At 37.5% G+C, this 72,089-nt stretch overlaps 5 protein-coding genes and 1 long non-coding RNA gene across 7 annotated transcripts in view; all 6 read left to right on the plus strand.

Moving 5' to 3' along the window:
* Nucleotides 1-7,561: 7,561 nt before the first annotated feature.
* On the plus strand, nt 7,562-8,954 carry LOC121757827. The gene is made up of 3 exons (XM_042153300.1): nt 7,562-8,092; nt 8,179-8,268; nt 8,670-8,954. Exons 1-3 carry the CDS (start codon nt 7,562-7,564, stop codon nt 8,952-8,954), a joined length of 906 nt encoding a protein of 301 aa, XP_042009234.1.
* Nucleotides 8,955-19,287: 10,333 nt separating this feature from the next.
* On the plus strand, nt 19,288-21,381 carry LOC121757313 (deoxyuridine 5'-triphosphate nucleotidohydrolase). Its single transcript, XM_042152856.1, has 4 exons — nt 19,288-19,394; nt 20,553-20,677; nt 20,775-20,866; nt 20,948-21,381. The coding sequence occupies exons 2-4, from the start codon at nt 20,574-20,576 to the stop codon at nt 21,190-21,192; spliced, it is 441 nt and encodes a 146-aa protein (XP_042008790.1). The 5' UTR covers nt 19,288-19,394; nt 20,553-20,573; the 3' UTR covers nt 21,193-21,381.
* A 2,011-nt stretch (nt 21,382-23,392) lies between these two features.
* On the plus strand, nt 23,393-31,962 carry LOC121757116 (protein ESSENTIAL FOR POTEXVIRUS ACCUMULATION 1-like). The gene is made up of 10 exons (XM_042152606.1): nt 23,393-23,568; nt 24,798-24,886; nt 25,038-25,940; nt 26,021-26,141; nt 26,249-26,389; nt 26,664-27,320; nt 27,474-30,042; nt 30,856-31,049; nt 31,142-31,201; nt 31,337-31,962. Exons 1-10 carry the CDS (start codon nt 23,520-23,522, stop codon nt 31,723-31,725), a joined length of 5,172 nt encoding a protein of 1,723 aa, XP_042008540.1. The 5' UTR covers nt 23,393-23,519; the 3' UTR covers nt 31,726-31,962.
* A 6,365-nt stretch (nt 31,963-38,327) lies between these two features.
* LOC121757117 lies at nt 38,328-40,488 on the plus strand. The gene is made up of 6 exons (XM_042152607.1): nt 38,328-38,601; nt 38,744-39,045; nt 39,123-39,303; nt 39,373-39,495; nt 39,592-39,735; nt 39,886-40,488. Exons 1-6 carry the CDS (start codon nt 38,485-38,487, stop codon nt 40,312-40,314), a joined length of 1,296 nt encoding a protein of 431 aa, XP_042008541.1. The 5' UTR covers nt 38,328-38,484; the 3' UTR covers nt 40,315-40,488.
* A 12,988-nt stretch (nt 40,489-53,476) lies between these two features.
* Nucleotides 53,477-55,593, plus strand: LOC121757118. Its single transcript, XR_006041166.1, has 4 exons — nt 53,477-53,730; nt 53,809-53,883; nt 54,814-54,877; nt 55,339-55,593. It is a non-coding gene; the product is annotated as an uncharacterized LOC121757118 (long non-coding RNA).
* A 13,974-nt stretch (nt 55,594-69,567) lies between these two features.
* Nucleotides 69,568-72,089, plus strand: part of LOC121757115 (protein ESSENTIAL FOR POTEXVIRUS ACCUMULATION 1-like) — an 8,217-nt gene continuing 5,695 nt past the window's right edge. For both annotated transcript variants that reach the window (XM_042152604.1, XM_042152605.1), the window contains exons 1-3: nt 69,568-69,720; nt 70,942-71,030; nt 71,182-72,084. In XM_042152604.1, the coding sequence (XP_042008538.1) occupies nt 69,672-69,720; nt 70,942-71,030; nt 71,182-72,084 (1,041 nt within the window). In that variant the 5' untranslated portion in view covers nt 69,568-69,671. The remainder of the gene's footprint in view (nt 69,721-70,941; nt 71,031-71,181; nt 72,085-72,089) is intronic.

The following is a 72,089-nucleotide window of genomic DNA, read 5'->3' on the forward strand; positions in this document are numbered from 1 at the left end:
TGACATAAGAACAACTTCATTAGAAAAGGAAAGTACTGTGTTTAGTGACAAAATTGAGGCATATCGACTTATATACATAGTTGAGAAGATAAATGCATTTAACCTATACTGCCTCATATTTCTCTTTCAAGCAAATTATTACTTAACAACCATATTAATATTTTAGTTAAGGATTATAAACCAAAAAAGAGTATAATGGAATAGAAGTGGATACTGCGGCAAGACATATAACTATATAAGTGTCATGTTGATAAGGTGGCAAGACAACTATGTATAATACATTACTACATCGAACGGTGTATCTTACCAACTACTTGCTTTGTTTTTGTAATGGATTTTAGTATACGGTATTAGTATATTGACTATTAGATCTTGAGAGTAAACAATTGCAGACGGAAACAAAAGGAACAACAGAGAATAGAAATCCCCCAAAAGGAAAATTCCATGTCAAAAGAAAACAAAAGGAACAAACAAAGGAAAAAATAAATCAAAATAAAACAAATTTGGGTTGGGAAACATATTACAAGATTCAAGATTGAGTACGAACAACTACATGTGGAGAAGTTGCAAGCTATCGTCAACTTTTTAGAGAATCAAAACAGTAATTTTCACAAATAGTAGAATATATTATATTCAAGTGTAGGATTTAAATTCCTTTATGCATAAATTATTTGTGTTCTTAGCATGTAATCTATATATGACGTGCGAACTGAATTTCAATTCAATTAATCACCAAAATATATTCTTAGCAAATTTATTTATTATTTACAATACTTTCACTGCAATTCCCCCATCCGTTGGTAGTTGGTTGTGTGGTTGGAAATGGACAATATACCAGACCGTTGTAGTATAGTACTTTTGCTACAACCTTAGGGTTTAACCCAAATCGGACAATGTATTTATAAATCATTGGTTTTATACAAATATTTCACCATTGGTTGACACATTTTTTAAACGGATTGTTCGACACTATCATATGCATTGATTATTAAAAAGTGGGATTATTATAAAATTGAGAAGCTGTGTAATTTGTACATATAGAAAACAGAAGAATAAGATTATAGTATATAGTAATGTAGAAGATGCATAATATATTCTTTGTTATGAAAAACAAGAAATGAAGCAAATAATTGTTGGCACATAGATTTGTTAAGGGAACAGTTTTGGTAATCTTAATGTCGGTGAAAAGATGAATTTCTTTACAAGAAAAGACGTGTAGTGGCAATGCATACAGCTGTATGTAGTGCAAAACATCGAACTAAATTTCAATAAAGAGATAATAATAGTTAGTAAAGAACTAGGAGAGGGCAATCATTATCCTTTTGATTCAACTTTTTTCAGTTGCATGCTTTTCCAAATCATTTTACTTTCTTCTTTAAAAGCTCTTCTAAATACTCCATGTAACAAGCTCAAGCTCCCATACCGTACCTCCACACAATGCGCCTCATTACATACTATATTTCAAAATACAAATATTTTATGCATATGATAGATTTCATGTTAAACACTATTTGTGATTGTGCGTATATTAATGGGAAAAGTAAATTTCAATATTTTATGAGTTGAAAAGCAAGTATATATTGCTTGTAGTGATAAGGTTGGAGTGAAATAGTACAACATCGATTGATTGCGCTGCGCATCATCATTGATAGCAATATTTTCTAACGACTAAGAGTATCTTTTAAAATTAATTTGATGATTAAAAAAGGAATTGGGGTAGAAGACTAGTAGTAGCACTAGCACCTAGTAGAGGGGGAATATTTGCTACTACATTGAGGGGTTGGATGTGGAAGAATCAATATCCAACTCAATTTGGTGAATGGCACCACTGATGTTGGATACAAAAAGTAGATGTGGTCACCCCATCCAAGTTTGTTTTCTTCATGTTAAGTAATGATATTGTTATATATGTATACAATAGAGAATAATAATATTATAAAGTTTTTCTTGATTCATATAAATGGCACATTCACATTGCTTATAGAAAGCAACAATCAAAGCATTCCATGAGAAATTTCACATGGATCAAGACTGGTTTCGTGCATGTATTCTCAATGAAAGCCCATGGACATTTTATTTACATTCTTATTAATTTCAGTAAATAACCAAATCGGATAAATTTATACTATCTTCTTCTTAATTTCAGTCAGTAGCCAAATCGGTTAGTCGATAAACTGAACCATGTCGATTTCAATTAACAACCAATTTTTCAATTTCAGTTAGCCACAATGGCCCAATTTTTCAATTTTGGTTAGCCACATTGCCCCAATTCTTTCTGGACTACTGATTCGAATTTCAGCGATGTTGTCTTCTCTTCTTCCACCTCGGGTCTAGACTGAGATCTAGACTGATCTTATTATGCTTAACCTCTCGTAAGGAATCCATTATTAGTCGCCGTGCCAAAAAGAAACGTCTCAACTACCACGGAACGGAGGGAATATCCATCTACCAGCGCAAGATAAGGTGGATGAAAACACTCAAAGAAGAAAGGAATTCATCAGACATGTAGATGAGCAACTAAACTGAAGACTTGTATTTATACTACACATCTTGAACCTCTCACTAATACCTAAGAGATCTGAAGAGACTAGTGAAACCAAAGTTAATGATGAAGCAGAACTATACTACTAGCTTCATATTCCGATATTTCTTGAGATAAATTCAAGCATAATGGAAAGGTGATGCTTAAAAAATGATGATGAAAATTAAAATTCCAGAACTCAACTTAGTTTTCAATAATTGCCACAAAAACTGAAAAAATTTATCTTAAGATGGAACATCAGATGTCTACTAAGTCCAACGTTGTGAAGAACTCAACCTAAGATGATTGCAATTAAAGAGTCCTATTTCTTTTTCTTTTTCTTTGGGAACTTCATGGTGGGAAAAATAAGATCATAATGAGGCTAAATATGAAAACCAAATGGCAGAAACTAAAATCAAAATTATTAGTCTGGAGCTGTATTAAAAAAACTAATGGGATCATCGCAACTGAAAATAAGATTTTATCATTGATGATGCAAAATCACTACAAAAATAATGTCAACGGAATACTTCAAATCCATCATAAAACGAAACTATTCAGGCACAAGTATAATGCATTTGTAATAATTTAACAACTTCTTTGCTGCAATGGTAACAACCTAAGAATTGTTTACGATAATGAAGCATGAAATAATCGTTGATATAATCTAAACTAATTAAAAATTAGATTCAGTGACTGAAAAAACTTTTTAGCTTTAAAGTTCATTCAAAGGCAAAGCCTGAAACTTAAATGGCCAAGCAGAATCAGTGAATCTGACCTTTTACATCATTACAAATGCATAATTTCTTGAGTGGGATCAAGATGACATAAGATGGATTGATCTTTTGAAGTCTGGAAATGAGAAAGTACATACATTTGAATTGCTTGAGCACATTTTCAGTTGTCTGCAGCTAAAACACGACTCAGACGTTAATCCACATGGTAATGCACACTAGTATCCGATGACAGAAGCTATACGTCAATGCAGGTGCCTAAACAAAAAAAAAAGACAAAAAATGGAAGGATGAAATATATGAGAAAAAAAACAACAAAACTATCAAAATAAATCATGCAGTTAGAATGGAAAATATAACATACATTACTGAGTTTCCCATATAATAAAGCATGTTGGTCATTCAAGGGGAATTTGCAGTGCCTAAATGTAAACTAGTCAAATTACGACATATCCAGTTGAAGCCATTATCTGAAGGCCTTGGAGTCATGCAGTCACTCTATATGTTCTAAAGATTTAAAGAATCAACAAGAAACCAACTATTAGAATATGAAATGCAGTTAGCATGAAAACATTGAGCTTCCCATTGAAAAACATGTGGGTAATGCAAGGGGAATTTGTAGAGCCTAAATAGAAACCAATCAGTTATATTACAAGGTTTTAAATGCCATTTTAAGCCTCAGGGTGTATTCCAATGGCCCTGCAAGCCATAAGCCTCAAGGCAGTCTGAGGTGTAGGCCAGAGCTATAAATAAAAAAACACATGAAAATCATACCAAGTATAATAAAATATAAAAACAGAAATATAATACTAAAACACATCAAAACACAACTTTTACAATTTATAAGATAAGATGCGTCACCGGAGAGGGAGAGGGAGAGGGCAGGGTGGACAAGAGAGAGTGGAGCGGGAGGGAGCAGCAGTGACTATGTAGGTTTTTCTCCTTATTTTAGACTTGATTTTTCTTTTATTTTCTTTATTAAGGCTTTATAAAAACAGTCCGCTTCATAAAGGGCTTAAACCATCAAACCTATATAGAGTAAACCGAAAAACAAGAATATAGTGGAACAAACCTACAGCCTAGAAAAAATCACTTTTTGCGCTACACACCCGATGATTTTGAAGGATACTTGCATACTTGTAATACAACAAACTAAGCCTTCATCCAGCTATAATAATCATATCTTCAGTCAAACACTACTTACACTTGAAACAGAGACATTAAAGAGCCATGAAACTTGCAAATGCATTTAACTAAACATCTTTGGAACCATGCTATGACTGTAAAGATGCAATATCATTGACTAAAAGGCAAGACTTCCACCAAATTTAGAAACCAACAATATCAATGCTGGACAGGAAAAGAAGGGGTAACCATTACATAGAGCATCTCTCGATTTGTTTCTAATCACAAGATTCACTACTTTAAGGAAATGAGAATTCAAACGTCTAGTCAAATTTCTAATGTATCCAGAACCAAATTCATATAGTTGGTTCTTTTTTATGTGTTTCTCCTTGACTTTACCATGCTCAATACAAATGAACAGGGAAATCCTACTTTCTTAAGTACATCGAATTATACATCAATACTTGTAACCACTGCAAAGAGTAGCATCGGTAAATCATTCTTCCTTTCCTAATAATTGTGTAGTTTTACAACCACATAATGACCTTGTGATCGATGATTAGCAAACATGCTGACAAATCATGGAAGAACTAGAACACTACTACAAAATAAACAAATTTACTAGCTTCATTCGTGGAACGAAATGTTTAATTCAAAAAACACAAATCACACTACTAACCAAAAGCTACAAAACATAACAAGCACCTAAAAAAACCGAAAAGATAATATGATCTAAACCATGGACAAACAAGATTTAAAGCTCACCTTTTGCAGAAATCAGTCACGTATCTCGAAGTGTTGTAGAAGATAAACCACATCAGCACAACAACAAGTGTATCTTTCCAATATTTAAGGCCCACGAAGATCAAATGAACAACAAATTAAGATATATGCCCATCAAATAGAAACCCAAATATTCATCTATCTCTATTCAAAACAAAACAAATCAAATAAATAATGACATAAGGATTTGAATTAGAAAGAGTAAAGGATACTGAAAAGATAGCGCTCCCACCAATCGAGCATGTAGAGACCGAAGGTGACGTTGTAAAGATAAATCTTGCGTTGAACCCAATTCATCGCTTCTGAAAATATATTCGGAGAGAAAGAATCCCAGATTTAAAATCTGTTGAGTAATACTATTTGATTGCTCTCTATATATTGTTTAATTAATAATTTGTTAGATGGAACCATACATGTCAAAGTAAAACTGAATCCAGAATTCAGATTCTATTCAGCAAGAGAAAGGAGCGAAAATTCAAATACAGAGTTACTAAGATTCAATAAAGTCAAACTAAAAAGGCCAATTTTAATGAAATTGAAACGTAAATTGGTGATTTTAAAATGAAAAGGTACGTTATAAGAAGAGAAGAACCAGAGAAAGAGGGGAGGTGTGACAAGCTGGCAGCGGCGGCGTGTTCAGCAGCGATGGGGAAGATGCAGGCGGAAAAATCAAACTATCGATGGTTAAACCGGGACCATCTATTCGGTAGACCGGGTCGTTGCTTCCTGTTTAGGCCTCTAGGGCATCATTAACGTTGCGGGCCAGCCTGCGGCCTGGCTCGTTCGATGGGGAGGATTCGCCGCTCAGGTCGCGCATGGGGACGGAGTTGCATCCCAGGCCGCGCCCGGTTGCGTCTCGGTCCGGCGATGGAGGCTCCCGGGACACTTCTGGTTGCGGCCTGGCCTAGTGTTATGGGGTGTTTAGGCTAGACTCCCGATTCTTTTTTTTTTCTTTTTTAATTCTGAATTTTGGCATATTTTACTATTTGTTCAACATTCTTCTGCTAATTTCTCAATTTATTCTATCTTTATCATCTCTATTTATTTCTATATTTTTTGTAATTTTTATTTTCTTGAATTTGTAATTTTTTATTTTTAGGGTTTGCAATCTTTTATTTTCGACTGAACTGTGGATTTTTCATGTTTTAATTGTTCAACGCTTTCTATTTTACGAGTAAAATAGTTTGTTGTGTGAATAGTGCAATTTAATAGTTGGAGCTTAGATGGATCTGCAGGGTTATAGGAGTTGTGGCCTGACCCTAAATGATGACGTGTATGGGATTTGAGGCCTGAATCCGGTCTGGGGTTAATAAGAGCAGATCCAGTCTGGGGTTAATAATGCTCTTAAGACTAATTTTCAACAAAGAAAATCAATATTTTATCTTTCAAATTTAAACTTTTTTACCCAATTATTACTTATAAACTGCCATCATTTTCATTCTCAAATAACAGTATTTTGTATTAAGGGTTCGAGAGATGTGAGGATGAGATGGTTCAAGGGCTCAAGAGTCAAGACACTAAGGGCCTGTTCACCTTATTAGATATAGGTAGATATGGCCTCATTTCTGACTAGTATCTAGTGTTCAGTTTCTTTATGTTAATTTTGTATGGCCCTATAAATAACAAGGGCCAGCACTGTAGAAAGGGGAATTGGGCCAAAATAAATTCTCAAGAATGAGTCAATAATTATATCTGCATCGAGAGCAGCGTCAAGAAATGAGGCCAAAATACCTTACTTACCCTTCCATTTTTCGTTTCCCTCCCAAATCATTTCTTCCTCATTCATAAAAATTGAAGACTACCTCTGCGCCGACTAAAATCCGCGGACGAAATTTTTGGATGAACGCTCGATTCCGTCCTTCCATGTGATTCACTGCAAGGTATTTCATAATTCGGTGGACTTCTGGCTATTTTCGTCACCGCGTAACGGATCAAGCACCGGCGTGTATATTACTCCCCCAATTAGATCTGTCCTCAACTCTTCAGTCTATCTGGTGCAAGATTATTAACACCATCCAACTCTGCATTGTCACTGCAGGTTGTTTCAAACCCCGTCGGCAGATTTTTGCAAATTCTAGTTCTTCGATTCTGCAGCGACCAACTTGGTGCTGAAGAAAGACCACCCACGGCAGTGAAGGTATTCCACGTCCCCTATCCCCTAATAACTTTTCCATATTTGATGGACATCTAAAAATGATGCTTTAAACGTCATATTATTTGTATTACTTACTCTTGGTCTGTCACTCAAGATGGTCACAAAATTTCTTAATAATATTGCTGAGTCTGTGTTATGATGGATGTTCTGTGGTCCTCTATGTTCGGGTTCTATACGGCTTCTGTAGCCGGAGGGTTGTTGTGGATTTTTTGAAGGGTGATACAACTGCATACATCACTCAATATGCCTGATCAAGCTTGTAACAACGCCAGCCTGTGTATGCTACTTGAAGTTCTTCAGTTTATGTACCGTGTGGAGACGACAGTTCTAGTTGAGAAATATGTGTGTGCAAAAACTGCTAGAAGTAGACGACGAATCCTAGACAGAGCGAGACGATACAGCGTGATAAAAAAGATCCTCGAACAAGTCAAGTATCTGGACAAACTCGTCCATGTGACCGACGCAGATTGTGTAGCAAATCTGAGAATGGATCGTAACACCTTCGCTAAGTTATGTCGGATCCTACACGCAAGGGGTGGACTGAGGATAGGAAAAACCTTAGGTGTTGAGGAACAAGTCGCAATGTTTCTGGGTGTACTCGCACATCATAACAAGAACCGTGTGGTTAAGTTCCATTTTGCACGATCTGGTGCAACTGTCTCACAATGCGTGCACAAAGTGCTTGCTGCAGTGCTGAGCCTACACTCGGTATTGCTATCAAAGCCCACCCCCGCACCCGCTGACTGTACAGATCACAGATGGAAATGGTTCACGGTACTTTTCTATGATCCTAGGTATGCTTCAAAAATTGAGCATAGTGTTCATTTACTAATCTTTGGCTGACTTTTATTTTTTGTCAGGGTTGTCTTGGGGCATTGGACGATACCCATATCAATGTGCTAGTCAGCAACGAAGATAAACCTCGGTATCGCACAAGGAAGGGGCAGATAGCGACGAATACCCTCGCTGTTTGCGATCGCAACATGCAGTTCGTGTACTTCTTGCCAGGATGGGAGGGGTCAGCCGGAGACTCGCGAGTTCTAAGGGATGCAGTATCCCGAAATAATGGTTTCAAGGTCCCCCAAGGTATTTAAAAATCAACACCTATATTGCAGTCAATGTTGAGCTTATTGTTTGGGTACTATGAATTGTAAACTGAAACCATTTAAACAAAATGTCACGCAGGGTGTTACTACTTATGTGATAATGCGTATGCCAACTGTAACGGATTTTTAACCCCCTACAGGGGTTTCGGTATCATCTAAAAGAGTGGGGAGTCGGTACAGAAAAGCCACAAGACCCTAAGGAAATGTTTAATATGAGGCACACCAAAGCTAGGAACATTATTGAGAGGGCATTTGCAGTACTTAAGATGCGGTGGGGCATACTTCGTAGCGCATCTTTTTATCCAATTCAGACACAAATTCGCCTAATTATGAGCTGTTTTTTACTTCACAACTTCATTCGCCAAGAGATGGATGTAGACCCTGTTGAAGTTGAGCTTGACTACGACGAGCCTGCTATTTTACCTGAAGAAGACAACATAGGCGTCGACTACGTTGGCAGCGTTGAGCCATCTGCTCAATGGACGCAGCTTCGGGATGCACATGCGCTAAACATGTGGAATAATAGTTGACCATGTATGCATGAAGATATTACTACAAGTGTCCTGTTAACGGGAATCATCTGGGGTTTATGGGTTTAATGTTTGTCCTATTCGGTGTTCTGATTGGAAGGAATATGTAGTGACATGAAGTAACAAGTAGACCACTGTTGTTGTTGTATTTTGCGTAGGAAGCTATGTATTTTGCGTAGGAAGTTATTGGTGAAAAATTGTATTAAAATTCTACTAAAAACTATTTTCACTTAATGGATTTTCCATTCTAAATCAAGGCGATTTTCCAATTTAGATGTTCAAGGTACCAACGCGAAGCTATTTCGAAGACGAAGAGAATGATAGTTTTGCCGGATAGGATGATACTCTGAGTTGATAAAATGATACTTTTGACTGACTGATAAAATGATAGGTTTATTGCATAGAATGATAGTTTTGTCGGATAAAATGATACTTTCAGTTGATAAAATGATACTCTGAATGATAAAATGATACTCTGAATTTCGCCAAATAAAATGATAAAATGATAAAATGATAGTTTTGCCCGATAGAATGATACTTTCAGCCTATAGAATGATACTTTCAGCCGATAGAATGATACTTTCAGCCGATAGAATGATAGGTATTTATGGTGAATAAAATGACATTTTTGTTTAATAAAATGATACTTTTACCTTATAAAATGATAATCTAAGCGGATAAAATGACAGTTAGCTTATAAAAATGATAGTTTAGCTGGAGAAATTGCATATAAGCTGATAAAATGATACTTTAACGTGACAAAATGACATAAAACTGATAAAATGATACTTTTGCCCGATAGAATGAAAGTATCATTCTACCCGGCAAAACTATCATTCTATCGGCTGAAAGTATCATTCTATCCGGAAAAACTATCATTTTATCAGTTTTATGTCATTTTGTCACGTTAAAGTATCATTTTATCAGCTTATATGCAATTTCTTCAGCTAAACTACCATTTTTATAAGGTTATTGTCATCTTATCCGCTTAGATTATCATTTTATAAGGTAAAAGTATCATTTTATTAAACAAAAATGTCATTTTATACACACAAAATACCTATCATTCTATCGGCTGAAAGTATCATTCTACCCGGCAAAACTATCATTCTATCGGCTGAAAGTATCATTCTATCCGGAAAAACTATCATTTTATCAGTTTTATGTCATATTGTCACGTTAAAGTATCATTTTATCAGCTTTTATGCAATTTATTCAGCTAAACTATCATTTTTATAAGGTTACTGTCATCTTATCCGCTTAGATTATCATTTTATAAATTAAAAGTATCATTTTATTAAACAAAAATGTCATTTTATAAACACAAAATACCTATCATTCTATCGGCTGAAAGTATCATTCTACCCGGCAAAACTATCATTCTATCGGCTGAAAGTATCATTCTATCCGGCAAAACTATCATTTTATCATTTTATCATTTTACGTGATATTTGGCGAAATTCAGAGTATCATTGTATCAGTCAAGAGTACCATTTTATCAACTCAGCGTATCATTCTATCCGGCAAAACTATCATTCTATGCAATAAACCTATCATTTTATCATTTTATCATTTTACGTGATATTTGGCGAAATTCAGAGTATCATTTTATCAACTCAGAGTATCATTCTATCCGGCAAAACTATCATTGTATGCAATAAACCTATCATTTTATCTGTCAGTCAAAAGTATCATTTTATCAACTCAGAGTGTCATTCTATCCGGCAAACTATCATTCTATGCAATAAACCTATCATTTTATCATTTTATCAGTCAGTCAAAAGTATCATTTTATCAACTCAGAGTATCATTCTATCCGGCAAAACTATCATTCTATGCAATAAACCTATCATTTTATCAGTCAGTCAAAAGTATCTTTTTATCAACTCAGAGTATCATTCTATCCGACAAAACTATCATTCTATGCAATAAACCTATCATTTTATCATTTTATCATTTTATCAGTCAGTCAAAAGTATCATTTTATCAACTCAGAGTATCATTCTATCCGGCAAAACTATCATTCTATGCAATAAACCTATCATTTTATCATTTTACATGATATTTGGCGAAATTCAGAGTATCATTTTATCATTCAGAGTATCATTTTATCAACTCAGAGTATCATTCTATCTGGCAAAACTATCATTCTATGCAATAAACCTAACATATATCATTTTATCATTATTAAACAAAAGTATCATTTTATCATTTGAAACTATCATTTTATCCCCTCAAACTATCATTTTATGATGCAAAAGTATCATTTTATCATCCAAAAAATCTAAAACTATCATTATTAAAAACATGCAAAAACCGTGTTTATCACCCTCTTAATTTGAGGCTAACCTATTTTGATTTTCTGTCATTACTAAACTTGTTTGCTTCACAACTACCGAATTAATAAGACCTTCAATTGCTGTCACACCATGGCTGAAGCAACTTAAATGCGACGGGACTCCAATAGACGGCGCAACTCTAGACTCTTGATGCCCCTAAAAATGGTGGTGCCAGGTAATGAGTGAATTTATCCACAAGAGCTCAGCTTGGTGTTAATACTCTATCTTATTAATTACGGTGGGTGGTTACAAGTCATCAACCACTAATAACATCCATTATATAAGTTCATAACTACTCATGGCACAAACCACCAGCTTCCAACTTATTTTCTATCATATTGCGCCGATGTACATCCCACCCCAGACAGAGTATTTGTACCAAGGCCAATGGAGCGTAGTTTGTGACACGATCCTTATCGACTGCCTCGAACGTATGAAGGGTCATATTTACTGGGACATGCCACTCTTTCCTAGCTGGATTACTCTCTCAGCTGCCGCTGAGCTCAAGAATTCCGTCGAGGTTGTGTTTTCTGAAGCTGAGCTGGATGAACGGGTGGAGATCTTAAGAAAACGCTACAAAACCTTCAAGGCATTGGTGGGCACCAATGGATTTCGTTGGGATCAGCCCACAAAACAAATCATCGCATCTGATGAGATGTGGGAGAAGCTCATCTCGATATGTTTTTTTAAAATAATTTCCTTGACTTGAGAAGTGTCTTCGCGACCATACTATTTATGGATGCCACTTATGTTAAGTACTTATGCAGAAAAATGAGTTCGCTGGCGCATACTATCATCATGACGAGCCCATGTTCTCCCAGCTAGCATGCATATTCGGGATGAACGACGTCAAGGTGGAGGGGGCGAACGAAGTGGTGGTCATATCGGACAACACCCAGAAAGTATCCACAGAAGTCTTGGAAGTGTATGAGGCTGGAGTTGTTGAGGATGAAGTGACTTCTCCCATGGTCATCCCCCGTCCACCCGTTTGTCGCAAACTTTTTGATGATGGTGCTGTTGTCACTGACAGAGAATCGACAACGAAGAAGGGGATGTATTTCATAGATATCGGTTCAGATGGCATGCTTGGGACTCGGTTCGAGAAGGGTGTGGCGTTACCAAAACCACCACCGATTGTGCATCCTGAGGCAGGCCCATCGGGAAGGTCACCGCATGGGAGTTCATGTGCATCCAATTCGCCTATTACTTGGTGGCCTCACAACTTCCGCCGTCCACCGTTCTAAGTTGTGTGAGAGAGGTGTCGGTCCCTGTTTAACGCCCAAGAGGGTGATCTTTGTAAGCTTATGATGAAATCTAGGACCGTAGATTTTAAAATACTCCCTACAATCTTTATTTCGGTCGTATGCTCGTTTTCATTCCTAAGGATGGTGTAGGTATTTCGTACGTGAATCCATGATGTAATGGTATGGTGGCGATAGAAATATTAATCGCCCGTTTTATAGTTATATCTACCTTTTGTTATTGCATCTCTTCGTATTATAAGATGACAATGGTAATTAGGAAGAATTTAGAGTGTAGGATGCCTTAAAAAAGATGGAGGAAGTTAACATAAGTAAATGCAATAGTCTTGATAATGAAGATGTTATTAGATAATGCCTGCATCTAATTACAGAAAATGGGATAGATGAACACCTAAATCTATCCTCTATGCAGTTACAGAGTCAAAAAAAGTTTGCAGATTATACACAAGGAAACATCAAAAGTAAACATACTAGTCCATTAACACACGCTAAACATACTTAAACATAGCAGCAAAAACTACAACTACTCAGAACCGATCACCCGCAGCGACGACTCTCCTCGATCAGCTTCATAACATATCCAAGACGCGCAGACGCTGGCATCCCAATGAAAACTTCAAGTCGTTGGGGTTTGTCACCCAAGATGTTGCATAAATCATAACGCTGGTCAAGACTTAGCCCATCAACCGTCCCAAGCTTATCAAATACCTCTTGCCGGGCCTTACCCATGTCGAACCCGTACCCGATCCTAGATGCTATAACATCCAAACATGAGTTTGTTTCGGCGTGCAGATTAGCAAGGAAAGCAAACAGCTGAGTATCGGGGGAGCTAGACTTTCGCTTGAGAGTGTTACCCTTAGTAGTTGACATCTCCTTCTCGGTGTAGCGCGAACTAGACTCGTTAAGCTCAGGACTTGCTGTGGCCGGGACACTTCCATCAGCGAAAGGTAAATCATCAAATGACGGGTGGTAGTCATTCTCGTTGCACTGACTACCGCCACCCAAATGGGACCTCATGTGCTCTGCAGCGGCATCAACCTGTTCAGCACCGCCTCCTCCAGCACGATCCTTTCCGAAAATACACTTCCATTGCTCCCAAAATGGCCACGGCTTATTACGCATAAACTTTGCATCCTTATTGGCCTACAATAAACAAATTTCGTATTGTTTTATATTAGTTGTCTCAGTAAGAGAAACACATGGGGAATATGGATGAAACTTTTGGATGAAATTAGTGTAATAACCTGGACAATTTGCTCCCATTGCTCGTCATCAATATCAATCTTGAAATCGTTGTGGAGATTGAAACCAATCCCTGTTCGACTCAAGATGGATCTAAGAATCCCATAACTCTTTTTCCAGGCACCTATTTTGGATGTGATGTGTGGAGTCCCCCTGAGATCGCAATTTGGAAATTCCGCACGAAGACTCTCCTCGATCTTGGTCAGGTATCCCGTACGAAATCCATTGTCGGATTTCCATCCATGAGCAACTAGATCCAGCAAAGTGGCGGCTAAGATCTCCTCTTCACGGAAGATCCAAATCCGGCGTGAACGGTCCCCCTTACGAAACTTTTGCCTTCCCGAAACAGCCACACCTATTTCGTGGTAAATGTCAGCATAGAACATCAAATGCATACACTTACAACGACTTCTATGCATAAACATAACAAAAGAAAAAAACAGTAGCAACCAAAACGAACCATCCTGTGAGAAGGTACCAGTACAACTCTGCATCATTGGGCGTTTTCCATTTGACATACCACCTACAAGGACAATCAAAGCAGTTAATTGATGCCATAAATGCATCAATATCATATACAATTCATTCAAAAGGTACCTTCCTGTGAGAAGGTATCATTACTACTCTGCATCATTGAGCGTTTTCCATTTGACATACCACCTACAAGGACCAATTAAAGCAGTAATTTTATGCCACCGATGCATCAATATCATATACAATTCAGACAAATCGTGTGTTGCTTCAAGCTCCCCAAATTTTGCCCAACCAATTGATGATAATAAATGGCGATTAAATTGCATACTCAACTCTACTATCCCAACCCATTATGTACTAAGCTTTATACGGTGTAAGATCCGAGGGGTCTCTGGTATATAGCCCCATTACAACAGTCGAAAATACATCTTTACAACAACGAAGAAGATGATTGCATACTGGTTGATCGAAAGAGTCCGGACTGCATTTTGAGTTGCGGGAACGATTCTGCACTCTCATCCAAATGTGAGTTCTCCAATTGAGAATGAAGCTTATTTATTGAGAGATTTACGCCGCTCAAATTTTTCAAAGTCGCGCCTAAATTTTGGCATTCCTGCGAAACATGTTTTTAACCCAAATGAAGGGGCAATTTTGGCAGAACATGATTGTTGGTCAATATAGTATTCAATTAATTATTTTTTCAATGACAAAACTGCATCTATTTATTAAACACTGAACGCATGGGAGTGGTGTTAATTAAGTGGGCCCTACTCCCTCAATTCTAACTCAGTTTTATATCTCACTTTCCCATATCAGGGTAACTAAACACGCTCTAAGAGCATTAGCAATGGTTAGGCCTTCCTATAGGGCCCTCCCATGCCACGTCAACATTTGGCCAAATGGTCTATCTCCCTGCAATGGAAGGGCACTCCCATATGGCTCTCCCATTCCATTTCATTTCCACATCATCACAATTTTATTTTAATTTTTTAGCACTTCTATATTTAATATGTTATCAAATGAAATTAATTTAGAACCAAAAATATTAATACGCAAATCTTCGTTGTATTATAAGATTGGAAAATAGAATACAGCGAGATGCAGATTTTATAGTGAAATAAAATGAGAGAAAATGTATTGAAATAAAATGAGAGAAAGATGTTGGTGTGAGAAATGTAAAGAATGAGAGGTGGTATTTTTAGTGGAAGAAATGGAATTAAAAAAATTAAAAAAAATTAAAAAAAAAGAGAGGGAGGCCTTCGATCTGCCCTTCCTCCACAATGGAGTGCTGATAGAAGGGCCCTTCTCATCGGCATAGGCCGATATATCGGCCATTTGGGGGAGGAGGGAGGGGGGCTATCAACCGCCCGTTCACCGCAATGGATGGCCGATGAGGCTGATAGAAAAGAATGAAGAACACTTCGAGATGTGTGGACAATTACAAGTCTGCCTGCATTCAAAACTGAGATTAAAGGGAAATTGAAGTTTGTTTTGTTAATTTATTAATTACTATTGTTTTCAATTTTTGTTAATCTTGTGACGTGCGTCGACGACACTATATTTTGAGTAAATTGTATTGATTTCATTTTGCTGATTAACTTGATTATTTATTATAAATAGATATTGAAATTGAGTATTGACTTGATTATTTGGACACCAATGATGTGATTTATAGGTTATTTATGGTTGGTTAATATCAAGTATTTTTATTTGTTTGATTATTGAAATTGTGTAGTATTCCCTCTGTTCCACAAGAATATGCGCTCTTTCCTTTTTATTTTGTCCTACAAGAATATACACTTTCTAATTTTGAAAATCCTTTTAATAAGGTGGGACACATTCTTCACTAACAATACTTTAATTATTTTTTATTTCAACCACTCCTACTCTATCAATTTTATATTAAAACTCGTGCCGAACCCAAAGTGCATATTCTTTGGGGATGGGGGAAGTAGTTTAGGTTCATAAGATCAGTGGACAAATTTGTTTTGCTACCTAATTAAATGGTTCCTTAATTGTACGGAGTATTGGACAAGGGTTATAAATTGCAGAAGAAAATGTGTAGGTTTTTCAAAGAGTAAAGATCAAAATTGAATCTGAACATATGTCCATTTTGCGATTTTGGTCATAGACTTTATCTTTTGAATTTTTGCATCCTGAACATTTCAACTCGGATCACAGTCGGTCATATATTAACTGTTCCGTCTATATTTAACAGTCAACGGTATTAAACCCGATTTTGACCATATTAAGTTGTTAAGTATGATAATTACTCCCTAATTATATCCTAATTATTTTAATAATATAACAAATAATATTGAAAAAGAAAATTAACTAAAATGGGTTATATCAATGAATGTACGGATCAAATTTTCATTGAATGGGTTACTCCAATGGCGAGAATCTTGAGACGGCTGAAGATTCTGGCGGTGCAAGGATGCTTGAGAGGGAAAATCTGTGGAAATCGAGAGGGAAATTCTTCGTGAAGCTGGAGCTCGAAGAAGTGTCGCTCGTCAATTTGTTAACTAGAGACAGCAGCTCTAGAAATCGCCGATTCATGATTTGGAGACGAATCCGGCTTCAATATTAAGCCGTTCAGTTAGTGATCCATCTGCAACGTCGTCGACTTCAATCTCCGGATCAGAAGCTAAGAAGAAGGAATGGAACCCTAATCTTATATTCATTTCATATATTTAGAATAAATAATTTAGAATATAATATTTCAATTTCAAAATAATAAAGAATCATATTTAACAATTTAATTTGGCCAACATCAAGTTTAATATCGTTGACAGCTAAGTATAGACGGAACAGTTAGTGTATGACCGATTGTGATCCGAGTTGAAATGTTCAGGATTTAAATATTCAAAAGATAAAGTCTATGACCAAAATCGTAAAATGGACATATGTTCAGGACCAGTTTTGGCGTTTACTCTTTTAAAAATGAATCCCATAGAGCGGAAGAAAATGTTTTGATTTTTGGTACTAATATTGGACAAGAATCATATAGTGTTGACGAAAATATGTCATTGCTTCTTTGGGCATATTTGGTTTCATGGTTATGTCAACTTAGGTATAGTCTATAACCTTTAGGCAAAATACATCCTTAAGTCCTTGTACTTTGATTGTTTATTTCACTAGGTCCTTATATATTTTTTTCGTTTTAGTAAGAGCATCCGCAGCGGTGGCGAAAGACGCCACCGCCGTCCGCGCCGTTGGCAAGGCGCAGGACCGCCGCCGCTGCAGCCGCGCCGCTGGCACGGCGCTGCTCGATGTATCGAGCACGTCCGTGCCAGCGGACGCACACGTGGCGCGCTCCCATTCGTCAACGGCATAGCCGTTGTGTTTAAACTTTTTTTATTTTTATTTTTTAAAAATCGGTATTTAATTATAAATAATGCTAAAAAATAAAAAAAAATATTTTCCAAATCCCAAAAATATGGCCGTTTTTTTCCCGTTTTTTCTGAATTTTTTTGATTTTTTTATTTGTTTTTTCCCCAAAATCATCTATAAATACACACATTCATCATCCATTTATCACATCCGGCTCGGCTGTGGTACGTGAATAATATCGCCGACATCATGTTCACGTGTATTATATTACACAACATGATTATAGCCGACGAAGGGCCGAGGGCGGCTAGCTTCTACGACGAGGACGAAGCCGGAAGCTCAACAGCGAGGTCTCCCCTACGCCGAGGCGAGCATACGACGGTTGGCCAGAGGATCGAGACAAGACACACAATGCGCGATACTCGAATCCACAATCAACTACAAGAAGACCTAATCAACCACATGTGGGCGAAATTCGGCAACGAGTAGTGTCATTTTTAATTTTTAGGATTTTAATTATGTAATTTTTAATTTTTAGGATTTTAATTATATAATTTTTAATTTTTAGGATTTTAATTATGCAATGTTTAATTTTATTTGTCATTTGTAATATTTATTGTGGGTTTTAAATGAATTTTAATATTATGGAAATGTTTTTGTGTAATTGAATTTTATATTAATTGTGCTCGTCCTTGCGGAAGAGCACAGTTGTGGGTGTTGTGCTCTTGCCAGAGAGCAGGCATGAATAGTACCGCCCGGGCCCACAACCGTGCCGCTGGCAAGAGCACGGTTGTGGATGCTCTAAGTACTTGTACTTTTATATTCAATATATTCAAATCCTTATTTAAGGGAACCGTTAACTTTTCCGTTATAAAATAACAAATCATATGTTAATTATTTAAATATATTTCACCTAATATCGTAGTTGAAAAATATGTACATAACATAAATATAAAAAAAAGATAAAAACAAAAATAAAAAAAACTAAAGAATTCCAAATCGTTAAAAGAAATTTGTTGTTTAATTATTTGAAGTTCGAATATTAATTTGTATTTGGTTCCAATGATATATTTGGGAGCCGGCGAAGCCGGCAGCACCGGTAACGAGGACGGAGAAGCGGACGTGCGGATTTTTTTTATTATGTTCATATTTTCCAACTAGGATATTAGGTGGAATATTTTCAAATAATTAATATATAGTGTGTTATTTTATAACGGATAAGTTAACGATTCCGTTAAATAAGGATTGTAATATATCGAATATAAAAGTATAAGGACTTACTAAAATGAAAAAATTGTATAAGGACCTAGTAAAATAAACAATCAAAGTACAAGGACTTATGAATGTATTTTGCCTAACCTTTATTTCAATATCTTTGAATTTGTTACACAAAAGACCATTATTAGATTGTCATACGCAATGCATCCCACCAAAACCCCTTGCACAACTATTTCGGACCCGAGAGCAGGAGTGGGTGATCGCTCCTCGGTGACCAGTTCCCATGGGCCTGGACATAAATTTTCCATGATCGACCCCTCTATTTGCTTCCGACGTAGTAAGAGAAAAAAAATCTCCTGACACTATCTTAGGTCGACTTGTTCCAAGCCCAAGCCCAAGCCCAAGACCTATTAAATTATAAACCCAACACTTAAAAAGCCCAAATTGCCCAACTTAATAGTCAAACCAAATTCAGTCAGTCAACTCTGACTCGGTCATTTCTTCCGCTGCCCCGCTTAACGCCTGAAAGGACGGTGACCCACTCCGCCGCAACGCCGCTTGAATCCTAGAAGGTAAGTTCTCAATTCTTCTCTTTCCCATTTGTTGAATCATTGTGTTCTGTGGAAATTGTTGTCGAAGATGGAGTTGGGATTTGGGATGAAAGAAATTATTTGTGGTGTATTAGGATAAAGATGAGGTTGAGATTCTGGAAATTGGTGTGTTGTCGTGGGGTTCCATTTATGTATTTTTATTTGCTTAATTATTGAATTTTTGTGGCTTGAAGTCTTCAAAGTCTTTATGTTCATGCATTGTTATGTAACTACATTTAGCACTCTCAAAGTCTTTTGCCTTGCATTGTGGTTGGCTTGAATTCTTTATTCAAGTTCATTACTGTATTGTTGTGGCTAGCAAACTGAAATGATGTCCAATTGTGGTTTGTTGTAGATGATTCTTGTGAATGCAATTTAAAGTCTTTAAGGACTGAAGATTGTCTTTTTGATTGCTTGATATACTTAGTATATTCAAGTCACGGTATTCAGATTCTAGTTCTTTTTGGATGATTGGCATAGACTTTATCATTGAAAGATCTCACTTTAGAAAATACCTTCTCATGGCCATGTAGATAAATAACTTGTTATCGATTAATGGTAGTTCATAATTCATCTATAATAACTGTGATTTGTTTAATGTGATTGACTTTGAGAGTTTGTTGTACAGTTTTGAAGAGTTGGGCACATTTCTGGGTATTGCTTCTCAAAAGTTTTCTTCTATCTTCAACCAAAAATGATGCCATTACTTTGTTGAATTAGATATCTAAAGGAATAGGCAAGCTAAACTTTGTTGAACTAGAGATCTAAAGGAATAAGCAGATTCGTTTCATATCTCTTTTTTCTTTATTGAGACTTTTTATCTGGTCTGATTCTTACTTACTTTGGCAAAGGAAAGCTTATTCTAATAGTATGTGATATTTTGGGAGGTGCTTGATCCTGAGTTTTTTTTTCCTCCATTTAGTTCTATTTTTAATATCATATCCTTAGGAAAAGGTAGTGACTTGCTAAGCCTAAATTCTCCACATTGATGTCAACCGGTTTTGCAAGACTGAAGCCATAAACAATTTATACATTTTCATAATTTCACGGTTCACATCCCTCTGCATCTCCAAATCTCTCTAAAGGGTTGGAGAATTTATAGTAGTACTAGTATTTACTAAAGCTTCAATCTTTTGACAGTGTGAGAAAATAGCCTCTAGAATGATCCGTGAAGTTGCTCCGTTTCTTCGAGTGAAAAGGCTCTCGGAGAAAGCCATTTTACCGTCTAGGGGTTCCCCTCTTTCAGCCGGCTATGATCTCTCTAGGTTTGTATATATTCATATAGTTCCTTCTCCCCACGAACCCGTTTCCTGTTTTTCCTTCCACTGTTTCAGAATGTTATATTGTCCATGAATTCAATAGTGCCGTGGAGACGAAGGTTCCTGCTAGAGGAAAAACTTTGGTGCCAACGGATCTCAGCGTCGCTGTTCCTGAAGGAACATATGCTCGAATTGGTAATTTTCCGCATTGAACATCTATTTGTTTCTCTTCAATGAATAAGTGCACAACTGAAAGAAGATTTTCTTTAACTGCAGCACCGCGGTCTGGGCTGGCGTGGAAACACTCTATCGATGTGGGGGCAGGAGTAGTGGATGCTGACTACCGGGGGCCGGTTGGGGTGATCCTTTTCAACCATTCCGATGCTGACTTTGAAGTGAAGGCTGGAGATAGAATCGCACAGTTGATCATCGAGCAGATTGTGACCCCGGAAGTGGCTGAGGTTGATGATCTTGATTCCACGGCTCGCGGCTCCGGTGGGTTTGGGTCTACCGGCGTCTAAGAACTTGATGTTTCTCGTCATTGGGAAGTTAGTATGGTAGATTATGGTGAAGATAGTACAGTCGAAATATGGGTTTTCTGACTTGGTTCAGCAATTTGGTGTAAGCAACTTCGGCTTTCCTCGTATTAACATGGAAATTATGATGCAACATTTGCGGATTGCTAAATTCATGACAACAAATTGTTTTGACATCCCTTTCTATTTAAGTTATGTTGTAAAATATTTAGATTAAAAGGGATTAAGATTAATTACTGTAACGATAATCTACAGTCAAATTGAGGAACTTAAATTATTGAAGATAACGTCATAAGCGACATTTGTCTCACAATAGCATTTCCAAACCCACTTTGAAATACTAGTAATTATAGATTTGCAACCAAACATAAAATATGAAACAGAACTAAAAACCCACTAACAATAGCTTCATGTTATAGTTGTTAGTCACAAAAAGTTAACTAAAATAAATAAGAATATCATTATAAAATAAAATAAATAAATTATTAACATTTATTTTAATTTTGACTTATAAAAATATGTACTTCTACTAGTACTATTTGTTAGTCACAAAAATTAATTAAAATAAATAAGAATACCATTATAAAAAATTATAAAAAAAAAAGAAAATAAATGATTAACATTTATTTTAATTTGGACTCATAAAAATATACTACTTAGGCCTGTCAAATTGGGTACCCGCGGATACCCGATCCGAAAATTTCGGGTACCCGATCCCGATTTCCTAAAATTTAATACCCGATACCCGATCCGAAAATGATTTCGGATACCCGGATACCCGACTCAGGTATCCATAGGGTGGGTAGGTACGGTATACCTTACCGAAACCATCATACCGTATACCTTACCGAAAATTCGATATGAGAAAAAAACATACCTTTACCTTACCAAAATTTTCGGTATACCTTATTTTCAGTATGACAAATTTCAATATCGATACCATACCTTATTTTCAGTATGTCATATCTAAATTCGGTATACCATACTTTTGTGGTAAACCAGAGTTTTACGGTATATCGGACTACAATACGACATACCAATATATCATTATTTTGTAAATAATTCTAAATACAAACACAAATGAAAATAAAATTTCGAAAATACTTAGAAAACATGAAATTTAATCAAACTCAAACATATTCAATAAAAAAACCCCAACAATTAAACTCCACGCAATCACACAACGTTCAACGATATTTGTTTGGAACTAATTTACCTAAAATCTTATATGTGTTTGAAACTAATTGATTCAACGATATCAAGTTTTCCTAATTTAGTTTATTTGATTTTATTTTACATGATTACCCGACAACTATGATGATGCAAAATTTGATTTCTAGATGTAAACATTTATTTGTTTGGTAAAAGTATGAATTTACTTGATATAATTTGGCATATATTGATATCGGTATATACCGAAAATTATGGTGTATACCATATTTTCGGTATATACCTAAAACTACTGTATATACCGTATTTTCGGTATACCCCGGTATACCTCGGTATATGAAAATTCATACCGTTACCGTACCGAAATAAATCGGTAAGGTATGATACCTTACCAAAAATTGCGGTATACCGAAAATTCGGTATTTTTGGTATTTTTTCGATACGGTAAGGGCGGTATTCGGTATTTTTACCCAGCCCTAGTAAAAATACCGAAATACCGCTCTTACCGTATCGAAAAAATACTGAAAATACCGCAATTATCGGTGTACCGCAATTTTATAAGGATTCCAACGAGATCTCAATTGCATATGTTCCGACGATGTTCGGATGATGAAATTTGATAAATTATATTTCAATTTTTGTACATGCACATAAGCAGATTTTATCAACAAATGTTAAAAAAATCTCAACATAGTGTATGCAAAACCTCAATACAGTTTAAGTAAAATATGAATAAAAATGTGTTAATATTTTCTTGTATTTTGGGTTGATATTCTCATGGCATATTGTTGATATTTGTAATACACTATGTTAATATAAAAAGACACCAACAAAAATTATCATATGATAATATAATGACGATATTACCCTTTTGTTAATATTTTGTTGAAATTTGTAAACTTTAATCTTATCCCCTCATTTTAAAATTTAATGGTGTAGATTTAGTCTTAGTTTCGGATTACGGTGTTATAAACTGACATGCGCGAGGGAGAGACACGTTGTAAATCTACGCCATCAATATTTTCCTTCCCTGATTTATCTTATGCTCTGCCGTTACCCTACACTTCACCCGCCGTCGTCTCTTCTGTGCAGCAGTCAATCAAAAGGGTTTTCGGCATCTCTCTCTCCCACCTCGATCATCAATGGCTGACAAGACTCAGTTTGATTCTCGCCCTACTCTGATCACCAAAGGTTCACATTCTTCTCCGCAACCTCTTAATCTCGTCTGTTGCTTGCCCTTTTTTCGTCATTGTTTTCTTCTCCGCTTAATGTTTTCTCCGTGATTTATTTTTTAGTATTGTTTTCCAGTCGTGAATTGATGCCGCTGTTGCGTGTTTCGATTTATGGCGTCATTGTGGGTTTAGGGTTTTCAATTATCATCTTCTCGAATTGAAAATGTAAATTTCTTCTTTTTAACTCTTGTTAAACTCTTCAGTGTGCTTGAAAAATCGATTCTTTCGATAGCAGTACTTGATAATGTGAGGTTAATTTTGAGAATTTTATAGTCAATAGTAGTTTGGCTTGAAGCGAATTCCTTCCCTATTGTTGGGAACAAGATTTATCTATCTGGTTTTGACTAATGGAGTATTTGGTGGCGGCTGCTTAAAGTGGATAATTGATTTAAGTTGCTACCTTACTCCGCACATTATTTTAAATTCATTTCAGTGCAGTGTTACCTAGTAATTTGACTGACCGTTATCAGCAGGGACAGAATATTTAACTTAGAAATGTGGAGTAATGTATTGCTCTGAGTACCAATAACCAACTAGAAGAATTAGGAATCTAGGATGTGGAATTGTACACATTTTTGTTCTCTTTAGTCTTTCCTACCCTACTTTTTTAGTTGTACTGGTTCAAATTTTGATTTTGGAATCTTATCATGAAGTGTTATTACTCAGAAATGCCATTTGTTCTTCAATATTATTATTTCTCATGACACTTAAATTGTAGAAATGACTATAGGAAGATGTATTGTGAAAAGAAATGGGTGAATTCTTATGCTTTTGCATCTATTTCACTCGGAAAATGCTTGCGAGTTTTTTTTGGTCTTTAACACCATTGACCATCAAATGGTATTTCCGAAATATTGTCTTGATAATTCAAACAACTTGGTTGCTTGATGGTTCTCATGTCCACCGAACTCCAAACCTTTAGTTAGAGTATTTAAGTAGGACGGCAAAAATTTGTGAATTGGTTAAATACATAAGGTTGTTTACCAGGTTCTGATATTTTTTCTTTTATCCTTTAAAACATTTTAGGTTCATCACTTTGCTTATTGTTTTCACTATTTTCACGAATCGGAGACAATATAAATGGAATAAACTGTATAAAGCACATCAAGAATGCTAAATAATATTTATAATCAGTTTCAGTCCAATAGAAATTGTTAGTTACCCTGTCTCTCTTTTTTATTGGTGTAGATCTTCATGGAGCTGACAATTCCATTCCACTATCACCACAGTGGCTTTTACCAAAACCAGGGGAGAACAAAGCTGGAGTGGTTACTGGGGTTTGTTATTATATATTTAGTCCCTTTTCCCCTGATTATTTATTTCATTCTTCCTCTAAATTGGAGTTTCATATTTGAATAAGCATTGTAGTTTTGAACAATTCTTTCTCTGTGTCATTATTTATGCCATATACATGGTTTTCTGGTGCAGGAAAACCTTATTAGTCCACTTCAAGGACAGGCCGATTCTCGAGATAGTACAAAACTACCTGGAACAGTTGATGGCGTGAGTGATAACCAGAACAAGAAAGATGTTTTCCGTCCATCCATAAGAGATATGGAATCTGGTAGGCATGAACATTGGCGTGATGAAGAAAGGGATACCAACTCCTCTGTCCGCAAAGATCGGTGGAGAGAAGGGGAAAGAGAGCTTCCTGGTAACCGACGAGTGGATCGGTGGGTTGATTCTTCTGGGAAACAATATGGTGAAGTACGCCATACCCCAGTAGAGCGATGGGCTGATCCAGCAAATAAAGAAGGTCACAATCAACGACGAGAGAACAAATGGAATACTCGTTGGGGGCCTGATGACAAAGAGGTTGACGCAGCGCGTGAAAAGTGGGGGGGTTCTAGTAAAGAAAATGATATAATTCTTGACAAAGGGTCTTCTCAACCTCGTGCTCATGCAAAGGAAGAGGGGGATGGGGATAATTTTCGACGATGGAGACCAAACCCATCCTACAGCCGAGGAAGAGCAGATCCTCACCACCAAGCTTCACCCCCAAACAAACAAGTTCCTGTCTTTTCACATGGAAGGGGACGTGGAGAAAATCATGCACCAACCTTTTCTATTGGCAGGGGAAAGATTAACTCTATTGGGAGCTCCATCTCCCACTTAGCCGGTACTCATGTACCTGTCTTAGAAAAAGATGATAGTGTTAACGGTGAGTCCCATGCTCTAAAATATAGCAGGGCGAAGTTGACTGATATCTACAGGTCAGTTGATATGAGATCCTGCACAAAGTTTTTGGAGGGGTTTATTCATGTACCTTCTCTTACTCAAGAAGAATATGTGGAGCCCATAGCTTTTTGTGCCCCAACACCTGAAGAATTGGTAAAGCGTGCTACCTATTGGTTGCAGAAGTTTTTGAAGGCTGGTCTATTATAAAATTGATTGTGTAGGTTCAATTGTAGGTTATCCTCAAGGGGATTGAGAAAGAAGAAATTGTCAGCAGTGGTGCACCTCAAACCAGTAAAGATGGATCTGCTGGCCGAGCAACTACTGACTTTATGCATTCTAGAAGAAACAGGCTTGGTATTTTTTTTCAGTGTAGCGCATTATTGTGTGCCTAATTCACTAACTTCAGTCAATTTTAGCAGACAATATCCAGCAAATTGAGTTTGTGTTTCCTTTTGCATTAGCAGGTAGTAGAGATGATTTAGCAGCTTCTCATGATGATTCAGAAGGTTTGTCTGATGAAAGGCAGATATATTCCCGGTCTAATGCAAAAGTGGAGGCCATGCAGGACTATCAGAGTTCTGATCACAAATTGAATGCTGAAGGTAAATTCACAATGTATAATTGTATGAAGAAAAGCAAATGAGTGTTGTTAAACCAAACAAATAAGTTAATATAATAGTATCTGATTTACAAAAACTTTCAACACTTCTTCTGAATTATATATATAAATATTTACTGGTATATGTTGATGTTAAGTCATTACTGTAATGAAATGTTATCATTCATTCCAGTTGGCCTTTGGATGCGTTGATTGTTCTAGTCCTTATTAGTACTCATGCATTTAGTTTATTTAATTCTCTGATTCTTGATTTTCAGCTTTGAAAGAAAATAGGAGAATTCTTGGTTCCAGAGAGTCTAGTGCCCCGGGACATGATGGTTCATGGAGATCTTCATCTTTTAACTGTGCTTTGGAGAACAATTCAGTGGATTCCCCTAACACTAGAAAGGGACCTCAGTTCCAGATGGGTGATCATCCTATGGCGAGAAGACAAACATCAGCAGTGTTGGACATGGAGATTGAGGCACGCAAACTTTCCCAGATTCCACCTGAAGACTTAGTACTCATCTATAAAGATCCGCAGGGTGAGATTCAAGGTCCATTTTCTGGAAGTGATATCATTACATGGTTTGAGGCTGGGTATTTTGGCATAGAATTGCTAGTTCGCTTAGCCAGTGCGCCGGCTGATAGTCCATTTGCTTCACTTGGAGATGTGATGCCACACTTGCGTGCTAAAGCACGTCCACCTCCTGGATTCAATTCACCTAAGCCCAATGAAATACAAGATACATCTGGTAGGTTGAACTATGGAAACATGGGGAATCTTCACCCTATTTTGAATGAGGCAGAAACGTCAAAAGCTGATTCAAGATACAAACCCGGTTCTGCGACTGAGGCTGAAAACAGGTTCCTGGAGTCACTTATGGGGGGCAGCATGAATCCTGCAGCACTTGAAAATTTTGCTCTCTCAGAAGGTTTGTCTATTTCTATTTAAACAGGGGAAAAATAAACTGTGTTTCTAATGTTGAGATTTTAGCAAAGATTACTGCCACTTCAGTGCCTTCACTATATCAGTTTTCGCCTCTGAATCATATATTTCTTGTAATCTGATGAGAATATATTTGCAGCTATGCAGGGATACAGTGGAAATAATTCTACCAAACTTCATTCTGTGGGAGGTAATAGTGGGGATGATCCTTATATATTGGCCAAAAAGATGATGCTAGAGAGGCAGAGATCTCTTCCAAGTCCTTATCAATTTTGGCCAGGGAGAGATGCAGCTGCTATTGCTGCAAAGACAGATTTAGTGGGTGATGCGTCACTGGCTCACCAGAACCTTTTGTCTTCTGTTGCAGACAATGCTCTTGCACAGAATAATTCACAGAATGTGGAATTAGTGTCATCCCGTCAGGGGATAGCTGAAAGACCCAGCTCCAATGTCAACAATGGAATGGGTGGCTGGTTGAATTTCCCTGTCCAAGGGGGACTGGACCCTCATCATAATAAGTTGGACATTCATCACTCTCAGAATTTTCCTCCACAATCTGCAATTAGCTTGCAGCAAAGGCTGCAGATGCAAAATCCATCTATGAGTAATTTATTGCCCAAATCCATGGACAATCCATCCAACCTATTGACACTGGATAACCTACTCGCGTCTGGTCTGTCCCAAGACCCGCAACTGCTAAGTTTGTTGCAACAGCAGTATATGCTGCAGCTGCGATCTCAGGTGTCAGTTCCACCACAACAATCCATTTTGGATAAGCTACTGCTTTTTAAGCAGCATCAGAAGCAGGAAGAGCAGCAACAATTATTCCATCAGCAACAATTGATTTCTCAGTTGCTCTCTGAGCAGCATCCTAATCAACGACTGGGTGATCCATCATTCCAGCATTTGCAAGCTGGAGCTTTGGCTGCAGGGATTACTAATGTTGATCATGCCTCATTTCGACAACCACACGAGTTATTTAAAAATGGTCTTCAGCTTCAATCCCAGAATCCACAACATGAAAATGTTGTTTTACCAGTTGCCCCTCCCAGTATTTCACAAGATTTTAACCCATATGTTGCTCCAGAAACATCTATGCATGCCCCACATCCAAGTTTTGCTAATAACGTGGAGCAAAGGAATTGGAATGCCACCCTGCCTCATCAAATTATAGAAAAGCAGCAAGAGATCTTTTCTATGCCAACTGATGGAATGGAAGAAATAGGTATAACAGAAGTGACCAACAACAAGCCATTGGAATGCACGTCGTATGATGATGAAACTGTCATATCTTCAACCTATGATGTTGCTTTGAGTCCTACACCTGTATTATGTTCAGCGGAATCACTTAAACAGGAATTGCCTGCTGCTAATATTCACGTAGATGTAGATGCATCGAATGAGAGTTCTGCTACAACTCTTGCATATGCACAAGATATAGGTGGAAAAGTCACTAGTGAGTCCTTACTTGTAAACAAATTGAAAATTCCTGAGGCTGTGGAAGCAAAGAAGCCGGTGGAGAAGAAATCCAAAAAACAAAAGGCTTTGAAGGTTTTTACTGAGTTGGTAAAGGGTGCGACTAAGCCACAACAGACAAAATCAGAAAGTGAAAGAGCAAACATGCCTCAGGCAAAACCTGAGACAATGTCTGTCCATGTAGATGCACTTGAGGCACCTGTTTCCATAAAGGAGAGTAAGGCTGCTGATGATGTGGATTTGCTTGGCAAGCAATCACTGTCTTCCTGGAATTCTGCAGGTGATGAGGTAGCAGTTGAGAGCAAGGGTCAGCCAGAACAGCGTGCATGGAAACCTGCTCCTGGTTTCAAGCCAAAATCGTTGCTAGAAATACAGCAGGAAGAGCAGAGGGGAAGAGCACAAGAAGAAGTTGCTGTTTCGGATATCTCAACATCTCTAACCTCTATTGCCATTTCTCCTCCCTGGGCTGGGGTAGTTTTGAGTTCTGATAATAAGGCACCTAACATAACTCACCCGGATACCAGTGCTGAGTTACAATCAGAGAGTTCCTCAGTCCAGAAGAACAAGAAGAGCCAAGCTGAAGATCTATTTTGGGATGCTGCTGCCAAGTCAGTCGAGAGAGAAATGGAAGTTACTGAAAGTGCTGCCTGGGGAGTGCCTTCCAAAACAGTGAGTTCACAAAATAAGGCTGTTGATGATGATGACTTTATCGAGGCTAAAGATACTAAAAAGAGTCGTAAAAAGGCTTCTAAATCTAAGAACGCCGCAGCTAAGGTTGCTCCTGCAACTTCAGTAGACGTGGCTGTTGGATCAAGTTCAAATGACAAGGGAAAAATTACTCGGCAAATGCAGCAAGAGAAGGAAGCTTTTACAGCAGTGCCATCAGGCCCCTCCTTTGGTGATTTTGTTATGTGGAAGGAGGAGTCTGCAAGCCCATCTCCTTGCCCTGCTTGGTCCACTGATTCCGGCAAGCCTCATAAACCAACTTCACTCAGGGATATCCTAAAGGAACAACAAAAGTCCATGCCATCTGTTCCTGCAATTCCGGTGCCAATTCCTCAGAAATCTGCTACTAACCAAACTGCCCGGGCAAGTGTTTCCTCATGGTCGGTCTCTGGATCATCACCTGCAAAGGCTGCATCCCTTAGACAAGTTTCTTCACAGACAAAAAATAAAGTGGAGGATGATCTCTTCTGGGGGCCATTGGATCAAGTGAAACCAGAGGCAAAGCAGTACGGCTCTCTCTTTATTTGTCATAATCTACATATCATAATTACAATAGTTGTCGATGAAGTAATGTTTCGTGATGATGGTTGAATAGACCTTGAAGCTGGTTTATTTTTTTGCATATTAGTTTTATAATTTTGCATGTTAATCTTTTGTTGAATAGATATGATGTTAGGTCATGGATACATGATTCTTTAACAAAGCTAATATTTGGATTGGGTAGAAAAAGGAGGTTTTGGGGTGTTAAAAGGTATGTGATGGCAGATGTCATAGGACAGATAAATGTCTATTTGTATATCTGAAGTTGTACCAGCTGAAGATTATTTTTCTCCTAGGCGATATGTGGCTGTAGTTTTTCTTTTTAGGAAAAAGGGGTAAATTGGTAGATGAAATCGTCCAGAATCTTGTCTGTCAGCCCTGTTTCCCTCGCATGCACTTTGATTGGAGATGCATCATCAGCTGGCATTTAATTCTACTTTGGTTTGTTATTTTTTTGATAATATGGTTAAAGAGTTGGGAAGCAGGTACTTTCATTAATGACACTGTAGGAAATGACCAATTATCTCTCTCTGAATTAACTGCAACCAGATAAATTTGGGATTATTTCCAACACATGCATGCTCTCTGAACTAACTACCTCTATTGTTTTAGTACCACTGTACAATGATATTCTAGTGCCAATATTCCTCTCATATCTTCATATGAATGGTGAAATATTCTCTAGTGGTAATTCTTGATATCTGCATATAGTTTGGCTGGTAAAATATTTTCTCTAGTGGTAGTTTTTGTGATTTGTGTTTCTGCTCTGTTCTGTGCAGGTCAGGTTATCCTCAACTTGGAACACAGGGCAGTTGGGGAAGCAGAACCCCACCTGTGAAAGGAAATGCCGGTGTTCCATTGAACCGAGAGAAATCAATCGGTGGATGGCCTGCTGAGTATTCACTTTCTTCAACTGCTTCCTCCACTCAGTCCTCAATGAAAGGGAAGAAGAATGCCTCCAACAAAAATTCAGGTGTGCAATTTTGATAGACTTGAATTTATTTATTTATTTCTCAAAGAAGGAAAACTTAAACTGAAATTATCTCTCCTATATACTGTGATCAGAGGCCATGGACTTCAAGGAATGGTGCGAGAGTGAGTGTGCCAGACTTGTAGGTTCCAAAGGTATCTATTGCAATTACCTCATTCTATTCTCGTTCCCTTTTCTGGTTTTGTTTTAGGTATTTTAGGCGAATGCCCTGCATTTCCTTGAGAGTAATAGAGGTGACATAATTGTATCCACTCCATTCTTTCTTTCAGATACAAGTTTCCTTGAATTTTGTTTTAAGCAATCAAGAGGGGAGGCCAAAACGCTTCTGATAGAAAATCTTGGTTCATTTGATCCCGACCACAAGTTCATTGACAAGTTTCTAAATTACAAAGACTTTTTGCCTGCGGATGTTCTTGAAGTTGCCTTCGAAAGCCAGAACAATGACAAGGCCTGTGGGTCGACAACGAGAGATGTGAACACGAACTTTGTTGATGGATTGGGCTCAGCGAAAGGTGGTGTGGCAGCGAGTGATGGGGATGTGAAAGGAGGTGGAAAGAAGAAGGGGAAGAAGGGGAAGAAAGTGAGTCCATCCGTTTTAGGATTTAATGTGGTTAGCAACAGAATCATGATGGGTGAGATTCAGTCAATTGAGGATTAAGCCCATAGCTAGGAAATTGCAAATTCATTTGTGTTGACAGACTGTAAATGCTTTTGTTTTTCTCTTCTTTTAGTGAGGAATTTAACCCCGCTTTATAGAGCAACTGCAACTGTTTATCTGCTCAAGCAATTTTGTTATGTCATCCAGATTAGATATCTATACACTTCTACTACTGACTGTAAGAGTTGAATGCTTAGTTATATATTTATGGTACCAGTTTTCACTTGTTTTTGCTCATCTTAGCAATCCCGATTTCTAGTAGATTAAAACAGTTGTGAAAATGACTATCCTGAAACCAAATGTTTCATATTTATTGGGACGAGGGAAGTACGTGTTTATGAGTTAAAGATATACTTTATTAGAAAAATACTTTAGGAGTATTTTTACAAGAATATTGGAACTACAAGTGATACATGCCTCGACTTCCACACAAGGAGAACAACATAACAACGGATCCTACTCTAAGCTTTGAGAAGAGCCAACATCAAGCTAGTAGCTAATTTGGAACTTGGTCAAGAACTACGCCAAGCCTAATGCTTAAACAATTGCTAAACTTGGCATTAAGACAAATGAGTGATGAGGCAAATCCCTTCCCCTCTCTTCCTTAATCTTTCTCAATTCCCATCCCCACCAAAGACTCCAAAAAAGGGGCAGTCCCTAACCTGCAAAGATAACACAAAACGGGATTAGAAGATGATCTCATATAAAAGTAGTAGGGAGGGGGCAAGCTCGATTAAGCATGGAGAGGAGGCAGACTGCATAGTACAGCCGAGAGGCTGCCTCCTTAGGCAGTTTTTTTTGTCACATTCCCACCTTACACCAAAATAGGAGCCAAGACAAATGGGCATGATAAAATGAGCTTGGTATATGCTCAAAGAAGGAGCATGGGTCAGCCACTTCTCCCCATCGCCAAGGCTGGGGAAGCAGCCAAAGAGAACAGCCAAAAAGTTCACCAATCTAGTAAAAATGACGGTATCACAAAGCTTGAAAGGGAGCTGAGAAACAGCCCAATAATAGCATCACCACTTCCCAGAAATCAGGCACAAGATGCCAATATGGGAGAGCTATATAAACAAGCCCCCTCACCGCTCCCTTCTCCCGATAATACGACACTATCGCGAGAAGTGCAACGAAGGGGAGGGAAGAGGAGCGAGGGCGGCGAGAGATCAGTCCACAGCCGAGAAAGGTCACCAAGCAAGGTAACCCGAAATTACACTCTTGCATCACGAACCTTAGATAGCCGAGCATAGAACACGATAAGTTATCACAACAACATGAACTTTATCACCTAGGCTTAGCCTCTTTAACCACAGTAGATCGCAATCAAGCTCAAACACCAGGAATCCCAATATCACATAGCTACTGCTCAACTCGCAATAACAACCAAGGAGCAAGATTTAATTTGGATCACAACTAGACAAAGTTCTTAATCACCAAAATATTGCATAACTCGAAATAAATCGAGAAAGAGGGGGGAAAGGGGGGAAGGCTTAGCTTTAAAAGACGGGGCTGCCCGGCGACAAAACGACGAGCAGCGCCGGAACCCCAGAGAGAGAGTGGCGCTGGACGGAGGAAAACGTCGTGAGTTGCCAGTGAGCGGCGCGGCAGCCCCGCGAAAGAAGTAGTGGTCCAGCAATGGCGCGATCGGAAGCAGAGGACTCCTCCTTGGCGCCGGAGGGAGAACGACGCCTTCTCTGTCGGCAACTTCGTCGGGCGAGAGGACTCGACGCCGGTGGAAAGGATCGGTGGAGAGCGAGCTCACTACGGCGCGATTTCGCCGGAGAAGAAAACAAACGGCGACGGAAGAAATAGTTTGAGAGAGAGAGAACCACCGCCGTTGTGTTTCTCCGAAGCTGGGGTTCACAATTGAGGATGAAATGTTAGAGAAGGGAGAGAGAAGCCCGATTTGAGGGAGATCGGAGCCACTCCTGGCGTGAATTCGCCGGAGAACTTGAGAAATGGAAAAGGAGGCGTGAGGGAGAGGAAGACGCTGTATCTTCTTCTATTAAATTGGAAATTGGAGAAGAATGAGATGTGAAAGGGAGTTGAGTTTATTGCGGGTTGATCAATTATTCTCTTGGGCCACATTATTTTGTTGATTTGGGCCTTAGTAAAGTGAGTAATATAAAATGACTCAGAGAAATTGAAGGAATAGGTGGGCTGTAGTGAATTAAACATCTGGGCCAAAAATTAAATAAGGTTTTTGGGCTGCCAAATTAAATATTAGATTGGGCTAAGATACAATTCTTAAAGTGGAATTTAATTTATGGAATTGAACTTGGAGCTCGGAGATTTATGAATTAATTCCCGGATAATTTATTTAATTTCCAAAGATGGAAAATAATGAAATTTGGGGGACGCGAAGGCCGACCGGCGTCGCCGCGCGACGCCATGGGAGGCCTTAAGGAAAATCGAAAGAAAAAGGGAGCGACGTTCCCGAGTCACGAAAATAATCAAGTTAAAAAAAAAGATGCTATTAATTAAATTTCCCGATTTAATTAATATGCAAGTTTCTAAAAATTTTCTAGAAGTGAGCGAAGGATAAAAGAAATATAATAGGGGCATGCATTCCTATAAGTATATGAATTTCTCGAGTCTTATTAGAACATTGTTTGCTTTCAAAAGACTATCTCAGCGAGTTAAGGGTGGAGCAAGGAAAATCCTTCATATATATGATATAAATATATGAAGTTAATTTAAAAAAAAAAAAAATCCAAGTTAAGGAGTTTTAAGCCAACGAGGTGGACTTTCGAACTAAAATATTTTAGTGAGCTTTCTGTTTAATGTATGTTTACAGTTTTTATGAAAAGTATTTTTGTATGGTTCTATTTAAGATATGGTGTTAAGTGCGAGCTTGCAATTTAATGTGAAGTATTACGAAAAATGCTATTTGCTTGGTGTTATTATATGATGTTATGTGTTGCTTTACGAGTGCTTATGAAGTGTTACTTTTGTTGAAGTTTTAAGTTCGGCTTTGACCGATAGAATTGAGTTTATTCCAAATATGTTTACGAGGAAAATGAAGTATTGAAAGATTTGAGTTCGGCTTTGACCGATAGAAATGAGTTTGTTCCAAATATGTTTTATGAGGAAAATAAAGTTGCGAAAGTTATGTCAAGCCATGTTTTGTTTTGAACTTTGCCTATCTGGTTGCCTAGCAAGGGCGATGTCCCTACCAGACTAGGAGTTTCGTGAATTCATTTCACCAGGAGTTTTGTGAAATTTATTTCACTAGGAGTTTCGTGGATTCATTTCACTAGGAGTTTCGTGAATTCATTTCACCAGGAGTTTCGTGAATTAATTTCACTACGAGTTTCGTGAATTCATTTCGCCAGGAGTTTCGTGAATTTATTTCATTAGGAGTTTCGTGAATTCATTTCACCAGGAGTTTTATGAATTTATTTCACCAGGAGTTTTGTGAAATTTATTTCACTAGGAGTTTCGTGAATTCGTTTCACCAGGAGTTCGTGAATTCTTTTCACCAGGAGTTAGTTCAGATATGGCAAATGTTTCAGGAAAATAGATCGGCACATCGCTTTTAATAAAGGAAAAGGAAAATGATTTAGTGTTCTCGGATCTTTTACTTAAAACCCCGAGTTCACTCAAAGAGTGGTTTGACAAAACTAGTTTTTCAGTAAAATATATTTCGGCACGTGTCCACTGAGTACACAAAGTACTCAGCCCTGCATATGTTTTAAAAATGTGCATGTTGAGTAGTGATGACGGCGAGCGGTGTTGAGCATAGACGATGAAGACCCTTCGATTGAGTAGTACTTGGATGTGTCGTGTCTCCATACACGATGTCATCTAGTGTTGCCCACGGTTCACGAACCGGCGGTTCCGGTTCGGAACCGCCGGTTCCGGTTCGGTCGAAGGCGGAATCGGAACCGAACCGTGAGGCTATTTCACGGTTCCGGTTCCGGTTCGAAAACCGGCGGTTCCGGTTCCGGTTCGGAACCGCCGGTTTTTCCGGCGGTTTAGGCGGTTCCGGTTCGGAACCGGCGGTTTCGCGGTTCGGTCGTATTTTTTTTTTAATTTGAAATTTGGATTTATACAACAAATTGGAACAAGACAATGTATACTTCAAATAGAAATACGGCGAATAAGGAAGAAATTATATCTATTTTATTGAGTTTGAGTTGTAACGGACAACGATACATTACAATTTACAATATGTATACAAGTATACAACATACAATAATGTAATATAAATTTGAAATTTGGACTTATACAATAAATTGGAACAAGATAATGGATAATTTAAATTGAACTAAGACGAATATGATGAAAATGATATCAATTTTATTAAATTGGAGTTGTAACGGACAACGATACATTACAATTTACAATACATATACAAGTATACAACATACAATAATGTAATATAAATTTGAAATTTGGACTTATACAATAAATTGGAACAAGAGTACAAGACAATGGATAATTGTACTCTTGTTCCAATTTATTGTATAAGTCCAAATTTCAAATTTATATTACATTATTGTATGTTGTATACTTGTATATGTATTGTAAATTGTAATGTATCGTTGTCCGTTACAACTCAAATTCAATAAAATTGATATCATTTTCATCATATTCGTCTTATTTCAATTTAAATTATCCATTATCTTGTTCCAATTTATTGTATAAGTCCAAATTTCAAATTTATATTACATTATTGTATGTTGTATACTTGTATACATATTGTAAATTGTAATGTATCGTTGTCCGTTACAACTTACAACTCAAACTCAATAAAATAGATATCATTTCTTCCTTATTCGCCGTATTTCTATTTAAATTATACATTGTCTTGTTCCAATTTGTTGTATAAATCCAAATTTCAAATTAAAAAAAAAAATACAACCGAACCGCGAAACCGCCGGTTCCGAACCGGAACCGCCGGTTTTCACGGTTAACCGCCGGTTTCCGGTCCAAAAACCGCCGGAACCGGCCGGTTTTGCCGCTGAAAAGCTGCCGCCGTCAGCCCCATCCCTGACGCCTTGATTTACGCGCCCGAACCGGCGGTTCCGCCGGTTAACCGGCGGTTCCGAACCGTCCCGAACCGCTGGTTCGGTGACGGTTCCGGTTCGAAAAATCATGAACCTGAACCGGACCGCGACCCGAATTGCGACGGTTCCGGTTCGGAAAAATTGCCACGGTTCCGGTTCGGAACCGGAACCGCCGGTTCCGGTTCGCCGGTTAACCGCCGGAACCGGAACCGGTGGGCATCTCTATTGTCATCTACTCTTGACTCTTCTGCTGCAATGTAAAAATTGAGTTTGCACTCTGATATATATATATATATATATATATATATATATATATATATATATATATATATATATATATATATATATATATATATATAGGGTAGTGATAATATACAAACTCCCTAAGCTACAAACTATGCAAACTATAATCTCATCCGGTAAGTATATCAAATCGACGGTTCTAATTTATGGTCTGTAAAAATGTCAACAGAGCTTATAAAAGATGTAACTAAGGGTTATTTTTGGGACCAAAATTATAATCCGAAAACAGAAAATCCGATTAGATTAAGGAATCCCAATAATATCGGCTGTTAACCTCCCCTCTCATTTATCACGTCCTCCCCTCTCTGTACTCCACGCAGTTTCACCAATTAAGCCTGTTCAACGCACCTCTCCAATTTCCTCCATTGCAACGCTTCGTCTCTGTACTCCACGCAGTCGTCGTTTGCCAAGCTTCGTGCTGACATGAGTTCTGGGGGGCGAGCGGGTCAAGCGGCTGGTGCTTCGGCCGGAGGTGAGGTTTCCATTGAAAACCCCAATTTTCAACAGCGGTGAAATTTTGAAGCAATTGGGTTTTTGTAGCTTTATTCAGTCAATTGAATGCGCCGCTCGTTTTGTATAGATAAAAAATCGATATACGGAGCTATGTTGACATCCTGTCGCCGTAGGCTGTATGAATCGTGCTTGAATGTCAATGATAGACATTCAAAGCTATTTTTTAAGTGCAATTAACCACAGTAACCCCTTGTAATTGACATGCAGGGTCCATTTATGTTCGTTCTATTGAGAAACAAAAAACCCCACACGGATTTTTGGGTTGTAGTTTGTTGTTTTGTTTGATTTTTAAAAAATCAACACGAATCACCCAGCAAACCACCGCCCTATTATGTTTTTCTTGTGTTACAGGGTTGGTTTTGAAATCACAATGCTGTGTAATTTTTCATATTATTTTGAATTTAATTGTTGCTGACATTGAACTTGTGGTGACATTGTTAGTAGCTGCTGTTGACACTAAAATTATGTATATTCTATGTTGTTGACACTGAAATTCTTTCAAGGTTCTCTGAAATTATGTCTGTTCTATGTTGGAGGCATTGAAATTCTTTCAATGTTGTTGACATTTACAGAATCTGCCTTTGACGTTGAAATTATATTTTGGTTGGCATTTAAATAATAGGCTGGTGACTATTTCACCTGGAATGTGAAGGTTGAATCATAAGGCAGGTTTTGATAATGATGGCCACATTTTTTTTTGGTTGGAGGGAACCGACAATCCAGCCAATGCTGAAGAGGTATGTTGGCCACATTTTTTTTGGTTTAAATTGATTGCTCACTCAATCATCCTAGCGTACTTTTCGTGAAGGCTGGCGTATCGGAGAACGGCCTAAGGGAGCCATCTGACGAATTATTCAGTGGGGATGAAGGTGTTTCCCATGAAGGGGAAAGAGAGCCGGCTGCCAACTTAGGAGGAGACTGTGGGGATTTTATGAGTGGTAGTGACAATGGGAGAGAGCCTCTGACTGCTGTGAAAGCAGGAACGGTTGTGAACGAGGAGAATGCACTCGATGTGGTTAGGGCTATAGCGCGTGATGTTGATGAGGAGGTATGTAAAACAGCTGAACTTAGTAATGATTCATATATGTAGGGGGTGTTGACATTTGCTTTTGGATGTGGATGTTTGATGGTGTTGTTGACATTCAGCATAAGTTGTTGACATTGTACACTTTTCTGTTTTCCCAATGCAGCACGACGAAGTAGATATAGCCATCTGTTCTGCTGTGGAAGCAGTATATGTGCTAGGTGATGCCGCCTTTGAGACACAAACAGATACAAGGGGTGTTGACATGGGTAAATTTCCTGTTCGTGGGGATGCAGAGAGTCATCGTGAAGAGAGCACATTTCCTGACATACAACCTGCTCCAGTGAGGAAAATGAGATTGCCTACGGGGAGAAGAGAGGGATCGATGTCAACGCGCATCAGCCCTTTATGGACTAGAGAAAAGAGGGACTGTTACCAATTCCTACTTGCAACTCCCTATATGTGGACGTAAGCCAAAAATTACATCATTATTGGCTTATTTTAACAAAAGTTGCTGACTTGAATAAGGTATGGTTGAAATGTAGGGATCATGTTGTCTACGATGATGATATGGTGGAACTTAGTAAAAGAAAATTCAGCACGTTGAAGCCCCATGAAGCTGTTGATGTTGGAGTTGTGGATGCTTGGGCATGGTATTTGAATCACATGGAAGAGGAAAAAACAACACAGATTACCAAGAGATTGTTTGCCACAACATCTCCAACAGTAAGTGTCCTGTTACTGCGATGTAATTTGTATTATTTTATGCCTAATGACATTGTGTCACGAGTGCAGACATTCAATGTGGTTGAAAGGAGAACTACTTGGTTAGAGTCTGAAGCTGTTCATTCGTTCTGTGAGGAGATGGATGGTCAATTCAACATGGATGGAAATTTTGATTTCACAAAATATGATATGGTAATCCTTCATTGTTTAGAGTCTGAAGCTGTTCATTCGTTCTAAAAACAACGTCGTCGACATTCATTATTGAAGCAAGTGTATAATTATGTGCAGATATTTTTCCCAATCTTTTCAAATAGACAGTACTTTTTGGTGTGCTTTTCCTTTAAGACTGGTATTGCGGACGTGCTAGACATTGTCGTGCCTGAGAACGGTATTCCAGATGCGAGCAAATATGCGACAGACCTGGGTCTACTTGTAAGTACACAAGTTGACACTATATTGAATCCTTGATGTTTTAAATGACTCTTCATCGCCTATATAATGACATTTACGCTAACATTACAGCTAGGCAATAAATCAATGATGACATGATATAGCTTACATTTTCCCTTGCCTTGTATGCAGCGGAATTTTCTTGGCTACTATCTCGAGTCAAAAGGACTGAACGCAATGTGTGAGGTAATAATGAAAGAGCAGAGAACCCGACTGCTGGACTTGCCCTGGAAGACACCCCAGGCCACTAATGACTCGGCAGTATTCCTGATGAGGCACATGGAGTCCTACAAAGGTAACCCTGACAATTTAAAGGCTATTGGTCTTCATGGTGCTAGTGTGAGGATTCTGCAGATTTTGAGGGGGAGGTATTGCAAGAACATGCTCCTTGCACCGTTCAACAGTGCCAAAGAAATGTTCTTGTCATACATGAGTCATTACATCAACGTGACGCCCACTTTCAGAACAGATTTTGCTAGGCAAGTGAATGGAATGTTGAACAAGGCTCCCAGTAACGAGCAATGCAATCAGCCTGCCAGGAAGAGAAGCAAGATGAAATGAGTTTATTTGAAGTTGATGATCTTTGTTTTCAATTGTTTATGGTAGTTTTTGGATTTTGACGTTTAGAACTTTTGGCTTGATAACTCGTCGTTTTGTTAATTGAATTACCAACATTAGGAAGTTGTTTGAACTGAAGCAAGTTCGTATTGATATTCTCTCCATTTTGATTCGTCCTATGTGGAACTTTCATAATGACATGGTGTCTGGTGTTGATAATGTTACAAAACAGAATAACCTTGGTGACATTTGTTAATGTTGCAGCTATAATTGGTCTACCTATTGACCTTCTGTCTTGAGGGGTTGAGAAAGGGAAAAAATCCCTCTTGAGAAAAAGGTTAGAGAAACAACATATTAAAATAATATGTTGACATTGCTGACATTTATTAACCCTATAGACATTTGAAGTTGTTGTAGACAGTGCTTCACTTGGTCACAGATATTGACATTCGGTGGAGGGTATGATTATAGGAAGAAAACCTTGAAGAATTTAATCCCAGGCAAACAACATAAGTCAAAAATATGTTGACATATGGTGTTTACAAAAATTAAGAAAAACACGACATTGCATAAGTTGGTGATAGTGTAGAATTTTCTATTACTTTTCTTATACATTCTATCACAACTTGCTTTTAATTACTACTATCATACCAGCAGTACGATATACACTAGTAAACCACTGCCCAGTGCATCATTTAAGTAGAAGATAACGTAAATGGGAAAAAACACAACCACGTCCAACTTAACTCTTTCACTGTAAGATGTTCTTTGCAAGAGTACGGAAAGTAAGTAAAAAATCCTACATTTTAGATTTTCCTTTCTCCCTACCACAATTGCTTGCATCGTGATGGCCCATTTCTCGACACTTTTCACATCGCCTCTTAGGTTTATTCTGTAGTATGATGGCCTTCTCAGTTGCTGGCGCAATTCGCTTTCCAGAACTGCTGCCAGATCCCTTTGTACTCACTACATCGGGAGGGTGCACGTTAACAACACTCGGTCGAGATGCCCCGTACAGACCCTCAACCCTCTGTGCTTTATCCATGGAAGACCATGAAGGTACTGTACCCCCAAAGAGTTTTTGACTAAGTTCTTCCATTCCGTCGAATAATGCAACAATGTCATCGTCATTGCTCTGTGCTCGTTGGACTAAGCGAAAGTATAGTGAATGCAGTTTGGCTGTTACAACTCGCTTGCGATCAATTAGTGAAACTGCAGCAACATTATGTCAGTACCGTGTCAACATGGTGACATAATACAAAAGCAACTAATTGAAAAAAAAATCAGGATAAATACAGACATTCGGATGACGATGCTTCCTCACTAGGATCGCAATGGATCGATTTCAAGAATGACGTCTTCAGCCACCTTGTACCTATATACGTATCTGGTATTTCCTTCACGTCGTGGTTTTTGAACAACCAAAAAATGTGGCAACATAATATTCCACGCCGCAAAAATAACTTACAATCACAGTGGTACGATTCGGTGCCAACTTCGTGGCAGACAACAACTTTATTTCGAAGGGTGTCCGTTATTGTGTAAATCTCAGTATTATCTTCCATCTCGAAGTGAGTCATTCTGCAACGTTGATGAGCCTAGACGATCTCATTTTGAACTTGCTGAAAGATGCGATTTGTATAAATATATGCTGCGTGGTTCTCAAATAAGAGCTCCGTTGAGAGGAAGGGGACTTTTGTAGCATCAACGAAATCGAGCCTTTCTGATAGGTTACGTTGAGCATCTAACGCGCTGTTGTAGTGCATCACAAAGTCAGCAAGATTGAAGTGGGGTTTTGTGTACCTTTTGAAAAAGCTGTTCTCGGACTCAGAGAATGATGTTGTCTTCAACAGCGACCCCATTGGGAAATCCCTAAAATATGCTGGAATCCAATACTCTCGTTGTGTGAACATATTTGTGAACCAGGATTCATTTTGTAAACCATATTGGTCCATAATGGTCAGCCAAGTTTCTTCGAATTCCTCTGGCTCCAACAATTCAGACCATATACAAGAGTCCAAATCCTTCTTCAACTCTTCGTTGGCAAGTATTCTTTTGGGTACCTTTTCAGGAAGCTTCATCATGATGTGCCACATGCACCACCGATGCCTAGTACTAGTTAGCACACGTTCTATGGCAAGTTTCATCCCCCAATCCTGGTCAGTTATTATCAACTTGGGCGCGAACCCCATACATTCTACAAACTCACTAAGCAACCAAGAGAATGAGTCGGCTCCCTCATTTGAAACGAACCCGGCACCAAACGTAACAGGGCATCCGTGGTTGTCTTTTCCAGTGAATGGCCCAAACACCATGCAATACCTATTCAACGAGTATTGCAAGCATTGAGAGTGAGTAAAATGAAATCCAACAACTCAACACATCACCTGAATTTAGAGCATTATAAACAAACAAAGAAAATGTCAGACACAATGTACACGTGCGATTACCTGTTTGTTGAGTACGTAGTATCAAAGGATACAATGTCACCGAACATCTTGTAGTTCTGTCGGGACACAGCGTCACACCAAAAAAGACTACTTAACTTTCCGTCACTACCTTGCTGGAATTTGTAATGGAAACCGTCACTGGTTTTCTTCTTCTCCTCCATTTGATTTAAAATCATCTAGACATCAGCGCCTTTCATTTCTTGCAATATGTCGCGTTTGCCGTTCCGTAAATCAGTAACAGTGCAACCCACAGCATCATAGCCACCTAGGAACTCTTTCAATAAATTGAAAGTCTGTGTAGGTCCAATGTTGGCTTTTGTGCAGTCCTGCAGGAATTTATAATGGATATCCCCAAGGTTACGGTTGGATTTCATGTATCTGACGTGCTTTGTATCGACCATATCATGATTATGTTGGGCTACAAAGTTGCTGACAACGTAACGAGGACTGTCGGAATCGTTTATATACTTCATCGTAAGTTTCGCATTGCATTGACATCTGCTAGAATGGCGTCTACGTTTGGTAGAGCTACCGTCTTCGTCAGCATCCATTTTTTCACCTTGCCTGCTGCACACAATGGTCTGCCAGGTTTTGACACCATGTGCGTATTTGTGTCCAAATCTTCGAGTATCAAACCGGCAGTATTTGGCATATGCTTCATAAAAGGAAATTCCATTTTCTACTGTTTGAAACACCTGACCAACGTACGGTTGCAGCTCGGGCCTGCAATCTGGAATAACTGCAGCTGCACACACGATAGAGAATCATCATCGAATAATGTCATCACTGAATGTCAACGGCCCAATTGGCAAAATATCGTCGCACACTATAGCAGACAAAACGCATTGCTGACAGCTAATGTATACAACATCAGAACAAGCATAAAAAATTAAATAAACTTACACAAAGTCTACGTTTCGAAAACACATTCAAACACATTTCGGAATATAACCTAATGACTATGCATAATATAATCTACATACGATGTCTTCTTTAGTCAAGAACAACAACTTCTATACTATATATTCAACAATTTTTAAACAAAAAAGTACAGAAAACTCAGCATCACCGAGAATGTCATCAAGGTTTGTCATCTCGGAATCTAACTGCAACTATACACCGATAGGGAAGCATCACCAAGAATGTCATCATGAAATGTCAGCGGCCATAGCTACAGATATAACATTGCGATAGAGAATCTACCTTGATCTATGTCAGACATTTCCATTTCAACACAAGCGAGGACGTTGCCCTTGGGCGGGAGAAGAACACTAAAACGCACGTAGAAGAAAATTTGGCTATGACTATCAACGGGAGGTTGAAGTTAATATTGCAATGGTGAATAATTAATATATGAAATGATACTAATGGTAGTTTGGGAGAATGGAGATAAATTAGGGAGTCATCACAGTTACAAATAATTGAATATACCAGATTGGAGTAAAATAAGCGTGTATAAAATAAGCGTGTATAAAATTGCTGATGCAAACGGCCCAGATTGAATTTGTCATTATGTTTCCGCGTTGCATTATACACGTTATGTTTATGCTTTATGAGGGTAATGTAGTCAATTCATTATTGAAGTGAACCGCCAGAATTTGGCAAGTCCGATTTTGGTGTGATTTACTCCCGTATTTTCAACTCTCTTCCACTTTCATTCAATTCTCTCTCAACCCTCTCCACTCTCTCCACTCTGTCCACTTCCACAAACCCTAGATCCACCAGCCGTAGTCAGAAATCGGAAGCCTCTCACAAATTTGACGACGTACGCCCACCCAACGACGAATCAATTCCGGATACACGATTTCTGGTGTATTCAAACATTCATCAAGGTATGTCAGCCGTAGTCAGAAATCGGAAGCCTCTCACAAATTTGACGACGTACGCCCACCCAACGACGAATCATTTCTGGATACACGATTTCTGGTGTATTCAAGCATTCATCAAGGTATGTCTGTGAAGCGAATCTCGGTATTAGTGTTCTGATTTTGTGTAGACGAAATAGTTTAATGTGGAACTTCAAATATGTAGTGTCATTTGGAAATCAGAACTATAGAGCTGTTTGTTCATGTCTTGCTTTGTATCCAACGGGTAGGCAATGTTGTGGGTTTGAAATCATGGTTTCGTGTATCTTATAGGTTCATGCTTTATGATCTCTTTTTTGTTTCTGTGGAAGGTAAAGTGCCTGCATGATTTGTTTGTTGTGGGACATTAGTGACCAGATTATTGCAGGACCCTGTTTTGGCATATTACAAAATTTGCAGTAGAATAACTACTGTTTGATGATTGAGGTCTTGTTCTTGCAATCTGAGTCCATTATTTATGTTGTATTGTTGCATTATTTGGTTGGTGTGGTACATTATTGTAGTATGAGCGAAGGCTGAATGTTTATTTTCTAAATGTACATTCCTGGGTAAATGTTATGCATTATTAGGTTGATGTTGTGCATTTTAAAACTATTTCTATGCATTATATACATGTTTCATGCATCAAGTGTCTGCTGTTGTACATGGGTTAAAGAGTGAATGAAATATTTTTATGTTCATAACTAGCCTGAATCTGTACATTATGTAGCTATTTCTATGCATTATTTATCATGTTTTATGCATCATTTGACTACTGTTGTGCATGAGTCTAAGAGTGAATGGAAAAATTTTATATGTTCATTACTTGAGTGATTATGTTCATTATTTGGCTATGAATGCATTATTTATCATGTTTTATGCACCATGTGACTGCTGTTGTACATGGGTCAAAGAGTGAATGGAATATTTGTATGTTCATTACTTGACCGGATCTGTACATTATTTAGTTATTTTAGTGCATTATTTATCATGGTTTATGCTTTATGTGTCTGTTGTTGGACATGGGGCAATGGGTGATTGCAATATTCATGGTGGACTTGTTTATTTATTCTGAACATTATTGATTATTAAAATGCATTATGTCTCAGTTTTTAAGCATTATTTTGATGCTTCTGTACAAGAGTGTATAAGTGAATGCAATATAAATGTCCACATAATTTTATTCAGTTTGTACATTATGTAACTAATTGTATGTTATTATTCTGTATGTTGTACAACATCAAAGTAGCTAAGATTGGACATCGACGAGGCGGTCGATGATATACTGCCAGTAGGAATTGCCCAGAAATTCCGGGAGCGAGTATTAGAGTCCGGGACTAGTACAGCTCCGAAAGAGACGGAGGATAGGAAACCAATGGGTAGGAACGTCGACCATTGGTATTGTCGACGAACCCGTTCTGAGTTTCTGAATTGTATAAAGAGTTTAACTCCACGGCAGAAGGAAGCCGTCCTGGATCTTGTACATGAGTCTAACAGTAAATGGAATATTTGTACATTATTTAGCTATTTCTATGCAGTAATTATCACGTTTTATGCATCATTAGATTGTTGTTGTACATTAGTCTAAGAATGAATGCAATATTTGTATGTTCATTACTTGAGTGATTCCGTACATTATGTGGCTATTTGAATGCTGTATATATCTTGTTTTATGCATCACGTGGTTGCTGTTGTACTTACTAGATCCTAGCCCCTAGGCTTGTTAAACCCTTAGAGAAAACAAGAAACGTGCGTCAAACATCGAAATCCGGCACAACTTAAGTTAAACGGGTCAGGATAAATATTCATTCCATATTACAAATAATGCATTACAGAAACTAAACTACGCATTATACTATACTAAAATGTACATTATGTATATCTGTTGTAAAAAATGCCTACGCGCTATGCATGTGCAACCCCAGACGAATTACTGCAACTCGTGTATTTGGACAACGTTTTTTAGACTTAGAAAATACTACACCGTAGCCCCGGGGCTTGTTAAACCCTTAAGGAAAATAAGAAACGTGCGTAAAACATCGAAACACGGCACAACCAAAATTAAACGGGTAAGGATAAATGTTCATTACATACCACAAATAATGCATTAGAGAAACTAAACTACGCATTGTACTACACAATATGTACATTATGTATAACGGTTTAAAAATATACCTACGCGTTATGCATGCGCAACCCCAGACGAATTACTCCAGCTCGTGTATTTGGACAACGTTTTTTAGACTTAGAACATACTACACCCTAGCCCCTAGGCTTGTCTAACCCTTAGGGAAAACAAGAAAAGTTCACCAAACAACGACACACGACACAACTTAAATTAAATGGGTCAGGATAAATGTTCATTACATATCACATATAATGCATTATAGAATCTAAACTACGCATTATACTATACAAAATATACATTATGTGCAACCCCAGACGAATTACTGCAGGTCGTGTATTTGGACAACGTTTTTTAGACTTTGAACATACTACACCCTAGCCCCTAGGCTTGTTAAACTCTTAGGGAAAACAAGAAACATGCGCCAAACATCGAAACACGACACAACTTAAATTAAACGCGTCAGCATGAATGTTCATTACATATCACAAATAATGCATTACAGAAACTAAACTACGCATTATACTATACAATATGTACATTATGTGGATCGACGACCGAGTTCACGTTCACCAGCACTTCAAAGTCCCCGAGTTGAACCATTCAACTCACCAGCGCAACCCCTTCTACCGCCGCGTTTCGCTCTACCTCAGGTACAACCACCACTGTAAAAAAAATCAAATAGATCAGCGAACGCATACAATTACAAATAAGCGATTATTTTAAACATTGCTATGAATGTGTACTTACTATACCCTAGCCCCAAGTGTTATTAAACCCTTGCGGGAAACAAGAAACATGTGCCAAACATCGTATCACATTGCATCTTATTCGTTTGCATTGCAGTTCACATAATTTGCATTATATAGTCAATAATATCCATTATTCCTTACAATTGGTGCAATATTCGGCTCGGTTTATAATTTGTTATTAATGTGTACGTACTACACCCTAGCCCCTAATCTTAATAAACCCTTGGGGGAAACAAGAAACGTGTGCCAACATCGTATCACGGTACATCTTGTTCATATGCATTGCAGTGCACATATTGTGCATTATATGTTCACTAATTTCCGTTATGCGTTTGGATGTTGTGCATTACTCGTACAAGTTTATAATTCGTTAAAAATGAGTACGTACTACGCCCATAGCCCATAAACTTATTAAACATTCAGTCGAATCAACGACCAATATGCCAAACAAGGAAACATCTTCACTCTAATTCGTAAGCATTACATTTCACATATTTTGCATTTTAAAGTCAATAGCATCCATTATTCAGTCATATGGTGCATTATTCATATTGTATAACACTTCTAGCCTACCCAGGTCAATATTTACACAATTAAACATTGTTTCATACACGCGGTACTCCATAGTGGTTACGTTTCACAACCTATGTTACACGCCTATCGCCCAGAATAGCAAACCAACAAAATTAAACGAATCGTGAAGAACAACTACTAAAAAATGGGCAGGTTGTTTAAAGACAACCAATACAATCACAACGCTATTTTTATGGGACTACTCGGATTTGCACAACAAAAGGCGACAAAACGGACATATGTTGATTGATATTAAAAAAAATCGATACATAAACTAAGGACGTCGTATCTTATTTACCTTCTTCCATATTTGGCAGAACACCGATCGCTACGACACAATCAACAATACATATTAATGACGAGGATGCGTGAACGTATATCCGATAAATCCAAACAGTGGTGACTGAAAAAAAATCAATTGCAGCGCTGTGAGTGTGGCGAAATTCAAGTCTGAAACTTGTTACAGTGATGAATAACCGTCCAAATCTTCATAGCGTAGATTAAGGAACTTCCATAACCAACCCACAAATTGATTTCCAAGTTAGCCCTTTTCGCCTATTTTAATCATTAAATTTATTGTTAATACAAAAAAAATCGACCATAGGATTTCGAAAATCAATGGCTAGGATCAAGAAGGAAATAGGAGGAAAATTAGGAAAAGGAAATGAATACATCCATATATATATATATGGTGCTGTTAGGTTGAGATTATTTAGCTAAATTGAGAAATGAGATGCAATTTCAGCCACTAATCCACAAGATTAATGAAATGTCAATAGCTATCACATTATGTCAACACGGGGGGTATACGTGCCATTTCATTAATAATATGACAGAAAAAAAATAAAATTGTATTTGAAATTATTTTCTAAAACCCTCTCTAAAAGTCTCTCTGAAAAATCTATTGATCTTCATACAATTCACACAATTGTGCAAAATCGAAGACCTTCAAAATCTATGAAGTATACAGAAGCCGAAGCTGAAGAATTTGAGCAATACCGTTTTTCCCCCAAATTGAAGCTGAAGAATTTGAGCAATTGAAACATGAATGTAGGAAGTAAACAGAAGAGGAGAAGACAATTGCGATGGCGAGAAGGTAGGGGATGAAGACGAGCGTGTTGGCGATTAGGTAGGAGGAGAGGTGGTAGACGCCGCTGGAGGCTTCTCGGAGGAGGATTGGGCGCTCGTTGATGAAGATCGGGAGGGTTTCGGTGGTGGAGGAGAGAAGAAAGGTGAGCGTGAACACGAAGAGACCTAATCGCTTCTCGATCCCCAATTTGTCTAATCCGATGTTGATGTAGATCGTGCCGAGCACGATTCCTACTCCTACGGCTTGCAATGTGTTGGTGACGAGCAATTGCTTCGTTCTGTAAATGATTTCCAGAATTGGAAGGATAGGAGTGTGAATTCGTGGATTCTCGAGCTTCCAGATCTGATTTTGTGTTCAATTGGAGGAGGAGAGATGGATTCAATTGACATCTGCTGTATACTGCCCAAAGAACAATAATTATTTTGATGTTGGTACATCTGCTGTTCAAATTTACCATGTTTTCTCTAAGTTAAGCTAGTTATTATCCATCCTTTTGTTCTATGAATATCGTTAGAGAAGTTTAAATGCAGTTTATACCATGCTTCCTTTGGTTTGCTTTCTTGAGTTTGGTCCTTGTTTTCATGTTCCCATGAAAGTGCAGTTTATTGAATCTAAATATTTCTATTTTCTTTAAAACTATGCTTCTTTTCTTAAAAATATTTGTATGGCAGAGCATGTTGATATATATTTGAGATAAATGATACTAACATAATAAAGAAATCCTCATGTAAATTTTGGATGTCCTGTTTCTTGATCATAACTTTCCTTTTGTGATGTATCCCCTGCCACCCTCCACCATGTCATATCATTTTCCTGCTCCGGCTGTTCCGGTGGTTAGAGGTTGGTGAGGATTTCCATGGCGAATTCGAGGGGATCGAGCTGAGGGGGACGGTGAAGCCGTTGGAGAGGAGGAAGGCTTCGAGGGAGAAGATGTCGTCGTGGTGGATCTCGAAGCAGCAGCAGCCGCCGCAGGGCGTGACACCAGAGCTCTTCTCCGTGCTGCACTGCAGTAGGTGAAGAGAGCGCCGGTGTCGTTCCGGAGCCACCAGCAGCGCAAGGAGACGGTGGAGGTGGTGGAGCTCGATCGGATTCTCCAGGTGTTTGATGAATTGATTCAGAAGGTGTGTGTGTTTGTGCCTGTCAAAGTTTAGAGTGATTTGTCTGGCTAATCTAATTATTAAGATTCGATTTTTTTTTCCAGAAAAAATGTTCTTTTTTCTTGTTTATAATGATGGTTGAATGTGTTATGTTATTCTAGCAAATGTTTCCTTTCTTTTAAATGATGGATTTTTTTTGGTGGATTGTTTTTCTTATTCTTGAGCTGAAATTGTTCTTAATGGAGTTGTTGTCTTAGTTAATTCTGCTGATTTTTTTATTGGTCTTGATATTTTACCATAGGTAATCTCTCTCTCTCTGTTTGCCTCTTGAGCTAAGATTTCCATAACTTCTTGGTTCTTGTAAGAAACATATTGATCTATTTGAGAGAAAGAGTGAGAGAGAGTGAAAAACATCTTGATCTTATGTCAACTACGATGTCAACAGCAAACGTTATTTATGTCAACTACAATGTCAACATCAAACGTTATTTATGTCAACTACGATGTTAACATCAAACATTATTTATGTCAACTATTATGTCAACAACAACATTTTACAAATAATTAATGTCAACAACAAATATTTCCATATCAACGACCTATATTATTTATGTCAACAACAACGTTTTACATATAATTCATGTCAACAACAATGTTTTACATATAATTTATGTCAACAACATTTTTCATAAAATTTATGTCAACGACCTATATAATTCATGTCAACAACAAACGTTATTATGTCAACGAACTATATAATTCATGTCAAGAATAAACATTTTCATGTCAACGACCTATATAATTAATGTCAACAACAACGTTTTACATATAATTAATGTCAACAGCAACATTTTACGTATAAATTATGTCAAATAACAACATTTTACATATAATTGACATTGTATATATATAGTTGACATTGTTTTCGTACTCAACAACAAACATTTTCATGTCTACAACTTATATAATTTTACATATAATTAATGTCAATAGCAACATTTTACGATAAATTATGTCAAATAACAACATTTTACATATAATTGACATTGTATATATATAGTTGACATTGTTTTCGTACTCAACAACAAACATTTTCATGTCAACAACTTATATAATTTTTACATATAATTAATGTCAACAACAACATTTTATGTATAAATTATGTCAAATAACAACATTTTACATATAATTGACATTGTATATATATAGTTGACATTGTTTTTGTACTCAACAACAAACATTTTCATGTCAACAACTTATATAATTTATGTCAACAATAATATTTTAGGCAATAGCACAACCACCTTATCTACACAACTCACAAATTCCAGCAACATAATCGAATTAAAAACTGCATCCATATATTTCACAAATTAACCGTGATGGTTGGACGTCAAATAAATCGTCTTCTCAAATTCATCTACATATTTCACAATTCATCTACAAGTTCAAAGCGGGACCCACAAACCAGAAGTGAATCCATCCCCCAATCACAATGAAGATGGAAGCGTAGGCAAATTTGTTGAGCCAAAACAGCAGCCCTTTCTTGCCGACATACAGTCCCACCGCCTTCTTACTCAAGCTCATCGATTCCCCATCCTTCGGCGCTTGCTTTTTCGCTGCCGTTCTGCCTCCGCCGCCGTCGTCTTCCTCCTCTACCTTTGAATCTGATTTCTACGTTCTCCGCCTAGATCTAAGTAAATGCTTTCTTAGATTTAAGAAGATTTCAGCTTATTAGCTTCACACACAAAGAACTAATCCACAGGAAACTGCCACTTTATTCTAAAGATGGTTGCATATCACAAAACAGGCTGCTTGAAGGAGAAAGCTATAATTAAGTGATTAACTATCAAAATTCAAAGCTAAGCAACAAGAAATTAACCATCCCTACAGTATTACTCTCCTTCAATCTTTAAAATCCATTTCCAGCAGTGAAAGCCTTTCAATTTACACAAACAATACACATTTTCGCCAATCGCCAAACCACTATTCAAACAATAGAACAAAACTACTAACAGCTGAGAAAGGTAAAGCGAAATTGCAATCAAATCAGCGAAATTTCTCTGAAACGCACCGGTGAGTAAACCTCGCAGAGCCAGCGGCTTCACGAAATTCACTCCATCACTAATCTCAGCAGCACTCAACATCGATTTTGCCACCGCAACGCACTCGTTCTCCTTATTACACACGGAATCGTCGGTGTCGCTGACATTATCCAGTGCCGAATATTCACTCACGCCTCTGATTCCGCCTGAATCGAGCTTATCAGACTCCGATCCTCTCTCCACGCCTTCGAATTTGTACTCCGCACCCAGACTCGTCGGAAATTCGATTTCACCGATCTCAATAGGCAGCTGCTGCACATTCTACGGCGTTCAGATTCTACCTAGGGTTTCAATTTTCATCTTCTTCTCGATTTTTTGTATTTTCTGATCTTCAATTCTCACTCTGATAGAGGAATACAATCATGAGATGAGAGGGAGCTCGAATTGGAGGTGCAATTTTGTGTACGGAAGTGTATGGAAGGAACCCCTCACAGATGGAGAGAGAGATCGAGAAGCATAGAGCAAGAGATGAGAGTTGCTGAATTTTAATTGCCTTAAAATTACCATTATACCCTTTCATAATAAATTAATTTTAAATTTTTTTTGTGTTGCAAAATCTTGACCACTCATTTAATAAAAATGAGTGGCTGAGATTGCATCTCATTTCTCAATTAGCTTAAAAATCTCAATTGATCATGAACATATATATATATATATATATATATATATATATATATATAGTTGTGATCATATGATAACCCCTAAATCACGTAATAACCCTATAACTAAATCTGAACCACACATATTTTCTAATCTTGTGGCTGAGATTCAAACTTAGATTTACTACATAAAAAAAGCGCGGGGGTAAATATGTCATTTCCCTCATTTAATTTCTGAATTTCGCCAAACATCACGTAAAATGTAATACCCGTTTTTTTCTATCTTTTTAAGTTAAGATTTTTGTTTTCAGAACGAGCGAGTGATAGACCTTGAATAAAATACCGTATTTGTTTCGATTGGTTGTGAATGCTTGAATTATTGTTGATTAATTGTGTGGCGTATGTTGTCGACGAGATTGACGTGAGAGTCGTCGATAGGAAAATTTGGGCGTTCGTTTACAATGTACTTGGAATAACACCAAAGTACTAAAATAATAAAATACTACAATTTAATCAATGCACTAAAATTTATATATTTTTGAGCCTATCACTTTTGTTTTTTTAGCCCATTTATCCTTATGCTATTGGGCTACTTTTAATATAGCCATTTTTTCCTAAATCATTTCTACATGTTTTCTTTTCTTCTCAAAAACCTCCACTCCTAAAATCTCTCCGCCACTCCTTAAAAATCTCCAACTAAATACTCTATTAACTCCATTTATACATCTCCTCCCACAATCTCAACCAACCGTCGTTCCTGCAGCTTTTCTTCTCTTCATTGAAGGTAATTTCTCCTCCTCCCATTAAATACGAAAAATTTAAAATACTCTTGATTTCACAACGCAAATTTTGGACATCGCAGTTTGAGGGAGAAACCCAGAGAGTTGCAATTTTTTTTTCAATACCTTCTCTTCTGCAAGTTTTGCCTCTCCGGAAGGTATATACACAATCCCTAATAGTCTCTGCATTCCATTCCATGATTTAGTTCACATATTCACTGTAATTCTCCTAAAACTTGTTGAATGATGATACTCCCTCCTAAAGCTTCAATCTTTAATGCTTAGAAGGTGCCTTTTTGTTTCTCTGCAATTCCAATTCATAAAATTTCCTTGTCTGCCCAAAAAAATGTGAATTGAACAAATTAGAAACTTAATAAAAAATTCAGTTTGGGGGAAAGGGGAGAGGGACTTACCATAGAGAGGGATGAGAATTTGCCGTCTGTTTCCTTTTTGAATCCAAGAGGAGAGACAGAGAGAGGCGGAGAGAATAGTTACGGTCGAAATAAGGAGGGAGAGGAGCTTGTAGTTTCTGAATTGTAAATTTTAGATTGATTTCAGATAGAGGGAAATTTTGAGAGCGATGGAAAAAAAAGGGAGAGAGAGACGATGAACAGAGAGGATTTCAGATGGAAGGGATGTATATGTGTAGGCCTGGGTGTTGGCGAAAATAGAAGTATACGTACTAACACACTTTTTTCCATTCCTTTAGTTTTTATTATTTGGTTTAGGATACTGATTCTTTCCTTTCTCTTTAGTTTTAATATTAGTTTTGATTTTCTTATTCTTTTTCTTAGTTTTAGTTTGGGCCTTTGTTAATTTTTTTTAGTTGGGCCTCAATTAATTGCTACGTATTGGACTAATGGTTGGGAGCATTATATTAAAATTCTTTAATTGATATTATTCATCATGGATGGCAATACATGTATTTTTTTTAGATTTACTCTTGAAAAAAACAGTGAGGAATTTATTTGTGTGGACTAAGAAATGATGGGAGAATAAATGGAGCACACACGTAGGATGCATGCATTGTTTTTAAATTAATTTATTTTGCAAAGTCTGATTTTTGCATATCATGTTATTTTGAAAAGGGTGAACTTGTGCACGTTGTTTACAGTGGGAACAGAAAGTGGTTTGAGGAAATAAGCGTTTGAGGTGGGCTTTCTTTTTAAATAAGGACTATGTCCTAAATACTTTTTATGTTAAAGGAGGTGGAAAGTGTTTGTCTTGCCATGTTTTGTATTTGAATGAACCTATCTGAAGTGGCTATGCCATGTATGTTTAATCGAATTCGGGTCCCAGTAGGGCCGCAAACCCTGCTCGGACTAGTGTACACCCCGTAGATCGTGTGCTATCTCTTTGGAGTTGGCCGGTCTAGTGACTTGGTTCGTGGCCACGTTCCTTGTCATGTATGTTCATATATGGTGATGGTGAATGTGGATGGAAAAGGGTCGGCCGACCGAACTTGTGAAATATATGTTTTTGGTGTACTTGGGTTTCTTTTAATTAAACCCCCCCCAAGGTCACTTGATTATGGCTTGACAAACTATGTTTTGGCATGTGTCCACTGAGTGCATCAAGTACTCAGCCCTGCATATTGTTTTCTTAATGTGCAGATTGAGCGGCGATGGACGAGGAGGATGTCGAGCAGAGTTCATGGATTGTTTTGTCATGATTAATAAATGTTGGGTTTGTCGTGTCTTCATACTCGACATTTTCCATGTCTTGAACGCTTCCGCTAAGAGTCATTTTCTTTAGAATTGTTTATTCGTGCAGAGTCTAACTCGTTTGAAAATTGTTTATTGTCCTTTCTTTATTTACTTAGAGTTGGCATTATTGTTAGGATAATATTATGACGTTTTTAAGGTTAATTCAGTTATTAAATTTTTTGGTCAAATATGTATGTTTTTCCCCTTTCTTCCCCGCTTCTTTAATCCTCCCCCAGTCACGATCAACCCTGTTTTCTATCCTTAGAAAATGCGGGCGTGACATAAAATGATAAAATGATATATGTTAGGTTTATTGCATAGAATGATAGTTTTGCCGGATAGAATGATACTCTGAGTTGATAGAATGATAATATGTCATTTCCCTCATTTAATTTCTGAATTTCGCCAAATATCACGTAAAATGATAAAATGATATATGTTAGGTTTATTGCATAGAATGATAGTTTTGCCGGATAGAATGATACTCTGAGTTGATAAAATTATACTTTTTGACTGACTGATAAAATGATAAAATGATAGGTTTATTGCATAGAATGATAGTTTTGCCGTATAGAATGATACTCTGAGTTGATAAAATGATACTTTTGACTGACTGATAAAATGATATATGTTAGGTTTATTGCATAGAATGATAGTTTTTTCGGATAGAATGATACTCTGAGTTGATAAAATGATACTTTTAGCTTATAAATGTTAGGTTTAGTGCATAAAATGATAGTTTTGCCGGATAGAATGATACTTTCATCCGATAGAATGATAGTTTTGCCAGGTAGAATGATACTTTCAGCCGATAGAATGATAGGTATTTTTGGTGTATAAAATGACATTTTTTTTAATAAAATGATACTTTTACCTGATAAAATGATAATCTAAGCGGATAAAATGACAGTAACCTTATAAAAATGATACTCTGAGTTGATAAAATGATACGTTTACTGCTTTATGATAAAATGATAGGTTTATTGCATAGAATGATAGTTTTGCCGGATAGAATGATACTCTGATTTGACTGACTGATAAAATGATAAAATGATATATGTTAGGTTTATTGCATAGAATGATAGTTTTTCCGGATAGAATGATACTCTGAGTTGATAAAATGATACTTTTAGCTTATAAATGTTAGGTTTACTGCATAAAATGATAGTTTTGCCGGATAGAATGATACTTTCTGCCGATAGAATGATAGTTTTGCCGGGTAGAATGATACTTTCAGCCGATAGAATGATACGTATTTTTGGTGTATAAAATGACATTTTTGTTTAATAAAATGATACTTTTACCTGATAAAATGATAATCTAAGCGGATAAAATGACAGTAACCTTATGAAAAGGATACTTTGAGTTGATAAAATGATACGTTTACTGCTTTGTGATAAAATGATAGGTTTATTTCATAGAATGATAGTTTTGTCGGATAGAATGATACTCTGAGTTGATAAAATGATACTTTTGACTGACTGATAAAATGATATAGGTTAGGTTTATTGCATAGATTGATAGTTTTGCCGGATAGAATGATACTCTGAGTTGATAAAATGATACTTTTGACTGACTGATAAAATGATAAAATGAGCGAAATTTAGAAATTAAATGAGCGAAATTTGGATACGTAAATTTTATCATGAGCGAAATGACATATTTACCCCCGCGCTTTTTTTTATGAAGTAAATTTAAGTTTGAATCTAGACCACGTGATTTTAAAAATGTGTGGTCCAGATTTAGTTATAGGGTTATTACGGAAATTGAAGTTATCATTATAATGCACCCCATATATATATATATATTATATATATATATAAATGGAATCTTATATAAGGAACCGAGCTATGGAAAACTTTATAATGGATGACAGTTTCAGCATTACTAATAAATCATAAGTACTAGTACGATATCAAACTTTAATGATTCATGTTAAATATTTAAATTGCCATACCAAATCCTAAATTGCCATACTAATCAGATCAAAATGTAATTGACTTCCAATTCTTGATGGAACTATAAATTATGACTCAATACATTATTATATAGAACCAAAAGTGTGGAGGACTAATTATAGACTTTAGTCTACTTTTTATAGTGAAAAAAACGTTTTGTAACAATGCTATATAATAGCAATAATTAAAAATGTAACAATATAATCATTATATATAGAACATTTTCATAGTTGAATAATGTGTTCTAAATAGAATTGTCGTCTACACTGTCTAAGACCAGGAAACAAAATATATGCATGCACGTATATATTTTCAGATTCCGTATTTCTCATAGTTAAAGTATCTTCAAAAAGTAAATTTTCTACCTAACTAAAGCCAAAAGATTCGATTATGACTGAAATTATTGATAATTACAATAAAATATCGTACAATTATTGATAATTGCAATAAAATATCGTACAATTATTATAATTATAAAAGAAACTCCACGGTGTTTACAATAATAATTATAATAAAAATTAATTCTATAAGTTTCTTGTTAGAAAGGAAAATATGTAAGTAAGGAAAATAGATAAGCAAGGAAAAAAAATTAATTAGGGAATGAGTATTATGGCAAATCTTGCCAATTTTATGTAACCCTTGACCTATTTAAAGGAGACGTACCTATTGTAATTCTCTGAACAAGTTGAATGAATAATACTCATATCTTTCAACATGGTACCAGAGCAAAGGCTCATAACAAAATCATCATAGCCTAATACCTTTCCCGACCAAGAAGGCGGTTATTTTCAACCTGCAACATGTCAGACGATGAAGAGAAACCAAATATGGAGGAGACACGATTAAAGATGATTAAGAATGTTACTCTAGCCGTTAAACTCAACGGGATGAATTATCCCCTATGGAAACGGCTGATGAGAGTAGCCATCGTGGGAAGACGAGCAAACAGGTATATCACCGGTACACCGCAGCCGTCGGAACCTGGAATGAAGGGGTACACAGAATGGGAGGAAGCCGATATGACAGTGTTCTCATGGATAATTGACAACGTCGAAACAGAAATTGTTGTCGACTTTGCACATCACCAAACCGCGCAAGCTCTGTGGGAGAGCCTACAAACTACATTCGAAAGTACTGCAGATCCATATCTATTGTACGATCTAGAGGAAAAGGCAGGCCGAATCGTGCAAGGGGAACATGGGCTAGAAACATATTGGCGACATCTCCACGGAATCTGGGTCGAAATTGACCGATGCCAACATCAACCTGTGGATTGCTACGACAAGGGGATTAGCCAACTTCGAACGTATGTAGCAACAAGACGGTTGTTCAAATTCCTAACAGGCTTGAATGCAAGATATGACGGGATCCGAAGGGATATTCTCAAGGAAACCCCGTTGCCCTCAGCCGAGACCGCATACGGTCTGGTAAAACGAGAAGCTACGTGGTTAAAAATCATGCCGGCAGCAGACATCGATCTCCAGACCGGCGCAATCAACGATGGATCATCATCGGGCCAAGTCGGACACGGGTTCGCCGTCAGAAACCAGCCACCACCGCGACCAAAACAGCCACCACCACGAACCGCCGCGCAACAGCCCAATCGCTAAGGCGGTTTCAAACCCGACAAATCAAAATTTTGGTGCTCTCATTGCGGAAAACAAAGACATACTCGAGATACATGTTTCCTCCTCGTTGGATTTCCGGAATGGTGGGATGAAAATCAAAAGGCTAAAGCTCGATTAGCCATCGGAGTCGAAGATGGATGCGGATTATTTCTCCAAGGAGCAGGGAATAGGGAGATGACTAACACCCGTGGGAGAGCAGGAGATACCGGTCCTCAACCGGGTGGAGGCGGCAGGCCCGGCGAGGCAGCCTTCGTGGAGAAGAAAGGAGGCGGGTCATATGGAGGTAACGGATTGGGGTTGAGAAACCCCGATCCCCAATTTGATTTTCAGAATAAACCCCAAAGCATGAGTAATTTAATTTCTGGTCCTTATAGTTCAGAATATATGCAATATGACCCGGGAAAATTATAGTTAGGACCCCAGAAAAACTATATTCCACGTTTGACCCCAAAACTGTCTGAAAGTTCCATCTTAAGCCCAAATCGTTTTGCACCCTTGGAAAATATACATATTGCATGCATTGCCCAAAGTAAAATTGACCCTAAGGAGAGTGAGTGGATTTTTGATTGTGGGGCAACTGATACTATGACCTACGATCTGAATGATTTTTGTGAATTTAATGGGGCAACTAAAAGCCAAATTCAAACTGCCGATGGAGAGTTGACCGCTGTGGGTGGGAGTGGAACCATTGAAATATCCACAACCCTGAAGCTTACAAATTGCCTCTATGTGCCCAAATTATCTCATAAACTTATGTCTATCAGCCACGTGACGAAATAATTAAACTGTACGTTACTAATGCATCCAAATTTCTGTGTATTACAGGATATCAGGACGAGGAGGATAATTGAGCGTGGCACTGAGCGTCAAGGTCTTTATTATGTGGATGAGATTACTCAACAAGGTGGCACCGCGATGCTTGCTCACGGATCTGCAAATCGGGAAGCTTGGTTGTGGCACCGCAGATTGGGGCATCCATCCTCGGGGTATTTAAAATTGCTTTTTCCAAAGTTTTCCCATTTTAAGGATATTACTTGCGAATCTTGTGTTTTGGCAAAAAAACCACAGACAATCCTTTAGATCAAGTGATACTCGTGTTAAGACTATTTTTTCTCTAGTGCATGCCGATGTTTGGGGTCCAGCTCCTATTGTTGGTGATCATGGTTTTAAATATTTTCTCATTTTTGTGGATGACTGCACTAGATTGACTTGGGTATATTTTTTGAAGCATAAATCTGACGTTTTTGAAAAATTTACCCGTTTCTTTACAATGATCCAGACACAATTCCAAACCACGATCAAAATTCTTAGATCCGATAATGGTAGGGAATTTGTTAACAAAGACATGACTGATTTTTTTAAAGAAAAGGGGTTAGTTCATCAAACTACTTGTCCTTACACTCCTGAACAAAATGGTGTAGCTGAACGAAAGAATAGGATAATCCTAGAGGTCACGAGAGCCCTGTTTTTTGACTCAAATGTTCCTAAATTTTTATGGCCCGAAGCTGTTGCCACTGCTGTCTACCTGATTAATCGTTTGCCTACAAAAATTTTGGGTATGAAAACTCCTTTGCAGACTCTCGCATCCCTTACTGATATTCCCCCACCTCTCATACTTCCGCTCAAAATCTTTGGTTGTTCCGTTTATGTGCATGTACCGAAACACGAAAGAGGAAAATTTTCTGCATGTGCAATAAAATGTATTTTTTTGGGGTATGTGGTAAATCAGAAGGGCTATCGATGCTATCACCCGGGGTCTAGGAAGGTTATAACAACCATGAATTGTAATTTTCTAGAAAGTGAATACTTCTATCACACCCAACCTCGGGGTCAGGGGGAGTGCTGTTCAGGGGGAGTGTGATAAAATTGGACCCCTCAGTTTTCCGATGCCACATCCAAGTATCTCGAATGTGGAACCAACAGAACAAGCTAGTGTCACTGCCGAGTCAGTCACATCTGCTGTAGAGCCTCCTCAACCGCCTACGCCTGAATCGAGTCCTCCTCCAGTGATATCCGAGGTAATTCCTGAAACTAGCTCAGATAATACAGTTATTACTCCTGACACTTTTGGTGTAGACGAGAATGAGAATGCAGCAATTGATGGTGATACCGGCCGCTATATACTCCCCAACAGAACTACTCGTGGGGTCCCGGCCAAGAGATACAGTCCTAAGAGGATTAGTAGAAGCCGATATTCTATGGCGAATCTGGCTAAAGCAAATCTAACAGAGATGACTAGGGCGTTTGAAGCAGCACTTTACGAAGAAGAAGAAGAAGAAGAAGAAATCCCATATACGGCCGAGGAGGCTGTGAAAATTGCTCACTGGCGAGAAGCAATGCTAGTAGAAATGCGGGCTCTGATGAAGAACATTACATGGGAAGTATGTCTTAAACCTGATGGAGTTCGAACTGTGGGATGCAGATGGGTCTTCACTATCAAACGGAGGCCAGATGGGTCGATTGAAAGGTATAAGACGAGACTTGTGGCCAAAGGATACACTCAGACTTATGGAGTTGATTATGCTGAAACATTCTCACCGGTAGCAAAAATGAGTACTATTCGAGTGCTCTTCTCAATAGCGGCAGTCAGGGAATGGCCACTACATCAGTTCGACGTGACAAACACATTCTTACATGGGGAACTGAAGAAGCCCATTTACATGGAGCCACCACCTGGATTTGTTGGAGATTTCGAAGGAGGAAAGATTTGCAAACTAAAACGAACACTATATGGGCTAAAGCAGTCACCTAGAGCTTGGTTTGGGAGATTCTCTGAGGCAATGAAGAAGTATGGGTATGAACAAAGCAACTCTGATCATACATTATTCTTGAAGAAAAGAGAAGGAAAGATTACATGCCTCATCATCTATGTAGATGACATGATTCTCACGGGAGATGATGAAGAGGAAATAAGCAAGCTAAGGAAGAATTTGTTTGCAGAGTTTGAAATGAAGGACTTGGGATTACTAAAGTAATTTCTGAGTATAGAAGTGCTAAGGTCAAAGAAGGGGATCTTCATCAGTCAGAGGAAATATGACTTGACTTGTTAACCGAGACATGACTACTGGATTGTAAGCCAGCAGATACTCCTATGGTTCAGAATCATGGTCTGCGGATAGTTGAAGGAGCTGAAGCCACTCACCGCATGAGATATCAACGTTTAGTTGGGAAATTGATATACCTATCCCACACTAGACCCGACATAGCTTATGCAGTTAGAGTAGTTAGTCAGTTTATGCATGCACCTCAAGTAGCTCACTGGGAAGCAACACTGAGGATTGTTCGATATCTGAAAGGGACAGCGAACCATGGGATTCTATTCGAGAATCATGGACATTTAGAGATTCATGGATTCACGGATGTTGATTGGGCAGAGAACCCAAATGACAGAAAATCAACTGCTGGATATTTTACCTTTGTGGGAGGAAATCTTGTCACGTGGAGAAGCAAAAAACAGAAAGTGGTAGCCTTGTCAAGTGCAGAAGCTGAATTTCGAGGGATTAAGAGTGGGTTGACTGAGATTCTGTGGCTGAGGAAATTGATGACTGAGTTGAACTTAAACTCACAGAAGTCATGTAAGTTGTTCTGTGATAATAAGGCGGCAATCAGTATATCTGAAAATCCAGTTCAGCATGATCGGACAAAACATGTCGAGGTGGATCGACATTTCATCAAGGACAATATAGAGGCCAAGACGGTAGAACTTCCTTTTGTGAGATCTGAAGGTCAGTTGGCGGATATACTCACGAAAGCTGTCGATGCAAGAAGCTTCCATGAGGTATTGGGCAAGTTAAGTATCGGTAATCCCATTACTTAACTTGAGGGGGAGTGTTAGAAAGGAAAATATGTAAGTAAGGAAAATAGGTAAGCAAGGAAAAAAAATTAATTAGGGAATGAGTATTATGGCAAATCTTGCCAATTTTATGTAACCCTTGGCCTATTTAAAGGAGGCGTACCTATTGTAATTCTCTGAACAAGTTGAATGAATAATACGCATATCTTTCAACATTTCTCTTAGTTAGTTGCATTGCAAGTTCAAATAAGGAAACAAAATTTATGCATGTAAATATTTGCAGATTCCAGAATTAAACTGAGAAGTTTTCACAATTACAATTTCTTCGCGAAAGTCAATTTTCCTAAAATAAACTCAACTATTTTCCATGTTGGAGTTTGATTAGGAATCAATCCCTAATTAAAACTAATACAACCACCTATAAAATGTAGTCTCCCATACAAGTTGCAGAAGCCAAAACGCATAGAATTATCAATCATGAGGATGAGGAGATTTCCAAAGAAGAACAAAGTTTCATATCTTCAAACTATTCCTCGTGAATTGACAACGCAAATTTTATGTCGAGTAGCAGCATCTTCAGCAGCCGACATCTCTAGCATTAAGTTAAGATATGTCTTTGATGTTTCTCAAAGTTGGCTAATTTCATCATATTACAAAACTGAGTACTACATTTTATTTAATACTGCAAGTTTGCAAACCTTATTTTTTACACATTGAAAGTCTTAATTCAAGATTTACTTTTCATATAAGAACAACTTTGTTTTATTTGATTTATTTATTTGTTTTTTGGGATCACTGCTATAAAGAATTAAGAGAAATTGCTGATGATGGAGATGTCTACCGACATGCATGTTTAGACAAATTTCCAATAGTAGAGTGGAGTCCATTATGTGAGAAGAAACAACAATTTCTCAATAGATGCAAACAAACTTGTAATCCTGAAATATGGTATAGAGAAGCACTGGTATGTATTTTTATTTGTAAAATATACTATTTCACTTGAAAATAGAAAACTTATGCATGAGTTAAACAGTTTAATTTGGTGTGACAGTTGGACTTTTTCAACAAGACAAACCTAGAATCAAAGTTGGACAAGGCCGTGAAAGTGGGGCATGTTAGAGCCATATATGCTTGTTGTATTATTTCTCTTATGAGTGCGATCGATCAAGTCAAATAGGAGGGGATTAAATTGATGGCTAAAATGATTAGGAATGGATATATAAAGACAAGGTTGAGATGGTGTTGTCGAAAACTGATAGAGGAATTGGGACAAATGTGGATATCCAACCCGGTGCTCAAAGATCCGCCCATCTTTTGTAGCAAACTCCAGTACCGTTGCTACCGAAAAACTAATAATTGGTCCGACGAAGATGAAGAAGACGATTGTGAAGCTTGTGTTGCCGATAAACATGTTCAAGTTATCTATTCTAGTTGTGCTAAGTAGTTGTTTTCTCTCTTTTTTTTTTCAATTTCTTTGTTTTAGTGTGAAAAGGATTTGCTTAATTTATCTGGTTGTACGATGATATTCCTCAATCTCATTTCACAGCCTTAATCCCAGTTTCCATTTTGTGGCTGTTCAACTCAAATTTTATTTACTATTGTACATATTTACTTAAGACTTGATCGATTCATGGTCGCTCAAAAATTTATCGAAACCTGAAAGTTATGGATACAAATCAAGTGGGAATAAATCAAGTAATGCTTATTCAATAGTAAAATAATGCCAACATCGTCTTATACTAACCATATTTTCAAGACATGAATCAAACATATTGTGTGACTTCTAATTTATAACCGGTACTTGTTTTGTGTATGCTGAAAGCAGATTTACTGCAAAATACTTTTGTGTGTGTCAAAATAAGGGGGAAATAGGTTGTGTAAAATGTTTCACTAGTCAAATAAAGAATGAACAAGAAAAATGGCCATAGACGAGTCCGATCCAACGATTGATCATGCAGAAATAAAATAATTCGATAAATAGTGATGCCAATAATATTACTAGTATTATATATTACTCCAAAATTATGTCCTCTGAGCATGGTGGTGATAAAACAAACTATTGACAAATAAAAAACAAGTAACATTTCATCATCGTGCATTTGAAAAAGAATGAGAAAAAACAGAAGTCAGGATTTACATGGAGCCCATAATATATACACTAGGCAACACACTGAAATTAAAAATTTATAAAGTTTACAGTTGCTGAGGACCTCTTTAAGTTTTGTAGTTGTGCATTTTTTTGGCCACTTTTATCTTCCTAATGCTCTGTGTTATTTCTACTATTCTCTTCTATTACAATCTTCCTTTCTTGAGTTTTTCCCCAAAGAAATTGCAAGTTCAAAAAGGTTGAGGCCAAACATACCTCCCATCACTTCTTGATGCGTACCTGCAAATATAGCCATATTTCTCAGTTTCATTTTTTCTAACTTCTTTTTTATTTCTATTTTATTTTATAAGTAGGTACTTGCATGTTGATATAGTGATTATTTAAAAAGAGGATTTGATATATTTGTCATGCACACTTTTCAGCAACTAATATAAGATGCAAATCTATGTCATGAAAATGTAACTAAATTTGCAACAATAACTTGAGATATCAGTTTTCTTGCTAAATTTATATTGTTTCCATATCCTTATTCGAATGTTACATTTTTCTCAGATTTTCCAACCTTTTTCCTTATCTATAATCGATTTTAATATCTTATTCGAGTTCAAATCTCACGCAATAATCATGATGCATCGATCTACAAGGTCATACCAAAAAAAGAAGAAGCTTAAAGTGTTCTTGATTTCAACCATGAATCATACACATACACAAAATTGTTAGAAGATTGTGAAAAGTAAATTAATATTGCTGAACATGATATATTTTTATTTTAGGTGAATGGAAGAGAATGTTGATTGGATCCGTAGCTCCAATTTGCACGTACAATGAATGCAGAGGTTGCAAGTACAGGTGTATGGCTGAGCAAGTCCCATTAGACGGAAACGACCCATCAACACTACCTACTACTACAAATGTGTTTGTCATAGATGATGATCTATGAACTATTGCAGTAAGATCTGCTTATCCGTTGCCAGCTGCGCTACGTCTCTGCGGGCCACTATATTACTCCCTTTGTCCATGAAAATAGACAAAGTTTGACTCGCCACGAATTTTAAAAAATGTGAAGAAATGTGAGTTGAAAAAGTTAGTGGAATGAGAGTCTTACATTTATATATTATTTTATAATATGTGAGTGTAAAGAGCTAGTGGAAAGTGAGATATATTTACCAAAAATAGAAAAAAAACAAAACAAAATGGACAACTTTTTACAGACGAACCAAAATGGTTAAACTGGACAATATTTCTCGGACAGGGGAGTATGTGAGAAGAAACAAAAGTTTCTCAGCAAATAAACCTATAATCCTAAAATCTGACATAGGAAAGCATGAGTATATATGTTTATTCGTAACATATGCTCCCTCGTTCTCAAACAATAGTTTTTCTCCGATTTTGGCTCATCCCATAAAATTATTCCAATTCTATTTTTGATAAGTTTTCTCTCTTATAAAGTCAGTCTTATCCCTAACTAACAATATTTTAATCATTTATGTTGTCTCCAAAGCCTATTTTTGTGGGCCGTGAAAGTGGGGCACATTAGAGGCCTATATGCTTGTTGTATTGTCTCACTTATCGATAGAGTCAATCTTGAGGGTAGAGGTCCCCAATCCGAACCGAACCGGACGAACCGGCCCGGAACCGTCTCCGGCGGTTCCGAACCGGAACCAGAACCGTCGGCGGCGGTTCGAACCGGCACCGAAACCGCCGGTTCGGCCGGGCCGGTTCCAGTTCCAATTTTTCGCTAACCGTAACCGGCGGTTTGGAACCGCCGGTTTTGCCGGAACCGCCGGTTCGGCGGTTCCCGGCACAATTTCAGGCCTACTCCTAGCCTTTTCAGAAACCGGGCCCGCGGCCGCCGGATTTGACCGAAACCATGGGCGGAAACCGCCGGTTTCCACCGGCAAAACCGGCGGTTCCGGCGGCAAACCGGCATTTTTTCCAAATTTTGAAAATTCAAACGGACGCCTAAACCGCCGGTTTCCGCCGAAAACCGGCGGTTCCGGCGGTAAACCGGCGGTTTCCGCCGTGTTTTTCAAATTTTAATTTTTTTTAAAAATCACAATTTTCCCCTATAAATACCCCCAATCCTCTTCATTTCTACTCACCCCATTCTTGTGTAACTGTGTTAATAAGAATTTCTCTCTCAATCTCAATTTCTCTATTCTCCATTTGATAAGTATCTTATTGGTGAAAAAGTGGGTATCTTTGAGGCAGATGGTACTGGAACACAAATTTATATATGGAATCTGGATGAATGAGGATCAGATTATAGTTTAAAATGGGAAGCTGGGTTCACTGGTGGGAGTTCGTTTCATCAGGCCATCAGGGTGGTATATTCATCTAAGTCTGACGATGAAACGAACTCCCGCCAGTGAACCCAGCTTCCCATTTTAAACTATAATCTGATCCTCATTCATCCAGATTCCATATATAAATTTGTGTTCCAGTACCATCTGCCCCAAAGATACCTACTTTTTCACCAATAAGATACTTATCAAATGAGGAATATCTTTTAATGATCTTCTAAGTCTTTGTTGTCAACACTTGTAAGTTGTAAATTTGTAATTGTTGTAACTTGTAATTGTTGTAACTTGTATTTAAATTTTTCGATTTGTAATTGTTGTAACTTGTATTTAAATTTTTCGATTTGTAATTGTTGTAACTTGTATTTAAATTTTTCGATTTGTAATTGTTGTAACTTGTAATTGTTGTAAGTAACTTGTATTTAAATTTTTCGATTTGTAATTGTTGTAATTTGTAATTTTAAAGTTGTAATTTGTAATGTTAAGTAATAAGTTGTAATTTGTAATTTTAAGTGGTAATTTGTAAATTTTAAGTTCTAATTTGTAATTTTAAAGTTGTTTGTAGTTTGCAATTTTAAGTTGTAATTTGTAATTTTAAAGTTGTAATTTGTAATTTTAAAGTTGTAATTTATAAAATTGCATTTGAACATCGCTTTATTCTAATTTTATTTATGCAAATATATCTACATATTTTACTTGAATTACAAATTTAAAATGCAAAAAAAAAAAAAAAAAAAAAACCCCGAACCGGATGAACCGGCCCGGAACCGGGCAAACCTAGGCGGTTCCGCGGTTCACGTGAACCGGCGGTTCACGGTTTCGGAACAGGAACCGCCGATCCTTGGCCGGTTCGGTTCCGGTTCCATTTTTTTCCGAACCGTGAACCGCCGGTTCCCGAACAGTGGTGACGTCTACTTGAGGGTATCAAATTGATGGCCAAAATAACTAAAAATGGATATTAAGGACAATATTGAGATGGTGCTGCTGAAAACTAATAGAGGAATGGGACAAATGTTGATATTCAATTGGCAATTGGCTACTCAAAGATCCGCCCATCTTTTGTAGCAATCACCATTGTTGCTACCAACAAACAAAGAATTGGTTTGGTGAAAGATGAAGAAGAAGACTGACCGAGAAGCTTGTGCTGCCGTTAGACATGTTAGAAATTATCTTTTCTAGTTGTGCTTACCAGTTATCCTCTTTTTCAATTTCTTTGTTTTAGTGTAAAAATGTTTACTTAATTTGCCATGAGCCATAAGGTAAGATGATATTTAACGGTTTCATAAAAATAACGGTCAACCGCATTTTGACCTGATTGATGAGTTAAATATGGATCAAACTTTAGAACATATGCAATTAGGATATCGTTATAATCTTTATATGAAAACTCACAAAAATATTATCAACTTTTGTCATCCGAACATATGCAATTAGGATATCGTTAGAATCTTTATCAAATTACTGTTAATTTTTTAAAAAAAAAATTGTGGGAAAAAATAATTTAAATCGAAATAATTATATAAATTCACTGTTTTGAGACATTTTTAAGAAAGACCAAATAGTTACTTATAGCTAATTCTTTCGTAGTAGGCATTAATACTCTGGGCTGAATCATCTTTGGTTTTAATTGTAGTTAGCATTTTACTAAAACGTTTTTTGAGCAATTGTATGAGACCTCAAACTTTTTATATACTAAAGCATATTCAACGTCAAAGTTTTTTCACTCCTCCCTTTTAGGTTAATATAATTATGTGACCTATTAAATACTGCATCGCACATGTCCTCCAATATGTGTCTCACTACACGGGTTTTAAGAAATGTAATAGAAAATATATTGAAAAAGACAGTGGAATGTGATTCGTACTTTAATATAATTTTATAATAGAATGTGAATAAAAATGAGTTAGTGAAATATGTCGTATATTATTAAAAGTAGTAAAAATAAAGTGGGACAATTAATATGGGCAGGCTAAAACGATAAACTGAGACATATAATCGAGGGAACGAAGGAAGCAGTAAAATACATTGAGTCTATCATAAATCGTAGTCATCAACTTGTTCATCAAACATAGTACGAAGTTTAGCAAGACAATCATGTGCAAAATTAGATATATGCTCCATACAAAAATCTTAGGATTCAGGACATTAAAGCCTCTCAAATAGTGGGAGTGTGTCCGAATAACGATTTCTCTTGGTAGAGTAATTATTAAGAAATACTAGTAGTTGTATTAATGGATAGGTATAAAATAAATAAAGAAAAAAATAATAAAGATAATACGTATACGCTAACATGCGCGAGTGAGAGACACGTTGTAAATCTACGCCATCAATATTATCCTTCCCGGATTTATCTTCTGCTCTGCCGTTACCCTACACTTCACCCGCCTTCGTCTCTTCTGTGCAGCAGTCAATCAAAAGGGTTTTCGGCATCTCTCTCTCCCACCCCGATCATCAATGGCTGACAAGACTCAGTTTGATTCTCGCCCTACTCTGATCACCAAAGGTTCACATTCTTCTCCGCAACCTCTTAATCTCGTCTGTTGCTTGCCCTTTTTTCGTCATTGTTTTCTTCTCCGCTTAATGTTTTCTCCGTGATTTGTTTTTTAGTATTGTTTTCCAGTCGTGAATTGATGCCGCTGTTGCGTGTTTCGATTTATGGCGTCATTGTGGGTTTAGGGTTTTCAATTATCATCTTCTCGAATTGAAAATGGAAATTTCTTCTTTTTAACTCTTGTTAAACTCTTCAGTGTGCTTGAAAATTCGATTCTTTCGATAGCAGTACTTGATAATGTGAGGTTAATTTGAGAATTTTATAGTCAATAGTAGTTTGGCTTGAAGCGAATTCCTTCCCTATTGTTGGGAACAAGATTTATCTATCTGGTTTTGACTAATGGAGTATTTGGTGGCGGCTGCTCAAAGTGAATAATTGATTTAAGTTGCTACCTTACTCCGCACATTATTTTAAATTCATTTCAGTGCAGTGTTACCTAGTAATTTGACTGACCGTTATCAGCAGGGACAGAATATTTAACTTAGAAATGCGGAGTAATGTATTGCTCTGAGTACCAATAACCAACTAGAAGAATTAGGAATCTAGGATGTGGAATTGTACACATTTTTGTTCTCTTTAGTCTTTCCTACCCTACTTTTTTAGTTGTACTGGTTCAAATTTTGATTTTGGAATCTTATCATGAAGTGTTATTACTCAGAAATGCCATTTGTTCTTCAATACTATTATTTCTCATGACACTTAAATTGTAGAAATGACTATAGGAAGATGTATTGTGAAAAGAAATGGGTGAATTCTTTTGCTTTTGCATCTATTTCACTCGGAAAATGCTTGCGAGTGGTCTTTAACACCATTGACCATCAAATGGTATTTCCGAAATATTGTCTTGATAATTCAAACAACTTGGTTGCTTGATGGTTCTCATGTCCACCGAACTCCAAACCTTTAGTTAGAGTATTTAAGTAGGACGGCAAAAATTTGTAAATTGGTTAAATACATAAGGTTGTTTACCAGGTTCTGGTATCTTTTCTTTTATCCTTTAAAACATTTTAGGTTCATCACTTTGCTTATTGTTTTCACTATTTTCACGAATCGGAGACAACATGAATGGAATAAACTGTATACAGCACATCAAGAATGCTAAATAATATTTATAATCAGTTTCAGTCCAATAGAAATTGTTAGTTACCCTGTCTCTCTTTTTTATTGGTGTAGATCTTCATGGAGCTGACAATTCCATTCCACTATCACCACAGTGGCTTTTACCAAAACCAGGGGAGAACAAAGCTGGAGTGGTTACTGGGGTTTGTTATTATATATTTAGTCCCTTTTCCCCTGATTATTTATTTCATTCTTCCTCTAAACTGGAGTTTCATATTTGAATAAGCATTGTAGTTTTGAACAATTCTTTCTCTGTTTCATTATTTATGCCATATACATGGTTTTCTGGTTCAGGAAAACCATCTTAGTCCACTTCAAGGACAGGACGATTCTCGAGATAGTACAAAACTACCTGGAACAGTTGATGGCGTGAGTGATAACCAGAACAAGAAAGATGTTTTCCGTCCATCCATAAGAGATATGGAATCTGGTAGGCATGAACGTTGGCGTGATGAAGAAAGGGATACCAACTCCTCTGTCCGCAAAGATCGGTGGAGAGAAGGGGAAAGAGAGCTTCCTGGTAACCGACGAGTGGATCGGTGGGTTGATTCTTCTGGGAAACAATATGGTGAAGTACGCCATACCCCAGTAGAGCGATGGGCTGATCCAGCAAATAAAGAAGGTCACGATCAACGACGAGAGAACAAATGGAATACTCGTTGGGGGCCTGATGACAAAGAGGTTGACGCAGCACGTGAAAAGTGGGGGGGTTCTAGTAAAGAAAATGATATAATTCTTGACAAAGGGTCTTCTCAACCTCGTGCTCATGCAAAGGAAGAGAGGGATGGGGATCATTTTCGACGATGGAGACCAAACCCATCCTACAGCCGAGGAAGAGCAGATCCTCACCACCAAGCTTCACCCCCAAACAAACAAGTTCCTGTCTTTTCACATGGAAGGGGACGTGGAGAAAATCATGCACCAACCTTTTCTATTGGCAGGGGAAAGATTAACTCTATTGGGAGCTCCATCTCCCACTTAGACGGTACTCATGGACCTGTCTTAGAAAAAGATGATAGTGTTAACGGTGAGTCCCATGCTCTAAAATATAGCAGGGCGAAGTTGACTGATATCTACAGGTCAGTTGATATGAGATCCTGCACAAAGTTTTTGGAGGGGTTTATTCATGTACCTTCTCTTACTCAAGAAGAATATGTGGAGCCCATAGCTTTTTGTGCCCCAACACCTGAAGAATTGGTAAA

This window comes from Salvia splendens, chromosome 12 (genome assembly GCF_004379255.2).
Source record: "Salvia splendens isolate huo1 chromosome 12, SspV2, whole genome shotgun sequence".
NCBI lineage: Eukaryota > Viridiplantae > Streptophyta > Magnoliopsida > Lamiales > Lamiaceae > Salvia > Salvia splendens.

Coding starts and splice junctions, on each gene's coding strand:
- LOC121757827 (XM_042153300.1), top strand. CDS start 7,562: ATGCCTGATCAAGCTTGTAACAACGCCAGCCTGTGTATGCTACTTGAA. Junction 8,093..8,178: donor ACAGATGGAAATGGTTCACG/GTACTTTTCTAT, acceptor ATTTTTTGTCAG/GGTTGTCTTGGGGCATTGGA. Junction 8,269..8,669: donor GCACAAGGAAGGGGCAGATA/GCGACGAATACC, acceptor AACATTATTGAG/AGGGCATTTGCAGTACTTAA.
- LOC121757313 (XM_042152856.1), top strand. CDS start 20,574: ATGATCCGTGAAGTTGCTCCGTTTCTTCGAGTGAAAAGGCTCTCGGAG. Junction 20,678..20,774: donor GCCGGCTATGATCTCTCTAG/GTTTGTATATAT, acceptor TGAATTCAATAG/TGCCGTGGAGACGAAGGTTC. Junction 20,867..20,947: donor AGGAACATATGCTCGAATTG/GTAATTTTCCGC, acceptor CTTTAACTGCAG/CACCGCGGTCTGGGCTGGCG.
- LOC121757116 (XM_042152606.1), top strand. CDS start 23,520: ATGGCTGACAAGACTCAGTTTGATTCTCGCCCTACTCTGATCACCAAA. Junction 30,043..30,855: donor GTGAAACCAGAGGCAAAGCA/GTACGGCTCTCT, acceptor TGTTCTGTGCAG/GTCAGGTTATCCTCAACTTG. Junction 31,202..31,336: donor CAGACTTGTAGGTTCCAAAG/GTATCTATTGCA, acceptor TCTTTCTTTCAG/ATACAAGTTTCCTTGAATTT.
- LOC121757117 (XM_042152607.1), top strand. CDS start 38,485: ATGAGTGGTAGTGACAATGGGAGAGAGCCTCTGACTGCTGTGAAAGCA. Junction 38,602..38,743: donor CGCGTGATGTTGATGAGGAG/GTATGTAAAACA, acceptor TTCCCAATGCAG/CACGACGAAGTAGATATAGC. Junction 39,736..39,885: donor CGACAGACCTGGGTCTACTT/GTAAGTACACAA, acceptor CCTTGTATGCAG/CGGAATTTTCTTGGCTACTA.